Raw genomic sequence first — 63,772 nt, forward strand, 5'->3', positions numbered from 1 at the left:
GATCTCACAGGTTGGTTGAGTTGTAACTCTATTTTCGGGTTTCCTAAACAAAAAAGTATCAACCCGTGAATCAACCCAAATTTTTAAATTTTAAAAAATTCAACCCAACTCAAACCGAAAAAGAATCTAACCCAACTAACTTTTATGATTTGGGTAGTTCAAGTTGATGAGTTATTGAATCATATGAACACCCATTTTTTAAAGAGATCCAAACACTTTACGTGTATATTTCTTTTATTAACCACTAGTGTAACATATATTCTTTAGCATGTCTCGTCCAAACTATAATAACTCATCTGAAATGTCGTGTAGTCGAAAGCATGAATACTACCTTGCTTCTTGCATTATATTGTTTTTAGAAAATAATTTTACAACGATAGAATTTGTAGCATGAATATTGACCTAATTTTCACAGATGTGCTCCAACATTCCTTTAATTGTCTGAAAGTCCTTATTCTCTTATTTGCATAACGATTTCTCCGTGATTCGAACATGAAAACCATCTGGAAATTGTAAGCCCATATCTCGGCTAATGTTACCTCCTTTAATTGCTTCAAATCTGAGTGAACCGAAAACAAAATAGGTTAACTTTATCGATTATAGTCATAGTCTCTAACTCTATACTTTAAAAAGTTTCAATCAACTTTATCAAATCGGTCTATTCGTATATGACAGGTCATGCCAAATCACGAAAAGAATCGAGACTTAAGAACGTGTAATAAAAATTGTTCGGGAAGTCGTACTTATAGCTTGATAAACTTTGCACCAAAACAAAATCTAAGGCCACCACCAAAGGCCATCAAATGCTTGGATGCTCCACCATCTGATTTCTGTAACAAAAAAGGTAAAATTTTGATATCAAATAACCATTTCACTTTTTACCCTTTTTTTTTTTTTTTTTTACCCAACCTGTGTACACCTCTAATACGTAGGGTCAAGTTCAACGTACCTCCCATCTCCACGGGTTGAACGCTAGAGGGTCAACGTAGATTCAAGTGGACCGCTGAGAGACTCGGGACAACTATCCACCCTGCTGGAATCACAAATCGTGCTCCGTACAAACCTCTTTTAATCTAAACCATTTCTTAAATAACTTAATAATTTTACATATTTTAAATATACTTCTCGACTTAAAGTTGACCGTTAGTCAAAGTTGACTAACGATAAAATGACGAGACATTGAGGTAAGTTTTATAATTTTTTTATTAATGTGATGTGATGTGGATTTATTAATTTTTTTTCTACAACTATTGTCATCGTCCTATACTCTTTGCCCACGTTGTTGTCCACAACTCATTTAGAGACAAAAAGTGAATGGCACGTACTCACAAGTAGGGTTGAATTAGGTTGGAAAAGTCTTTTTGACCGACTCGAATTTTTGGGATGTTGATTCGAGCAACCCGAATAAAGTTCACAGTCCAACCTAACTCAACCCAACCCAACCCAATCCAATCTTGAATTGAATTGGGTTGTCGGTTTTTTTAATTATTTAAAAAGTTTCTACTTATATGTTATATTAATAACTAAAATATCGTAAAAATTTAAATATCAAACATTTACTAGTTAAAATATATTACTAACATCGGTTACAAATGCTAAATATCTTTAATCTTTTTAAAAGTATAATAGTATTGGATTGTAACCCTATTTTCGAGTCGGTTAAATTAACATGACTAGAAAAAATGTCAATTCGCAAACTAAATCAAATTTTCGATTTTTCAAAAACTCAACCCAACCCAAAAAGCGGAAAAAAAAAATTAATCCCGCCCAACTTTTATGATTTGAGTTGAGTAATCCAGATTAGTCGGGCTATTGGATCATATGAACATCCCTAATATAATGAAGTACAATCAATCAAATTTTAGGGACCAAAAGTACATTTTACCGGAACGTTTTTCATTTTCCCAAAAGTCATATCGAATTCAATTCATACCCTTATACTCAGACATCCTTCAATGCTTCTCGAAATATCAACCGAGCTACATTTCCGAGTCGCAGCGTTGAACTACAAATGGAAGACATCAATTTATGTTAAATTAAGAAAAAAAAGAAAAGAAAATTTCAAGTGAATCAAGAGAGAATAATGATCATGAACCTACTTGAAAAGTAAACGTCATGGATTTGTATTCAGCCCAAGTAAGTCCTGAATCTGCCTTGTCCCTCTTCTTCAAGATGCCCTCATGTTCAACCTAACAACGTTTGAAGGTATCAAAAAGTTATTCATTTGTATGTCGATTCGTCAAATTGAGCTCTAAAGTTGATACCGTTAGCTCGTTCGAAGACACGAGGATGGTCGACAAGAAATTTGATGGCTAAAGTTAGAGCAAGTGAAGTGGTTTCAAAGCTTGCAAAAAGGAGAAAGAACATCAAGTCCAAAGCCATTTCTTGAGTGAGAAGAGTTCCATGTTTTTCAAGTTCTTCAAGAACATAATCAAAAAAATCATTATGTTGTTTCCTTGGATTTGCCTTCCTTTCTTGTAGCATGTTTTTTAGCATCCTCATTGTTCTTTTCCTACCCGGTCGAAGAATAACAAAACAATACTCCGTTAGGGTTAGGGTTGTTTTTGTTGAGTGATTCGTGAGCATTTTTCTTGAAAAAAAAAAATAAGAGAAATCATCCTCGACGGTGAAGTCTTGTATTTTCTTGTTGGCAATTTTAGTGGAACATGCATGGATAGTAGAGAACTGGACATAGCTTATATCGAGTGAACCAATTTAAACCGAGTATCAATCTCTCTTACCTTAAAAATTTGTAAGTTAAGCGTGTCCATGGGTTGGATTGAGTTTGGTTGAGGAAAAATTTTGGACTAATCCAAAATTTCTAGTGGATGACTCGAGAATAGGGTTCACAACCCAACTTTCTAATTTTAGGTTGGTTCATGGAGTTGTTCATTTTATAAAAAAATGATTTAAAAAATTAAATTGATTTACTATACATATTAAATTCAAATATCAAATAATCACAAATTACGACCGTTAAATATTCTTAATTTTCATGATAATCTTAAAAATAAGGTTAGGTTAGGTTCGGTTGTGAAACCTTTTTTCGAGTTGGTTGGATTAACCCGATTAAAAAAGTTCTAACCCACAAATCAAACCTTGTTTTTCGAAAATTCAACCCAACCCAGCTTTTATAGTTTGGGTTGGATAGTCTGAATCATTTAGGTCATCTGGCATATGAACCCCCTTAATTTAAATTAATTTTTTCAAGATGTCAAAAATGTGTTCCCAAGCATTTATAGAATCGATTCGAACGGAATTTTTACCATTCCAAAATCACTCTAAAAAATAGCCCCAAGTATAATTGAGTTACCTGTCTGCACTTGTGATGAGCGGTTCCCGAAAAATTAAGAGGTAAAGAAATCAAACCCTTAATGAAGACATCAAAATTCTCTCTCAAGTTCTCAGATGAACTTTCTTGATCATAACTAATCAACTTCTTTGAAGTAAAATCAAATATCATGTGAACTTACCGTTGCAGTCTCATCCTTCAAGTCAATCATGTTACGAGACGACCATCGTCTCAACCTTGTCTATGTTGAAGCCTCGACCCCACGAACCATCTTTTTCATAACAGTTTATCTAATGCCATAAACATTCATATTCTAGCGACGACAAGTTAGGCTCGAATACTAACATATCCTAACAATCCCTACAAATACCCCTCACGAAATATTATAATGGCTACTTAAAGATTCATAATTGGGAAAAATGATCTATAATGACTAAAATGCCCTTCAAAGTTGACTTTGACTTTTTTTTTTTCTTCTTGGATTTCTAGATATATTTTAAGCATTTTTCTCTTCTACTATTGAAATTTGGGTTCAAAGACCCTTAATAAAATCCTTCGATTAGTAAATAAAAAGAAGGAAGGAGTAGTTGAACTCGAGTTGTACAGTATTAACCTGAATAAGCTAGCCATGCTCAAGTCAGCATATTAAATCGGTAAACTTTTATTTTTACGATATATATATATATATCGATTTTACATATTAATACCCTAAAACAACAAGACTTGGCTATCAAAACAACCCACATTTTGCTTAGCTTCAACAACATAATGGAGCATTTGTTTCTTAAATAGTGTACTCATAATTTAATGCTACAAACCATCCTACCTTCTCTAATAAATTTCATACCTAGAGTGATATGAACCAAAAGGCATCAATCATACAATATACTTCAATGAAGATGTGAAGAAAAGGTTGTCAAAATTATCCAAAGGTGTTCAATTCATGCCACATTGAAGAAGAATGAAGTTTGATTGTTATAAATTTTGGGTGGGTTATAATTTAGAGTAATTTAGAGTTATTATATTTTAAGACATTTTATTTACCTTAGGTTACATTTACATAATGGCTAATTATGGGCATAAAGTATGAAGGTTACAACTCTTGTAATGCCTTTAATAGTTTCATTTTTGAGGCTATATAAAGTCATGTATGTTGTATTTGTAAGTAGAATTGAAAAATATAGTAAAAGAAGCATTTGTGCTCTTCTTTAGCCAATGGCTAAGTTTCTTTGCAATTCTATGTAGTTTAGGTTGCATGTAGAATCATTCAAGCTCGACATGATCAATCTTGCTTGTGGAGTGATTCGAATCTCAAGCAAGTGTTCTTGCCTTGAGATATTTGATCAACAAGAATCATTCAAGCTAGACATGATCGATCTTGCTTGTGGAGTGATTCGAATCTCAAACAATGTTCTAGTCTTGAGATATTCGATCAACAGCTAATCCGAATCTTACTCCTCTTGTAGTGGTTCCTTATCTTATCACAGAGGTTTTGACGTCTGGATGTAGGAGAAGTACATACATGAGCTGAAATCGTACCCAAATCAAAATAGGTAAGTATGGTTGGAAAAACTTGAAAACTTATGGTAATATTAAATTTTGATTTTTTTTAAAATTATATGAATTTTTTTTTTTAGATATTTTATATTTTTAATAGGAATTATATTGAAAAATAAAAATTATTTAAAAGGAATGTTACCTATATAGAAAAAAATTTATTGGGATCTCCGTTCCAATTTCCACCTAAATAAATAAATAAGAGGCGAAGTTGAAAACGTGGAAAGCTTCTTCATTCTAGTTCTACTCCAATAAACATTTCTACTCTAGAGTTAGATATATTTCATTTAGAACAATTTCATGTTAAGCGAGGTTCACATAGATTCTTTAAGAAATATTTTTGGAATTTATTAATCATTTATTATTTAAACTTAATAATACTATTAAAATTTTCCCTAGGGTTTTAAAATGTATTAAAATCTTCCCTAGGGTCTTAAAATTTATTAAAATCTTATACGTGTCAACCTCCTTTTATGGAGATATAAATTACTTTTTTAATTTCAACGCGCAATACTTGTTCAATTTTCATATTTATAATTCAATAGAACTTTGTAAGTAATCTTATAATCAATACCATTTTATAATGATTTTATCATTTCGTGAGAACTAATTCTAATAACATTCCTTATTTATAATCAAATAAATTTCAAGAAAATCATATAAATTATACGGGAATAAGTTACTAATTTAAATAAGCAAATAACATATTTTTTAAATTGTTTCTTCAAAAAAAAAAAAAAAAAAAAAAAAAAAATTGAGTTCTAAATATTCTCCTCTTATAAAAATAATAATAATTACTTTCGGAAAAATTATAGTGTACTAAGCCATTTATAATTTTATCTAATATTTTTTAATGGTTAAACCATAATTAAAATATTAAAGTTATTTTGACACAAAAACAAATCAAAATTATTGAACTAAGATTACATTAAGTTAAATGTTTAGGGAAGACAACAAATGACTTAATACATTAATAATAGTGTTCTATAATAGTAATTATCTTATTTTATAAGAAAAGAAAATATTTAAATCTCAATTTGTTAAAGAACATAAGTGAGAGAAAAAAAAAATGTGCACACATGCTTCAACCATGGTTTGCGCCATATGCTTTACAGATTTCGGGCAAATGCTGCCTCTTCAGGACATAAATTAAATTCTCTTTCACATCTCGTGTCCAATCAGCTCGATTATCTCGATATAATCTCTATTCCACTTCGAATGCTCGATTTCTACAAAATAAACAAACAAGTACGTAAAATTTTCCCAAGCAAGCATCAAAACTGTTCCAAACAAAATAAACAAACAAGTACGTAAAATTTTCTACGTCGGTTGGAAAGGAGAACAAAACATTCTTTATAAGAGTGTGAAAACCTCAGCCTAGCCAACGCGTTTTAAAATTTTGGAGAGAAAGCCCAAAGATGACAATATATACTAACAGTGAACTTGAACCATTACAAGATCAGACAAGCACTAACTAATCCCAACTAACTAATCCCAACAGCAGACAAGCACTAACTAATCCAAACATATCTACAAAGGGATAAGGTCTAATTTCTGGTCTAATTTCTAGAGATAGTATAAGATAGATATATGAAAACTTGGCTACATAGTTCCCAACAGCAGGTAAGTAAAAGTTAGGATATCTCTCATTCAGCTTTCTGAAATAGAAAGTAAATGTAAACCAATAAAGATTAAAAAGAAGAGTACATTGAAGTGGAGCAAGAACAAAATAAAGAACAAACTTCACAAGGGGGTAAAAGCAAATGCCCATTTTAGGATCTTGAACCAGTTTACCCAAATAGAGTTTTTAGACCCTTTTATCCACTAGAACTAAATTGTTATTAGAACCCAAAATCTTTATAATCCACCAACTACCCAAATAATAAGAATGGGAGAGTAAAAGAGTGTCATATATATATAATGGAACAAACAGTCCAAGTAATAGGCAAGCGAAGCAAGCAAGGTAAATAAAGTGACTGATAGTAAAAATGAGACATGATGCTTACCTAAGATATCTCAGAAATCTGGGTTCTGCACTTATTCATGAGAAAAACCAATAAGAACAATTGGATAAGTCAATTTTCATTCTTTCGATCCGAGAACGTCAAAACAGAGATAAATCCGAGGGAATCCCATACCCAAGCTTGCACATATAACACGCCACTTGGTCAACCTTGTACCTGCAATCACTTAATGAGTAGGCTTTATACAATATCCAAAATGTTTTTTTCGTCCAATCTAAGTTCATATTTTTCATTTCGTCGAGTACAGACTCCATTTCTTCGAAACGCTTTTCTGATGCAAACATAACCATTTTACAATGATACAAAGACCGACAGATTCTCCAACCTGAACATTCAGCACGACTTACAAAGTTCGTTAGCTTGTCCACTGCATTACACCGATAATAACTGGCTATAATGGAGCGCATCACATGGAGAGTATTTACCGAAGTACCATGCTCAAATGCCTCATTTATTGAACTCTCCATTCTCTCTAACCAATCTTCTTGAGCATAGACTTTTATCAATAACACATTCAACCATGGTCGATATTCTTCTTTCGGAATAAGCTTCAACAAAGCCTCAATCTTTGTCACTTTATCTGCTATAGTACTCCTACAGTATGCACATATCATAGTTCTAATAAGAGGGAAATTCTTTTCATCGACATGATCCTTTAACAACTCATGCATCTCTTCCATCTTTTCAAGATTGTCAGAATGAGCATATCCACGAAGCATTAACAAAAAAGTGTCCGTGTTTGGCTTTACCGAACTTGCCTTCATCTTCAAAAATGTTTGCTCCATTTTATCCCACATCCATGCAGTAACATACCCAGCTATTAGATGGTTGTACGTGCTCACGTTAGGGGAGAGATCCAAATCATGTATTTCTCGCAAGGTAGCCTCCATGTGATCAACTAACATCAACCGACCAAATACCGATAGTAGGATGTTATATGTTACAATGGTAGGAACACAATTTGCATCCGTTTTAAGATCTCGAAACAACGAGTGGCATTTGTCAGCCAAGCCATTATACATGTAAGCACCCATCAATGCATTATAAATAGAGGTTGTCTTGACCCTCTTATTAGAAGCCTTGGTGAACAACTCAACAGCAAGGTCAACATTTTTTGATCGACCCGCAACAGTAATACTCTTAGCATATTCCTCAGCAGTCAAAGGAAAGGAACCTTCCTGCCTTCTTCTCCAATTAAACACCTAAGTGCAAAAGAATAAGCTGATCAGAAATTTAGTATCGTCAAATTATTTATCAAGATCTTGTACATGATTACCAAGTTACTTGAAAATATAAGGCCTATCAGAACTTTTGATTTCAAATGGGGATTAGATGATACAACTTTATGTCAACATTGTTAGATGAAAGTGTCCCACATCAGTAAATTTAGGGAATGATTGTGGGTTTATAATCAAAGAATACACTCTCCATTGGTATGAGGTCTTTGGGAGAAACCCAATACAAAGCCATGAGAGCTTATGCTCAAAGTGGACAATATCATACTATTGTGGAGAGTCGTGTTCATCTAACAAACATTATATAATATTAAGCCTCAAAAATAACAATTCTACTTTAATGAAATTTCAACATTTCTAACGATTTAATACAAACTACAATTATGTAAGCAATTCCCACATAAACATACAATTAAGAAACTCATATGAAGCAATTTTCTTAAGAGTATGCAGAATTAAACTCACCTCCAATGCCAAGTGAGGCTGTGAACCCAATTGCTTTAGCAACTCGACAAAAGTAGAACTGTCAGCATGTCTCCGTAAGAGGAAGCCTTCATTGTCTTCCAATACTTTCACAATCTTATCAGAATCCTCGGCGTTCTGAATCAGTTCATGCATCACCTCCGTGACCTTCCTTTGCATAATACTTCTCACCAAGAGGTCTTGGTCAGAAGGCTTGTTGGAAAATAATTCAATAATATTAGGAAGCAGCGAAAACGAAGAGATTGAGGGCACAGGCGACGAGGAAGAGCAGGATTGAGTATGGAGGCCATGATGAAACATGTCATAATTTGAATTGTTAGCGAGTGAGAAGGAAAATGGAGCAAAAATGTTGCGATTTACTAAGATCCTACGACGAACAGAGAACTTCCATAGTTGCTTCATCGTTAGATCGATTCGTCAGAGAACGAATTTGCAGTAATCCAGGCTGAGGCCCCTCTAAGTAACACACTTTTTAGTGAGAATCAACCAGGAAACTGTTCCATAAACCTAACCATACAGAAAATATAAGCTTAAGATTTAAGGTTAAATCATACTTTCATCCAGCATCCAAACGCGCGCCGATGGTCTATTCGGTGGCTGCCGAAGGGGACCGCCGCTCGCGGGCTGCGAAGACGTCGGAACACGCTGCTGGAACCGCCGGAACGAGTCTGTCAAAGATCAGATTCGAGTAGCGCCACCCCGTCTCTGTGCTTCGCCGTCTGAACAAGCAAGGAGCCGTTCGTGGTCTGCGCGAGTGTGCGTTGCAATTCGCGAGCCGCTGAGACGCCAATCAGTTAAGCTACAGCGAAGATCAACAGTGACTCGCCGCCTTCTCAATGTTCTCTGGTCGGAGTCCGCCGCCGGTAAGTGGAGATGTCGGAAAACGCCTCTCAGGCGGCTGAGGCATGAGGAATAGGGGGGAAGGTGAGGAAGAGTTAGGTTTTCTTCCCATTTTTCTTTTATTTTATCTTTTTTTTAACCTCTTGATGACCTCATAAATCAAAGTCCTCTGTTTTTTTTTTTTTTTAATCCTTAGTTATGATTTTTCATATTTATATATAAATATTTGATTTCTCACACAATTTAAAAAATAAAAATAATTTTTTAAATTATCAAAATATAATTTAAATGTTAACAACACTCCTAACAGCAAAATAGGAAAATGATATTCATAAATTTAATTTTCAAATATAAAAAACTAAATAAATCCAATTAATTATATTTATAATATCTATACTTGGCTCTTCGATTATCTCTCTCATGAACTTGAGGAAGGTTTAGTCCTCCAAGACTTCAGGATCTACGTGGGCTTGGGCTTGGGCCCAACCTTTATTTGGACCTTAGGCCCAATTAACTCAATTTATTTGAGCCCAACCCAGTTTACAAATTTAGTCTAAATTGGACTATAGGCCCAATTACAGTAGATTTAATATACTGTGGGTTTTACGTAAACATTGTGCCACTTGAACGGTAATTTCAATTCCATGTATCAAAATATGAATTTGATTTTCTATTTTTATATATTTGCATCAATGGAGGCTCAAAAACATCTAATAAGAAAAACGAGCCATCGCAAGTCAGCTTTCAGTTTTTGAAATAGAACTGTAGGGGCTAAGGTTCTTCGGACCTTACAACTTGCTTTAAATAAGGAATGACATGGATCAATTGTTGTCCCCTCCCCTTCACTTTCTTTACTAGATAGGACCAAACCATATTGAAAAGTTTCCCAAAACCCAGTATGAAAAAGTCACAATATTCAGAAACGAGGTCCAAAAATGAAAAATAGAGTCGAAAAGTGTTGCAAAAGGGTCATTTGCTTAATTATCTTATTCTAATTCATAATATATGTATTAAACAATAGAAAGCAAAGACTTCTCTTCCGTCTGATCTCTTCGAAGGCTTATAGTTTAATTGGTTGAAATGTACCGTTTATAACAATGATATTGTAGGGTACCTTGAAAATACCTGTGACAAAAATTAAATACTATAGGATTGACTTTAACCATAAAAAAATAGACATCTATCAAATTGATTCGTTATATTAAAATACAACGATAAACAAAAAAAAAAAAAAAAAAAATTCCCAAAAATAATAAATAAGATTATGAAATTAGAAATTTCTGTTTAAAAAAATGCAAATGGCAAGAATAAACACACAAGAAATATAGCTCGGTCAAATAATGGTACAGTTATTCAACGGTACAAGCCATAGTCAAACGGTCAACGGCATACCATTTCAAACTCCCATAGGATTTTACAATAAATATATATATATATTAATAAATAATTATTTTGAACATAATTAATTAATTTTTAAATAAATAATAAATCGTAACAACCCGGATATGATAGCTTCCAATAATAATAAAATGTGTTAAGCATTTTAGTCGAATCAAAATTTTAAATGTTGATATTAACGTAAATGTAACATTACAAATTTAAAAAGATATTGATAAAAATATGAACACAAAATTTCGATTGAAATTCATACCTATTTTTTTAAAAAATTATAAATATAAGAAATTCTTTCAAATGAGTATAATATTTATTTTTACTATTAATATTAGATCTATAAGTAATCAATATTTTAGTTATATTACTTCCCATTAAATTTTTAAATTTTACAAATTTAATTTTTTTTTTAATTATACACTAATTTGTAGATACAAAATTAAAGAATTAATAATAAATAAAAATGGTAAATGAACAAAAATAAATAAATGTTTAATGGAAAAACTGATGGTATAGGAAAGGGATAAATCTAAAGAGTTCCATCACTTTTCACGTGTCTTTACCACGTTTTTCACGTTTAATTTTCTCACAAAAAATAATTAAAAAAAGAAAAAAAATATATTAAAATTTGATTAATCAATCTTATTCTTAATTATAATTTTCAGTATTAATTATAACTATAATAAATATATAATAAATTATAAATATATAATCTTATTCTTATTGTACTAAAAAAAATAGAACAATTTCACAATTTAAATTTTAAGGAGATTTGATAAATTGATTAGTCAGGTTTATGTTAGGTCTAAATTATAAAACTAAATCATTAAATAATAAAAATTTAAATTTAATATGAATGAAATTTCCAAAGGATAAATTATTATAAATTAAAAAATATAGAGTCATGAAATTGAATAATTATATATTATTAAAAAGAAAGAGATAAAAATATTTAACGTATTTATTACCTATTCCTACATTATTTATGAATGGAATTATTTGTATGGGCTCAACAAAGCCCTAATTCCCACGTGCTAAATACCTATTACTCTATTTTATGACAAAATCTGTCTTGTTTTTCCATAAATAATTTTTTTCATAATTAGGGTATTGAAAATAAAATAAATACTATACAATAAATAAATAAATAAATATTATGTTATATATTATATTGGCTATTTGTTTGAACACAAACTCATAAATCATGACGTAGGAATTAAATCGCCTACCAACAACCCTTAAATTCTTCACCTTCTTTAAAATTATTATGCAAATTCAAAATAAATAAATAAATTTCAATATTTAATAAAATAATTTGTTCGGAAATTTCAAGTTGGTTTGCGTTTAAGACGAGCCAAAAGTCAAGGTTTCAATTTGTTAGAAATATTAGATGGATATCGATAAAATTATATTAAATATAAGAAATTCATAAAAATCCTACCACCTTATCACCTCTACGAGACATCGGAACTACCTCATTATCAAATAAATCCTACTAAATATTGAACCTTGTACGACCAAATTCAAAATACAAGTTCTTGTGTGATCCTCGTCTTATTAAGTTCTAAGAAAGATGGAACATGACACTTATGTGTTTATAAAATAATAGAAATGTCGAGTTATCTCTTACGTGAATGTCGAAATTATGAATATATAAAAATATGGATGAGATATGTCGACACGTTCGTCTAATAGCTAGGTTGGTGGGTGTGTGGACTTTAGCCCATAAAATAGTAGTGTAATAATTATCCATTCATGAGAAGTTAGGTGAAACTCTAAAAACGATTTTATTGTATTTTAATTTTGGAATTAAAATTTAAAATGAAATTATATATAAAAAATACAATATTTGAAAAATATGGTATTTTGGGTTATAAACTCAATTTTTTTTATATTATATTTTAAATAATAATTATACAAAAATTTTAAGTTCATAATTTAATTAATAATAATTTCTATTTAATATATGATTTATAAATATATTATATCACACGTTTTAAACCATTATTTAAATTAAAATCCAATTTTTGAATTTGTTACTTTCAAAATATGAATTATAATTTGTTTCAATATTAAATTATAAATTTAATTATTAAACTTTATTTGATTCCGACTTTTCAATTAACTTTAAAATAAATTTCTAAATTTTTCCTTTTTATATCTAATAAATTACTTACAAATTTAAAATTTTTAAAAATAAATGGATGGATTAGACATACATTTTTAATTTTATGTATATAAAGGAACGATGATCTTTTAATGTATGTTTACTAAATTTGTGAATTTTAAAACGTGTGGTCAAATATCTTTCCGTCACCAAATTGAAAAGGTTTCAAAAATTTATTATTATTTTTTTTTATGAAAAGATAAATAAACTTTTAAGTCAAAATTATTAATGACTAAAATTTAATATAATGTATTAAAAGTAAATAATAATGAAAAACGACACCGAAGAAAACGATATTCTTAAAAGCAACTCAACAGAATTGAACGGTGAACGCCAAAATTCTGTTTGAAATTTCCGACGTTGAATATTTACTATTTTACCCTCCATCCACCAACTCTCTAATGCTTCCAAACCGAACAATTTCGTTGATCGGTCCACTCCAACCGGTTACGCCACTTTATTTATTTATTTATTTTTAAATTTTATTTTATTTGTTTTCTTCATTTTTCTCAATAATTAATAAATTAAGATACTATTTAATAATAATCTTTCAAGATTTATAAATAAAATATAGATGATTGATTGTGACTTATGAGGGGTAAATATTAAAAATTAATAATTGATTTGAATATTTTATTCGAATTTTCACATTATTAATTAATGTACATCATTTTGAAATTTTGTACGTGGGAATAGTTTTTGAATTTAAAAATGGAATATAATATAAAATAAAATTGTTTGAAATTATTTTAAGATAATTAAAATATTAAAAAAAACTTGTCACATCGAATTTCTTTAAAACAAGGGCTATAATGCAATTTTCAAAATTATAGGGTCTTAATAATAATAATAATAATAATAATAATAATAATAACATTTTTTTTATAGCTAGTATGAATGTCTCCCTTGAATAATAACGTATCCTAACTTAAAATATAATTTTTTTAATTATTGCATTCTAGTATACTATAAATTAAGATATTGAATTAGTCAATAACCCACCAACTAATAATATAAATAAAAATAAATGTAATCGTTAAAATCACATAATCATGGATTATTTTATTATTTATTATTAAATTCTTGAATGGCTGAATTATGGTATAAAGCATTAAATTATGTTTTGTTCTCTTACACGAACTAATTTAATTAATAAATTTATTTTCGATGAGAAAGACTCAATTATGTCTCTAAATTTGGTCAACGTACATAGTAATAAGGATGATGCATCATCTATCGTTTCCGCTCTGGAGCTGAAGTGAAAATGCCTCTTATTTAATGTACTGGACCTTCGACTAGGTATTCGACCCTTGTCAAATCAAAACCAACTACCCCACTCTAGTAATAGGAGAAAGGAAAATGCTCGAATAGTCAAGCAGCCACCGACCAACAACTTTCCTACACAAATATTATTCTTTGTATCTGGTCAAGCTTCAGAACTATTCACGTGTTGGTTAGTATTCTTTGTATTTTTCTAAATAACACTTAAATCGTTCCGGCCAAGAAAATGGAGATCACATCCTTTACCCTTCTTCTACGTCTCAATTTCTTAAAATTTTGAAATGGGTTTTCTTAAAGAAAATGTAAATGAAATTAAAAAAAAAAAAAAAATATATATATATATATAGCCATCGGTGCAGTGCAAGTTGAGGATGACGTCATACATCTTAGAAGGCAACGGTTGAAAAAGTAGGTGAGATTCGTTTCTGTGCCGTCGGATCTCCCACCGCTTTGCCAAAAGGATTCCACGTTACATTTTGGATTTAATAATTGGCGAAATTAAAATATTTATTTGGTTGCTGTATACGTGAAAAAAAATTGTACGACTTTGTTTTTAAATAGTTATTTTTCGATGATTTCAAAGAAATTGATTTGAGTTTTTTTTTTTCTTTTTATTTAAAGTTCTAATGTTTAAAAAGATTAAATAATAATAATAAATAAATTAAGGAAACTTAAAAAAGAAAAAAAAAAGATTAAAATTATATTTAAAAAAGAAAATATAACCACCCGTACTCAGAATTTGACAGTTGATGACCCTAACATTTCCTTACAATATGGTCAGGTTACCTAATTATCTCGTCTATTTCTACAGACTAATACAAATTTTTCCTACTCGAGTGTTACAATAAATACGAGGTCTATAAAGGGTAAATAAATTGTTTTAATTATATTTTTAAAATGTGGTTAATCTACCTATTATTTATTTATTTTTTAACTTCTCTACATTTAAATAATAGATTATAATCGGATTTATGATGAAATTATTTTTGTAAATGTTAATTAGTTAGTTATGTTAGATATATTGAGGTGGATTGTGACATTTTATTGACCGAGTTTAGACACTTTTAATAATCAGCTTGGTTTGATATTGGCATTAAGTTCAAGCGTTTTTATTATTGAATTAGGACATTTCTTTGTAGATAATGTACTTTTTACTAAAAACGTTAGAGGCTATTTTTGCAATTTTTGAAAAAGTAGGAGTATTTTTTTAAATAAAAAAGATTTCATGGATATTTTTTATTACGGATAAATACAATTTTAGTCACTAAATTTTCAATTTTGTATTTAATAAATCATCGATAAATTTATAAATTTAAGTTTTATATCTAATTAAATTTTAAATTTTAATTTATGTTTAATTAAATCCTCGCCTTTCTCATGGTATTATTTTATTTGATTATTTTATAAATTAAATGTCGAGCTGTTTTAAATAATGCAAGAATGAATCGTACCTTATTTAAATATTTCAAATTGTTTGTATTATTAATCATATAACTATATGGTCTTTTAAAAAAATAATACTATTGAAATATTAACAAATTTTCTACAAGTATATAAAATAAAATAAAATAAATATCAATATTAAATTTGTTTTAGATATTTTTTTTAATAGAATCTCGCCTTCATGTTTTTTTGCCCACGTGGCATTAAATAAATCATTATTTTAAATATTCTATTTCTTTCCTTATTTTTTTTAAAAATAAATTATATAACTATATGGTCTTTTATCATTTTTTTTCCTCTAAATGCATCATAAATATCCAAAAATAAATATAACATAAGTTTTTTTTTAAAAAAATATTTTATTTAAAAAATTGATTTTCTTGTAATTTTACTTTATGTTTATGTTTTTTTTATTAGAAAAGTGAATAAAAAATAATATATTAATTTGATGTATACTTTATATATATAAAAAAATAGTATATTTTTAGTTTAAAAATAAAATGTGATAAAAAAATTCATATATATTTTTTTCGATTATTAATAACTAAAGGATAATTTTTCTATATTCTAAATATTTTTCAAAAAAATTACTTATATTAAATATTATTGGAATAATTTAACGAATAATTTTCTATATATCACTAAATATCTCTTTAATTTGATATGAAATAAAAACATAATTAAAAGTTATTATAATTTATTATTTATTAATATTAAATAATTATGTTTAATATTATTTATTAATATTAAACATAATTAAATGAAGATTTAGTCTAATATTTATTAAAATGCATAAAATAAGAAATATATTTTAATTTTTTTTTTTTTTTTTGGGATTTATTGTTTTTAGTTGACTTGGAAAGTCAAAAATAAATTTACAAAAGGAAAAAATGAAATGGCAAAGAAAGTAAATAAAAGAAAAACTAAGGGGTAAATGGGGAAGTTAATCTCTAGTTTTACAAATATTTGGCAGGAAGCTCATGTAGACTGCATTCTATTTAAGATCCGCCCCCATGTGAGCCTCACCATCTTTCTCTGCTACTTTCAAGGATTTCCTCTCTCCTCTCTCAAATTTTCTCTCTCCACTTCTTCGTTTTCACAGCAGAATCAGGTGGAGAAGAGAGTTTCATAGCATACTTTGGTTCTGTATTGCATTGGATCGGTTTTATTTTGAATTGAAGGAAAAAACCGGCTCCGGAAATGGCTAAGAATGTGGGAATTCTCGCTATTGATATCTACTTTCCTCCTACCTACATTCAGCAGGTGAGGATCTCTCAGTCTGAACTCGTTTTTAGCTTTTCTGTACTGTCAGGTTGTTTTGCGGCTTGGTTTTGGATTGTATTTTCGTAGTGTTTAGAGAAATCGGTGAAGTGGGGGTAGCATTTTGTTCTTGTTCTTGTTTCGTTGAATTTGCGTTTGAATTGTGTGTTTCTTGCAAGTAATTTTGAAATTGTAGTGTTCTTCGCGATCTTAGAGGATTGTTCTGTTTTTTTTTTTTTCCTTTCGTTTTTTGGAATGTTTCAAATTGTTTCCCCTTTTCTTGTTTAGTTGTTTGCGATCGACGATTGATTTTGAGTTATAAATTTTCACATTTATGATTATAATGTCTGTTTGTGCGTGTGGATGAGTTGGGTCCACTCCAGCTTTTGAGCACATATCTGGGCTGAGGGCCTACTCAACTGTTTGGTGGTAGCTTTTGAGCTCAAATTTAGCACACATCATGTGCATGTTGTTTTTCTTTAATCGTTCTCTTAGTTGTTCTTGTTGGATCTGCATCAAGTTTTGAAAGGGAAAAGCGATTTGACATAGCTGTAGTATGAATAAAGAATTGCATCTCTTTGCATCTCAAAGTCTCACTATTTGTTCTTGCACTTACATGAATGCTTGCTACTGAAATTAATATGCCGCCTGCTTTGGCAACATAGGAAGCATTGGAAGCTCATGATGGTGCAAGCAAGGGGAAATACACTATTGGGCTTGGACAGGATTGCATGGCGTTCTGTACTGAGGTTGAAGATGTCATCTCAATGAGGTAGTGACCATATTTCATCCTGTTTTGCTAATTCTTTTGTTGGGCTAAAATCTTTGTGGCTCAGTATATGGACACAGCCGTTAGCTTCAATATATTTATTCTGTATTTCAAAGAATCTTCTTAACATCAAAGTTCTTGGATTTTCAGCTTGACAGTTGTCACTTCCCTCCTTGAAAAGTATGGAATTGATCCAAAACAAATTGGCCGGCTAGAAGTTGGCAGTGAGACTGTTATAGATAAAAGCAAATCAATTAAGACTTTCCTGATGCAAATATTTGAGGTAAAACTTTTGAGTACTTCTGTGATAAAATAGTTTAATGAAGTATATTGTTGATCTGAACCAATTGTTCTACTTTTTTTTGTACAATAAGGGCCGATCCAGTTTGCAGATTGAAAGTTATCTTAAATAATTGTGATGATTTTCATTAGTGGATTATATGGAATATATGGTTCATTAACTTTAAAGTTCATTTAGAGAAAGCTAAATCTAGGAGTCTTGTAAACAAATATTTTTCTATTCCAAAAGTTTCCTTTTTCTATTTTAGTAGTTAATTTATTGATTATAAAAGAGGAGTATGGATCACTAACATTACTTATTTTATATTTAAGCTCAATAATACTTAAATAGATAACATACGTACATATATATATTTTGAAGCTGCGTAGGTCTTTTGGTACTTTTGAGGATGCAAATCTCAACTTTTGCCTGCTGATCTGTTTGAATGCAATCCTTTTCTTGATATAATAAATATTGGTTCATACTGAATGTTCTTATCTTTTCATATGTGCAGAAACATGGAAACACCGATATTGAAGGTGTTGATTCAACAAATGCGTGCTATGGGGGTACAGCTGCCCTATTCAACTGTGTCAATTGGGTAGAGAGCAGCTCCTGGGATGGGCGTTATGGTCTTGTGGTGTGCACAGATAGTGCGGTATGGTATAATCTGGCCTATCTTATCATTATATTTGAATTAGCTTTGGTGTATATCTATAATATTGCAAAATAGAAGATAAGAAATCTTTGACTTTGTTAAATCGGCATTACTGACTTGTCTATTATGTTAGGTGTATGCTGAAGGACCTGCTCGTCCTACTGGTGGGGCTGCAGCAATTGCCATGCTGGTAGGACCTGATGCTCCTATTGGTTTTGAAAGCAAGTTGAGGGGAAGCCATATGTCTCACGTTTATGACTTTTACAAGCCTAATTTAGCGAGCGAATACCCGGTAATCTTTAACAGAATAAATTGTAATTCATTGGTTATTTCCAGCTTTTTGAAGAATTTATGGCATTTATTTAGTTTCTTGCTACATCTAGCGAGTGATCTGTAATGAAATGCTTGCAGGTTGTTGATGGTAAACTCTCTCAAACCTGTTACCTCATGGCCTTGGATTCTTGCTACAAACAATTATGTCACAAGTAAGTTCATATTTCAAATAAATTAATCTTCCTTTATGTATTTTATCTTTACCTAACATTGCACTTTTATTAGGTATGAGAAACTGGAGGGCAAGCAATTTTCTATTTCTGATGCTGACTATTTTGTATTTCATTCTCCCTATAACAAGGTAACATATGTCATAAATTGATTAAGGCTAATCTTATTACTAAAATCTCTGTATAACTTATTTGGGTATTTATGTGAGCAGCTTGTGCAGAAGAGCTTTGCTCGATTGCTCTTTAACGATTTCATGAGAAATGCCAGGTAAACGTGCTACCTCTGCTCAAATTCGAAACATCTGGTTGTTTGTGGTGGTTTTGTAGATGTTAAAGTTTTTTCTGCTTTTCACAGCTCAATAGATGAAGTTGCTAAAGAAAAGCTGGCCCCTTTTTCAACCTTGTCGAACGATGAAACTTACCAGAGTCGGGATCTCGAAAAGGTCTTATACCTTTTAGCTGGTCATTTAGTCATCACTTTTTATATACTAATATAATGGATTTGCCAGATAACTCAACAACTTGCGAAGCCTCTTTATGATGCAAAGGTTCAACCCTCTACTTTAATACCAAAGCAAGTCGGAAATATGTATACTGCCTCTCTTTATGCAGCATTTATATCACTTCTTCACAACAGGAATAACTCACTGGTATACATTTTTCTCATTTACCTATATTATACACATCTGGCTGCTCTGCGTTCACCTGTCTAAATGGTCTGTTTCCATACCAGACAGGAAATCGGGTTGTATTGTTCTCTTATGGAAGTGGCTCAACTGCAACGATGTTCTCATTGAAGCTCAATGAAGGTCAAGCTCCCTTTAGTTTGTCCAACATTTCAGCTATCTTGAACGTGGATAAAAAGTTGAAATCGAGGCATGAGGTAATTATTTCTCTCTGAAGTTTACCATGAACTTAACTATAGATCATATGAAGAAGTCTCGAATGTTATTGAACTAGAACTTAATTTAAGCCAACGTTACAATGTCATTTTTAGCCTGAACTGTAACGCCCCAAAGCCCACCGCTAGCAGATATTGTCCTCTTTGGTCTTTCCCTTTTTGACTTCCCCTCAAGAATTGTAAAACATGACTGTTAGGGAGAGGTTTCCTCACTGTTATAAAAATGTTTCGTTTTCCTCCCCAACTGATGTGGGACCTCACAATCCACCCTTCTTCAGGGCCCAACGTCCTTGATAGCACTCATACCTTTCTCCAATCGATGTGGGACCCCTCAATCCACCCTCTTTTGGGACCCAGCGTCCTTGCTGGCACACCGCCTCGTGTCCACCCTCCTTTGGAGTTCAGCCTCCTTGCTGACACATTGCCGGGTGTCTGGCTCTAATATTATTTGTAACGCCTTAAGCCCACACTAGCAGCAAATATTGTCCTCTTTGGGCTTTCTCTTTCAGGCTTCCCCTCAAGATTTTTAAAACACCTCTCCTAGGGAGAGGTTTCAACACCCTTATAAAGAATGTTCTGTTCTCCTCCCTAACCAATGTAGGATCTCACATGAACGGTACCTATCCAATCATCTTGAGAGTTCAAACTTTTGACGAACATTTGGTATCCTAGAATGTATGATGTTGATATCAAGTAGGAATGGTTAAATCACCACTAAAATCAATAAACCTTCATAGATCTGTGGTTCTAAAGAGCATTTTATGGTTGTGCACGGTTATACTTGAGAAAGTCGAACATTAAGATGCTTTAATATTAATCCATGGATTCGGACATTTAATTTTCGTGCAGCTGGTACCGGAGAAATTTGTCGAAATAATGCAGCTGATGGAGCATCGTTACGGGGCTAAGGACTTCGTGACGAGCAAGGACTGCAGCTTGCTACCAGCAGGCTCCTACTATCTCACTGAAGTTGATTCGTTATACAGGAGATTCTACGCGAAGAAGGATGGGGAAAGTGAAAACATCGAGAACAGTGTGGTTGCTAATGGGCACTGAAATAAACTTGAGAATAAAGAATTTTTCTTAGCACAAGTTGTTCAGAAGCTAAGCAAAGCTATAGAAGAAGGCAGTACGATGAGAGCGGGTAGTTGTATGTTCTTTTGTTTTTCCTTGATGTTAGGAAAATTGTCTGAATAATGAGTTGGTTTTATTTATTCACAAGATACCATGTAATGTTGTTGGTTGTGATGATGTTATTAATGTAGACTCCTTCCCCTGTTTCTCTCTTCCATTGCTAACTATCGTTACATTTGTTTGTTTATCTGTCTTCAAATTTTCAAATTAGTAGAGAAATTCATCTTAAAAGGTCTCTGTTCTTGTGTGGCTAGTAGGTTCAAGCTTACAGGGGAGCATTGCCTTTATCTGAAAAATGTAATACATTGTCTGTTCTCTAGTAGTGACGTTCACCCGCACAAACAACATATCTTATATGTTTGTGTTTGACGAGTGGGATGGAGAAAGACAAAATTTACCACTAAAGAATTCACAATCGAAAATATCCTCCTTAATCCACGTGTAAATACATGCTAAAGTTCCTAAGAGCGACTTATGGATTCATCCGGTAGAGAAACACTGGATGAATCCATAAGTCGCTCTTCGAAAGAAACTTCAACGTGTATGCTAGGCTAGTAGGATACTTGCCATTGTGATTTTTTGATGAAAAATTATGTATTTATCTGTCCCATGTAACGACCATAAGTTTTCCTATTTAATTTAAGGTCCATAAGTTTTCGTATTTAATCTAAGGTTATTACTAACCGTACATTTAATATGGAATTACTTTAAATGGACTCTTATTTATAAATGCAATATTAATTCCTTATTTATTAACTTGTGAATAAACCATAAAAAAAAAAAAAAAAACAATGTTACAAAGAGAGCATCAACAAATATATTAATCAATTTGTAAAAATATATATATGGTAACACAAGATAAGCAACATCCTTAAATATTTGCTTACAAATTAATTTTAATCATCCAAGCATATGGTTGGGATGATCCATATGGGACTAGGCAAATTTGTTTGTGCACCATCTAAGCTCTTCACCTCTACCGCGGTTCGCATCTCATCTTCATTCTAAGCTCTTCACCTCTACCGCGGTTCGCATCTCATCTTCATTCTCATGGATAAGTTTGTAAACTTCAAAGTCCACCATCTCGAATTGTTCTTCTCCAAAGTCTAATATCCTCAAAACAACCGTAATATACGACATAACTATGTCCCTCATTTCTATTGTGTGGACCATCTTTACATAAATAAAAATAGATGAACTTTCATCGTCACTATTCTCAATTTCAAATTTCCAAACATTCCAGTACTAATATTAATATCATTAAAATGAATGTTTGGTGTTGGATAGTAATACGTCCAAGTTTAATCATTTACTCTTATCAGACACAATCTTTTATATGTACCAAAGATAGCTACAACCATATAATTGTTTGGATATAACGATGGATCTTTGGTTAGTATTGCTTTAATTATGTGGCCTAGAATTCCCTCAATTTCATCATAGGTAGTAAAAGGGTTGAATAAAACAATACCGAGTGTCTCATCACGCATGACCAACCAACCGAAAGAGGAACCACAACACCTTTTGTTGAAGCAAAATTTGAAGTCAACTGGGCGAACTATGTTATGGATCGTTCGTGTTTGTGGTGTAAATAAATTTCTCTAAACAATATGTCAATTAATTCAAAACAAATAAATGTTATAAGATTTTAATTATTTTCCTACGTTTTTAGAATTAATTTTTTACATAATATATTTACAGATTTAATTAACTTGCTTTACATAATATATTTATAGATTTAATTAAATGAAGGATAAAATGTTCATAAAAAATAAAATAATTATTTATCTAACATGTAGGTTCTGAAGTCTTATACAATAAAATAATATAAAAGAAATTAAACGTATAAAGTGTGATTTTTTTTAAAGAAAATAAAAATAATGATGTAATAAAATAATATAAAAAAAAACTAAAAAATAATAAAAAGAAAAATAATTTCAGCTGGGTCGAACCTTTAACTAAAAAAATATAAAAGAAATTAAAAAAAATAATAAAAAAGAAAAATAATTTTAGCCGGAAAAAATATATCTCTAACCTCTAGGTTTTGAGGTGTTATACAATAAAATAATATAAAAAAAATTAAAGTGATTAAATAAAAGAAATTAAAAATAATAAATAAAAGAAATTGAAAAAAAAAAGAATTTTGATTAAAAAGGATACCTATGATAATTTATAATCAAATGAATTATAAGGATATGAAAATAGTAATAAATAAAAATAACAAGATACCTATAATAATAAGGCAAATATTAAATATTTGCCTTAAAATAAAATATCAAATATAATATATATGGTAAACTATAATTTATTACTAGATATCATTAATAACGAGCTAATAAATTTTTTTTTTTTTGTTATTGAACTTCCCAATCAAATGAGTCGTTGTGGGGGGGGGGGNGGGGGGGGGGGGGGGGGGGGAGGAGGCGCGTGTCCAAGGCGCAGACTCCGAGTCGTGTCCTCGGGTGCGGGTCGTGAGGCTGGGCCGCGAGGGAACGCGTGTTGGGCCGTCGATTTACTGGGCCGAAGAGCTGTTGGTTGCATGCGCAACACGTGTTGCCTTCGGGAGGTGACGCGTCGCGGACTTCGAAACGGACACTCGTGTTGGGTCGCCGGATTTAATGGGCAAAAGGGGTGTGTCTGCATGCGTAGGGTGTCTGCATGAATGACACATGGGACGTCGAATTTAATGGGTCGTCGGATTTAATGGTTCGCGGGTATCCGGTTTGGGTCCGACCCAAATTCGGCCAGTTCCCTGCGTGAATTTTTGACAATTTTCTTTGTCCTTCCCGCGACGTTTCCAATGTTGTTTTTCTTCCTTTTTCTCTCTATCCCTTTGTCGACTTCTCCTCCTCTCTCCCATGAAGTTTCGTGGTTGTTGGACGTCCGTGGAGGGAGATCGGGGATTCACCAAAAACTCCATTTTCGAACTCCTTCGACAGTGACGACGACTACGCAACGTGTGTTCGCTTGGGGTGGACGTATTTAGGCTGGTGGTCACTTTCGCGACGTTGCTTGATCGATTTAGGCATTGGGACTAACAGTTTCGGGGTGCAGAAGTTTGGTTTTTTGCTCCCTTGTAAAACTTTGCAGGTGATTCTGAGGCTTGGCGAGCGTGGCTGGAGGTTTTGGCGAGTTGTGGTGGTCGGGAAACGTGATTTCATGACCCGCGGGTTTTCCGACGACTGAGTTTTTATTTTCTCCTCCCTGATTCCTTACATTCTATGGCCCTAAAAGAACTTTCGTAATTAAAAGTCTCCTCACGCTCCCACGTGGCCTCCTCGGTGTTGTGGCGGAACCCCACACCTTAATGAATGCAATGTCCTTGTTGCATAGCGCTTTCACTCTGTGAGCGAAGATTCTTAGGTTTTTTCCTTATATCTCAAATCTTTGCTGGGTTGGAGGGGCTCGTAATCTATTAAGCGGATAGAGTCCATCATGTATTTTCTGAGCATCGACACGTGAAATACATCGTGACTCTTGAGAGGGAGGGAGGTAGGGTTAACTTGTACGCTATCGGACCGATTCGCTCGATAATTTCGAAAGATCCAATAATTCTAGGGCTTAACTTGCTCTTACGTTTGAACCTCAGGACACCTTTCATAGGTGTCACCTCCTTTAGGGATACTAAGTCCCCTATCTCAAACTCTAAGTTTCACGTTTCTACGCCTTATATTGGCTTAGCTTTTCTATCTACTTTGAGCAGTATGCATCCTCGCTCAGTTGTGAGGAATACAGGTCAAGCCCAGTTGTGAGGCCCAGAGAGATGGTCAAGCCCACAATTCTCTTCGGCCCAGGTCCGAAGAGTTTTATGAAGTCAAGCCCAGTTGTCTCGGCCCACATCTCGCTCGCAGGCACGCCAGCTCCAGCCTGCTCACACGCACGTGAAGCCCGTCAGAAGTTCCGCATCAGCCCAGGCCCAATTCGCGAAAGCCCACATTTCTACTTCAGCCCAGGCCCACGTACAAAAAGTAGATCAGAATTTATAGACTTAATTTTTGCAAAATCAATTTCAAATTATACTTAATTATTTCTAAACATGTTCACATATATGTTTTAAAATAAAATTAAAATATTATGTAAAACACGTTTGAAGTTTGAAGTTTCTATGATTTAGACCTACAAAAGAAATGTGCAAATTGTTAATATAGGTAGTTACGTGGACTTACTCGACCCAACAGATAGTCCAGATATGTGGGCTTACCCGACCCACTACGACTGCCCTTGGATCCGACTTGCTTAACAATGCTCAATACATGTCACTTTGTTTATTCTACTGTAACTCTTGTAACTCTTTGCAGGCCAAAATTATGGGGAGGGTTCGGACTCGTGCCGCTACCAATTCTCAAGCTCAGAAGCGCACTTCGAGTGCCAGCCGATCCGATCCGACTCGCTTATCACTCCAAATTATAGGTCAATTTGTATGTTTATTTTGGGTGTTCTTCTATTGTCTAACATGTCTATCTCTCGGCCAGTCATTTATGTTGTTATTAAATAGTAAATTATCAACTTTTGTGTTCTGTTATGTTTGTTTAATGAATATTATAATTATTTTTCGTTGCTAAAATATTATGTTGTGAAAAACGTTATGTAGCTTTATTGGATGAATATTATAGTTATTTTCAGTTGCTATAGTATTATGTTATTGTGAAAAACATTATTTTATATTTGTTTGGTGAATATTATTGTTATTTTTAGTTGCTATAGTATTATTTTATTGTGAAAATATTATTTTATATTTTTTTTGGGAATATTATTGTTATTTTCGTTGCTATAATATTATTTTATTGTGAAAAACATTATGTTATATTTGTTTGTTGTAGTATTATATTATTGTGAAAAACATTATTTTATGTTTTTTTTTTGTGAATATTATTGTTATTTTTCGTTGCTATAGTATTATTTTATTGTGAAAAATATTATTTTATGTTTTTTTTTTTGGGAATATGATTGTTATTTCCGTTGCTATAATATTATTTTATTGTGAAAAACATTAGGTTGAGTTTGTTTGATGAATATTATAGTTATTTTCCGTTGTTATAGTATTATGTTATTGTGAGAAAGATTATTTTATGTTTATTTAAAGAATATTATGGTTATTTTCGGTTGTTATAGTATTATGTCATTGTGAAAATATTATGTTATATTTATTGAGTAAATATTATAATTATTTTTGAGTTTCTATAGTATTATGTTATGATGAAAAACATTATATTGTGTTTCTTTGATGAATATTATAGTTATTTTCGGTTGATATATTATTATATTAGTGTGAAAAATATTATGCTGTGTTTCTTTGGTGAATATTATTATTATTTTCAGTTGCTATTGTGAAAACATTATTTTTTATTTTTTTTTGTGAATATTATTGTTATTTTCCATTGATAAAGTATTATGTTATTGTGAAAAACATTATTTTATGTTTCTTTAGTGAATATTATGTTTATTTTCCGTTGATATAGTATTATGTTATTGTGAAAAACATTTTGTTCAGTTTGTTTGGTGTATATTATAATTATTTTCTGTTGTTATATATTATATTATTGGAAAAACATTAGTTTATAATTTTTTTTTTATGAATATTATAGTTTTTTTTTTATATAATATTGTTTTATTGTGAAAAACATTATGTTAGGTTTGTTTGGTGAATATTATAGTTATCTTCCGTTGTTATAGTATTATATTATTGTGAAAACATTAAGTTAAGATGGTTGAGTGAATATTATAGTTATTTTCAATTGATATAATATTATATTAGTATGAAAAACACAATATATTGTGTTTGTTTGGTGAATATTATAGTTATTTTTAATTGTTATAATATTTTGTTATTGTTATAATATTATGTTATTATGAAAAATATTTTTTATTTCAATTGAAATTAAAATAAAAAATATGTTATTCATAATAAAATATTATTTTATAAAATTTTGTGGGAATGATTTCTAATGTTTGGATGCACCGTATTTTATAAGAGTTAAAAAATAGGTAAAAAATTGTAGTAAATATGATTTATTATTATTAGGTAAATGAAATGTCAACAACTTTGTTGCTCGGGAAACTAATGACACTGCTACGAACGTAGCTCAATGAGACAGTGTCATTGGAATGTAGTGTGCGGGTTTTTTTTCATTTTAGTTTATAAGATTTCTTTCTTTTATATAGTTTATTTAAAAAAAAAATGGCTAAAAAGATAATGCGAATTAAAAGGTGGGGACCAAAATAATACTATGAACAAAATGAAATTTTAAAGTTATAATTAAAAAAGAAAATTAGAAAAAGTCGGACAGAATTAAATACAAATTTTTTTTTTTGAAACTAAATACAAATATTTTTATTTCTTATGAGAAATAGTTCTAAACATTAAACTAAATTAAGAAGAAATAAAATATTTATATTAATATTAGATAAATAAGAAAAATTTATACTTCATCAACAGAGGAAGGAAGGAAGACATAATAGAGAAATATAGATAGATAGCAACGAAGAGGGAAGAGGGGTGGTGAGACCATTGTTTTATTATTTGTGGCTCTTTTCTCCTTAATGAGACCACAAGTCACTCTTCAACTTGTACTTGATCGAACAGGTTCGACAAATAAAATATTTTTCATTGTGGTGGGTTTGGAGGTTAAGTAAGGGTGCTTGAGGTTAAGTAAGGGTGCTTTCTCAAGAATAACATTTAAGTATATTTTATATATTGGACAGATTATCTTCTTCTCTCTTCCCTATTCTCCTTCTTCTCCTTCTTCTCCTTCTTCTCCTTCTTCTTCTCCTCCTTCCCTTTTTAAACTAAAGTAAGAAGGAAGAAAACAATTATAATATTAATATTTTGATAAATAAGACAAATTTATATTTCATAGAAGGGAAGGAAAGATATAATAGAGAAATATAGATAGATAACAATGAAAAGACATAATGAAGAAATATAGATAGATAGCAACAAAGAGGGTTGATGTGACTATTGTTTTATTATTTGTGGCTCTTTTCTTCTTAATGAGACCAAAGTCACTCTTCTACTTGTATTTGATCGAACAGGTTCGACAAATAAAATACTTTCCATTGTGGTGGATTTGGAGGTTAAGTGAAGCTTTCTCACAGATAGGATTTAAGTATTTTGGACATATTATCTTCTCTTTGTTATTCTTTTCCTTCTCCTCCTTCCCTTTTAAAGAAAAGATGTTTTCTTCCATTCGATGGGCAAGCCACTCTTGCGTAAGAAAGATAATGGATTAAAGAAAAACAACAAAGAGAGAAACACACAAATGGAAAATAAATTAGGTTAAGTAAGGCTTTCTCACGGATAGGATTTAAGTATATTGAACTTCTCTTAGTTCTTCTCGTTCTTCTCCTTATTTTTTTTCCTTCTCCTTCTTCCCTTCTTTCGATGTTTTCTTCCATCGGATCAGCAAGCCACTCTTCCATAAGAAAGATAATGTAGATAAGAAAGATAATGGAGTTAAGAAAAATAGAAAAGAGAAACACATAATTGGAAAATAAAATAGGTTAAGTAAGACTTTCTCCCTAATAGCCTGCATTTTGTATAGTTGTAGAAAATATGGAGAACCAATTGCGAGAAGCCTGTTTTAATCCATAAAGAGATTTATGGAGCCGACATACTGTATTCTCTCCCTGTCGACGAAGACCTGGTGGTAAAGACATATAAATTTCCTCGTCTAGATTACCATGGAGAAAGGCATTTTGAACATCCAAATGATGGGTGAACCATTTTCGAGCAGCAGCAACAGTGAGTAAGCAACAAAGTGGAGTAAGTTTCGTTGTAGGGGAAAATGTTTCTGTGTAATCAATACCTTCAACCTGAGTGTATCCCTTTGCTACAAGTCGAGATTTATGACGTTCAACAGAACCATCAGAGTTGTATTTAATTTTGTACACCCAGCGACAACCAATAGCTTTATGACCAGGTGGTAGAGGAACGAGAGACCATGTATGATTACGTTCCAAAGCTGCAATTTCATCATTCATAGCTTGCTGCCATAAAGGGTCGCCAACTGCCTCGTCATAGGTTTTGGGTTCTATCTGGGATGTAATAAGAGCTAGAAAAGCACGTTGAGTAGGAGAAAAACGAGAGAATGAAAGGTAATGATGAAGGGGATACCTGGTGCCAGTGCCACGACTTGAGCTAGAGGTTAAATGATTGGCTCCAGAAGACATCTCATAATCTTTATGCCAAGCTGGAGGCTGTTTAGTGCGAGTAGAACGTCGGAGAGGAGCTGATGTATCAGGCGGGATAGGATTGGAATCAGTGGGCAAATCTGGAGAAGGTGGAGGAGACGACGAAGTAGTAGGTGCAGGGATAGGAGGTGAAGGAGGAATGGAAGGTGGAGGATGGATGCTTAAGTAGGATGGATCATGAAGTGGAACAATAGGAGTCGAAGGAGTTAATGTCGAAGTTTGTGAAGCTAATGAAAAAGAAAAATCATCTTCACAAAATTTAACATCACGACTGATAAAGAATTTGTGAGATTGCATGTCATATAATTTGTAACCTTTATGACCACAAGGATATCCTACGAAAACACAAGGAATTGCCCGAGGTTCAAATTTTTGCTTAGGATGTACTATAGTTGCATAACATTTACAACCAAAAAATTTAAGATGATGAAATGTAGGTGATCGTTTGTAGAGTGCTTCAAAGGGTGTCTTGTTAGATAACACTGGTGATGGCGTTCTATTTATAAGATAAACAGCCGTTAAAACGCACTCTCCCCAAAAATTAAGTGGAACCTGTGACTGAAAAAGAAGAGACCTAGCTACATTTAGGATATGACGATGCTTATGTTCTACGACTTCATTTTGTTGTGGAGTATAGACACAAGTGCGCTGAAATTCAATACCACAAGAAGTAAAGAATGGTTGCAAAGATAGAAACTCAGTCCCATTGTCTGATCGAACTATCTTTATGGTAGTATGAAATTGAGTTTGAACAAATTTAACAAAGTTCATTAACAAATGATGTACTTCTGACTTATGTTGCATTAGAAAAACCCAAGTACATCGAGTAAAATCATCAACAATAGTGAGAAAAAAAACGCAAACCAGAATGGGTAGGAATTTTATGTGGTCCCCAAACATCACAATGTATCAGATCAAAGGCAGAATGAGTTGTTATTGAACTTCTTGGGAAAGACAACCTAGTTTGTTTTGCTAACGGGCAGATACTACAATTATGAGAATAACTCGCATTATTAAGATGCAATTGATCAGCTAGAAATTTAAAACGAGAAAAAGAAGGATGACCTAGACGTAAATGCCACAAATCAGATGACTGAGATACTTGATGAGCTGAAGATTTGATTGGAGATGAAAAAATATGATAGAGACCTCCAAATTGTTTACCCGAGCCAATCATCTTCCCCGTAGCCAAGTCCTGCATAACACAAGAATCAGGATAGAAGGTGACATAACATTTCAAGTTATTGGTAAGTTTGCTGATCGACATTAGGTTTAAATTCAATGAAGGCACACATAAAACGTTGTTTAACTTAAGGTTAGGGCTAAGGAAAATATTGCCAGTATGTGACACACGTGCTGTCTCTCCATTAGGCAAATTTATTGTAGACATGATGGCAGCTTTTGAATCAGTCATAACAGAAGATTTTGATACTATATGATCCGTAGCTCCACTATCGAGAATCTATGAATTAGAACTCGCAGAGTTAATAGATAATGTAGATATGGGAAACAAACCAGCAACATTGATGTGATTGTCAGAATTACCAGAAGGGTTTTGATTGATTGCAGATAAGGCTTGTGCTATCTGTCGTAATTGCTCAGAAGAAAAATTTGGAATGGAATTAGGTGACTGTTCTTCTGTATTCAACTGTGAAACATCGGCCATATTTGCAGATGATCGGTATCCACGATGATTGTGTTGATTGACTTGTCTTGTCCTTGTAGAATTATTTTTCTGTCGACACCGATCTTCTGTATGTCCCCTTCTATCACAAAACTTACAATGAAACTTAAGAATTCGACACTCATTGATTGTATGACCACTTTTATTGCAGTGTTCACACGATTTGTCCTTGGCGAATTTTGAATATGTTGTTTTCTTCTGCACTGCTGATGCAATCGAGAAATTCTCAGTAGGTTCAGAAGTTACCTGTCGCTGCATCTCTTCTTGTACAAGTAATGAATAAGCTTGCCTCACATTAGGTAATGGAGACATCATCAATATGTTAGATCTCACCGTTTTATAAGACTCATTGAGCCACATGAGAAATTGCATCAACTTGTCTTCTTCATGTTGATCAATATGTATTTGACGTTGATTACACGTAAATGGTGTGCGGTACGCTTCCAGTTCATCCCAGAGTGCTTTGAGCTTGGTGAAATATGTTGATAGTGCCATGGTTCCTTGTGACATCGTTGCTATCGAGTTTTGTATTTGAAAAATTGCTGGAGCATTCTTTTGTGAGAATTGATCGCGAAGATCAACCCACACTTGATGAGCTGTCTTGGCGTGAATAATGCTTTTAGCGATATCTGCTTCAACAGAATAAGTTAACCAAGATTTTATCATACTCTTGCACTGATTCCAGAGTTCGAATTTGTTGGTAATTTGCTCCATTTAATTTGATTGGAACAAGTGAATATCCTGGTTGATCAGAGTGATGCATATAGTAAGGATGTGTTAAATCAACATCCGAAATTTTAAAGCTGGATTTGGCTGATTCCGCCATAAAGGAAATTTTGATATTTAAGAACACCACGATCGATGCTCTGATACCATGTTAAGAAATAGAAATAGAAAATAGAATTGGAAAATGTATGATCTTCATTCAGGTTTACCAGATACAAACTATCAACTAATACCTAACAATAGAAAAAAATATATAACTAACTAAATCTTGTAAATAAATAAAATACACGATTAATCAAATTTATACTAACAACTCCCTAAATATCTCAAATATATTCTAACTAATATATTTATACTAACAACTCCCTAAATATCTCAAATATATTCTAACTAATATATCTCCAAAATATCCTCTTAATAGAATTAAGTATATTGGACATATTACCTTCTCCTCGTTTTTCTCTTCTTCTCCTTCTTTTTTCCTTCTCCTTCTTCCCCTTTTTGCTTTTTGCACGGTCTTCTTTCATTAGATTGGCAAGCCACTCTTTTATAAGAAAGATAATGAATGTAACAAAAACGGAAAAGAGAAACACAAAAATGGAAAATAAAATATTGACCGAAAAGAAAAATAGAAAAGGCCACTAGAAGCTTTATAGGAGAAAGAGGAAGGATGGAGGGAGAGTGACAAGAGAACCGTTAAAGATTTCTACCCAAGTTTCTATAGTATTATGTTATTGTGTAAAACATTATGTTGTGTTTGTTTGAGGAATATTATTGTTATTTTCCGTTGCTATAATATTATGTTATTGTGACAAACATTATTTTATGTTTCTTTGGTAAATATTATTATTATTTTCCGTTACTATAATATTATGTTATTGTGAAAAACATTATTTTATGTTTGTTTGGTGAATATTATTATTATTTTCTCATAGTCTAGGAGTCTCTCAGCGCTGGCAATTGTGGTAGCTAGGTCTTGGACCTTTTTCTCATGTACTTTTGTCTTGGCCCACGGTTGTAACCCATTTATAAAGAACACCTTGCCCTTCTCTGATGAGCCCCTGATATCTAGCATCAGGGTCGAAAATTGTCTGACATAGTCCGTTATGCTTCCAGTTTTCTTTAGGGTTATTAGTTTTTCCATTGCTAGATGATCTATGTTTTCGGGGAGGAATAGGTCCCTCAACTTTCTCTTGAGGTCTTCCCACGAGTCTATGGTGCACAATCCCCTCTCGATGTCTTGTACCTTCGTACGCTATTAAAGTTTGGCGTTGTCTATGAGATACATTGAGGCTACTGTCACCTTCATGTCGTTGGTACAAGACAGAGTGGCTTTGAAGTACTGTTCGACATCAAAGATGAAGTTCTCCAACTCTTTGGCATCCTGGTTCCCTTTGAAAGGTTTAGGATCTCGGAACTTCAGTTTGTTGGACCATGTATTAGTTTGCCTAGCCGAGACATTCTGCACGGCTTTTATGGTCACCTCGATTCAGGTGTTCATGGCGGACATCTTTTCTTGCATGTCATCGATCGTTGTTCTGAATTCGTCAGCTAATCCATTGAACAAACTCATCATTGTATTTTGTAGCACATCGAACTCTTCGCCACGTCCCTCCTTGTGCGCGACAGAGCTATCGGGGCTACCAGATGGTCTTGGGCTGCTCGTAGGAGCAACTTTTTCTTCGAGTGAGGTCACCTAAAACATCAGTTCTGCGATTGGCAACCCATCTAGACGGTTACCCATTGTGTCGATCTCTACAACTTTCCCACTCAATTCTTTCACCCGTGCTTCCAGGAAGCGGATGGTGTCAGGGACTTCTTAGAGGAATAGTATTTCCTCCTCTATTAAAGTAAGCCGGTCGGCTTGTGATTTGGGTGTCGACTTTGTCGTCGACATGTTTTCGGTCTTTGCTATTTTCACGGAGCGTACAAAGCTCTGATACCACTTGTCACAATCGCACTTTTAATGGCAGCGGACTTGCGATTGTCCGGCACTCACTTTCCAACTACAAGTGAGCTAAGTCAATTCGTTCTTGCGTCGCCTACGGCCAAGTGACGTATGCTCGAGCCTCTGGCCTCCGTTTTAAGAGAAGATTTTAGAAAACGAGGGCAGAGAGAGATTTTTGAAAGAAACGTTATATAAGCAAGCAAGAGAGAAATAACAACGGCTTACAGTATATAACCTTGGGTAAAGAGAAGTTGACAACTAGTCATATCCCCTATAGTTGAGGCATTTCATGTCTGACAGACTTAGACATGATATTTCTGAAATGTCATACTTTCTAGAAATATAAAAGTAAAACACTAGAATATGAAAAGACATGAAGGGTTGTGTTTGTCATGGGCATGCAACCATGGGCAACATGCCTTGGACGAGCATGACCGTGACACATAGCGGAGTATTCATCTCTTTATGCATTTGTTTGATGATAGCTGATTTACAAAATATATATATATTAATAGAAAGGAAGAGATGGATTTTTGTTAAAACCAAATAGTTGTTAGTCTCTAATTGTGTTTCCTCTACCGATATTGACATCAAAATTAACAGAAAAAGAAATATTAGATCCAGTTAGATCTTCGATACTTTTAGTGTGGACCATCCTTACAGAAAAAGAAATCGATGAACTTTCATCATTTCTAATCTTAACTTCAACTTTACAAACCATTCTATCAACTCCTGAAGCATCACCATAAACATTAACATCACTAAAAGGAATATTTGGTTCTGGGAAGTAATACGTCCAACTCTTATCATTGATCTCATAAGGCACAACATAGCACACGAACCATAGATAGCTACAACCATATAACCATTTGGATATAATGATAGATCTTTGGTTAATATAGCTTCCACTATGCGGTCTGGAGTATAATCAAGTTCATCATCTATGAAAATAGAAGGAAGACGAATCACAGTCCCAGAAAAAGGGTTGAATAAAGTAAGATCGAGTGACTCTTCCCACATGATCAACCAACCAAAAGAGGAGCCACAACACCTTTTTGTTGAAGCAAAATTTGAAGTCAACACGACAATTCTATTTTTTTTTTTTTTTTTTTTTTTTTTTGAAAATTTAGGAACCANTTTTTTTTTTTTTTTTTTTTTTTTTTTTTGTTGAAAATTTAGGAACCATAGTTGTGTGTTGTAGTCTGGGATAAAAATAAATATCATTCTCTAACAATTTTTGTACTATTTTTACATCAAAATATGAGACATCTTTGTTCAACATTTTAACAAATTTCTACCTCAAATGATGGTAACTTTTATAAAACATCAATAATAATAATGGGATATTTTTAAAATGAAAGGAAAAAGTTCGAAATCTTTTTTTTAAATCTTAACTCGAACGACCTACTAGAATCGTAAAATTATGGTCAAGAACCTTTCCTAGGAATCAATGAGCGTCATCTCACGAGATATCCCTCGCAAGCCTTCACCAAAGTATTGGTCACAATTTGATTTAACATATCAATCCTCCACCTAAAAGCAAACCCTACTTTTACCAAACTCTCGTGAGCAATAAGAAGAACCTCATGAACATTCAAACCAACATAAAGAACAATATAATATGATCTTCAATAGCCTCAAGAAACCAACCAACTGAGAAAATGGACACAAAACAAACCCCTCCTTCCATGTTTAATGCAAACCCTAATTCGGTCGGTGTCCACGAAGTAGTTTGTGAGGAGGAGAACGAAGAAAAAGAAGAACATGTTCGGCCAAAAACGACATCTACATTGGCCGATACCGAGAAGCGATATAAGAAACACAACAATCGATTACGACCATCACTACCACCACCACCCGCACGGAGTTTCGATCGACAAATGTCGTTGGAAACAGGTTTGAATCAAAATTCTAAAGGGAAGGGTATCGATCGAATGGCTCTTCCGAGGAGCGGAAGAAGTTTCGGAGGGTTTGATTACAATAATATTGAAGGGAAGAAAGCGGATTTTAGTATTTTTAGAACGAAGTCAACTTTAAGTAAACAAAATTCTCTATTGCCATTGAGGAAAGATCATAGAGATAATCAAATGGAGTCTCAAAGAACTTATGGAAGCTCTGAAGGAGTGGATGAATCTTTGAATAAAAGTGTTCCTGTTGGAAGATACTATGCTGCTCTTAGAGGACCTGAACTTGATCAAGTCAAGGTATCATATAAAAATTACGTAATCGTAATCATAATCATTTGTTTACGTAGAAAATTTAATGTTTGAACGTTTGTAATGTCATTTTTCGTGTAGGACTACGAAGACATTCTTCTCCCGAAAGACGAGAAATGGCCATTTCTTCTCCGATTTCCGATTGGATGCTTCGGAATCTGTCTCGGCCTCAGCAGCCAGGCCGTGCTATGGCGGGCGCTGGCAACGAGCCCTGCCACTAAGTTCCTTCATGTTTCCCCATTTATCAACATCGCCATTTGGCTCTTAGCCACAGCTGCTGTTTGTTCTGTATTTGTGGCTTACATTCTCAAGTGCATCTTCTACTTTGAAGCTGTTAAGAGAGAGTACTTCCACCCTATTCGTGTTAACTTCTTCTTTGCTCCTTGGGTCGTCTTTATGTTCCTTGCCATCGGTGCCCCGCCACGGTTCGTGTCGGAGCCACTCCACCCGGCTGTTTGGTGTGCCTTCATGGGTCCCTACTTCTTGCTTGAGCTCAAGATTTACGGGCAATGGTTGTCCGGGGGAAAGCGGCGTCTATGTAAGGTGTGTTAAACTATCACTAAATTCAAAATTAGTAAGTTTATAGATTATGTATATCTAAGTCCCGATTTAGATCAGGAAAAGAACCTTTCTAGTCGAAGATATATTTAATCTTTTATTCATATTCCAGGTAGTGAATCCATCGACACATTTGTCGGTGGTCGGGAACTTCGTCGGAGCGATACTGGCGGCAAAATGTGGGTGGTTGGAGGCAGCAAAGTTCTTATGGTCAGTGGGGTTTGCACACTATCTAGTGGTGTTTGTGACACTGTATCAGAGGCTGCCGACGAGTGAGGCGCTGCCGAAGGAGCTGCACCCTGTGTACTCCATGTTCATAGCTGCCCCTTCTGCGGCCAGCATCGCTTGGCAAACCATTTATGGCGAATTCGATGGCTTGTCAAGAACTTGCTTCTTCATTGCTTTGTTTCTCTACATTTCCCTTGTTGTAAGGATCACCTTCTTCACTGGATTCAGGTCAGTCATGTTCTTCCTTCCCCCTTCAAAATGATTGTTATTTTCACTTTAATTGAATCCGCGATCGTTCTTCATAGTCGAACGTGTAATGGTCCAAGCCCACCGCTAGTCGATATTGTTCTCTCTGGACTTTTCCTTTCGAGCTTCCTCTCAAAATTTATAAATCGTGTCTGTTAGGAAAAGGTTTTCACACCTTTAGGTGTTTCGTTCTACTCCTTAACTGATGTGAGATCTCACAATCCACCCCTTTTAGGGCCCAACGTCCTCGTTGGCACTCATTCTTTTTTCCGATCGATGCGAGACCCCTACCAAATCCACCCCCTTCGGGGCCCAACATCCTTACTGACACACCGCCTAGTGTCTACCCCCTTCGAGGAACAACCTCCTTCCTGACACATCGTCTGGTGTCTAACTCTAATATGATTTATAATGGCCCAAACCCACTATTAGCAGATATTGTCCTCTTTGAGTTTTTCCTTTCGGGCTTCCCCTCAAAGTTTTTAAAACGCGTTTGCTAGGAAAAAGTTTCTACGCCCTTATAAAGGGTGTTTCGTTCTCCTTCCCGGATCTCACAATACAATACACTGATTAATTTCACTTCAAATATTTATCTCTATGATAAAAAGAAACATTTATAGAATCCACACCAATTAAAAATTTTAATCTCTGTATCAACTAGTTTTTAATAAATTCTTAAATTCTTAAATTTTGTGTTTAATAAGTTTGTATACTTTGGAATATTTAACAAATTCATTTCTTAATTTTATGCCTAATAAATCATTTGACAATTATTACCATTCAAAATTTATTAGATACAAAACTAAAAGCCGAAGAATCTATGGAGCACAAATTCAATTGTTCTTAACACCTATTAAATACAAAATAAAAACGGTCTAGACATAAAATTAAAAGTTTAAAAATTAGACTAACACCAGAAATGAAAAAGGCATATTCATAGAATCAACTTTTTGTATTTTTCCCCTATTAAGAAACCAGCATGCATCAAACCCAAGAAACTGCCTAGGATCACAACAACATCAGTGATTGAAAATTTGAACAGAGAGATGAATAACAACAATAATTATTATGATACCTGAAACATGTGAATTTTTGCAGGTTTTCATTAGCTTGGTGGTCTTACACATTTCCAATGACAACAGCTTCAGTGGCAACCATAAAGTATGCAGAGCATGTCCCTACAATTGTAAGTAAAGGTCTGGCACTCACCCTTTCTTTCATGTCCTCTACTATGGTGTCTCTTCTCTTTGTCTCCACTCTCCTTCATGCTTTTGTTTGGAAGACTTTGTTCCCCAATGACCTGGCCATTGCTATCACAAAGAAAAGACTTATCAAGGACAGGAAACCATTCAAAAAAGCCTATGACCTCAAACGCTGGACAAAGCAAGCTCTTACCAAGCATACCAAGGATGATTTTGATGCACAAAATGAAGCGTTTTGAGACTACTTTTAGTTGTAGTCTATACCAAATTATAAACTGAACAGTCTCATTGAGACTTGATTCATAGCAGTGTTCACAATATAGAAGAAATGAGTACAATAATGAAATTCTTCTCACCCCAGATTCTTCCATTTGAAAATTTTACTGGCTAATATTGACGGTTTAACGATTCAAACACGAGGATGTAACTGTGTAGATGAAGCTTTGTATGTATATTTTTTCGAGTAGCGACCAATACATATACGTCGGGGATACAAAGAAGCTGAAAGGGGGGGGCAATGATTGCTGTACATATCCGGCAAACTTGCAGGCTTATTTGGATTTGGATACAAGTTGGGGGAACATAAAGAGTTGGATAGATAAATCTTGAAAATGACATCCTTTCCTGTATTCTATGGACTTCAATCGATTTCTATGAAGAAAAAATAGCTTGAGAACCTCTCCTGTACTGTTGCTATCAACATCATGTTAATGGTTTCTATTTAAAGGCTGAAACCAAAATCAGATGCCCCGGCAGAAAGAAACCATTCTTACAGAGTTCTGAATGCTTAGCGAATTCCCATGTTCCTGTATGGTTAAAATATTTATCTTTAGATATAATTCAAGGGGTAAGATGATTTGCAAAATTATCACAGCTATCCATATGTACCTCACGGTCAACTGGCTGTTGCAGGAATCAGATATGCATCCATTATTTTCCAAATAAATATGTTTTCCCGCAAATGGAGGTGTTTCTTTCACCAATTGAGTTATCTACAACAGAATACTAATATGTAAGACAAAAGTTAAAATTAAAATATTGCATCTACCATTGACTGCAGAATCTTGAAGAAACCTTTTGTAAGACATTAAAATGAAATGTAGAACAAGAAAGATCTGGTTGAAACAGCATTTACCTTACGTTCTGGTTGAAACAACACCAAATTATTTTCCTTTGAGCTCTTATCCCAAAAAGATCGACAATAAAAAAATTTAGATGTTAGAAAATTTTAAGTTTCTAAAGAAAGATGAATATCAGTAATTGCAAGTGAATACAGGCAATTTCGAAGTTATGAAAATGAATTAATACCTTCAAAAGTATGGATGGACGGGAAGGAACTTTTGTCAAGGGTCCATTATTTGAATGGAATTGAGATGTTAGCGAAAGCTAATAAGAACATTAAAACAATCACATTAATATTAGAACTAATGATATACAGAAATATTTTTAAAAAAAGTCAAAACAAAACAAATTTAACATAGATCTACCTTGGTGAAAAGTTCTGTTGGTGGTTGCAAAATTCTCTTCTCGCTATGGAATTTAAATTCCTGAATGCAGTAATTTGATGTCATCTTAGAGACTTTTAGAAATAGGAAAGGTAAGAATATGCGTTAAGGAAATATGGGGAGAAATAAAAGCTTACCATTGGTATTGTGGTTTCTTGCTTGCTATTTCTAAAAACGCCCATTTCGCCTTTACTTGAAAATATCTGCACCAATCACGCCATAAATAAGTCTAATTGCTCAACATTAATCAATCAAAGCACCAATAAAGTAATTATTTACCTTTCTATTAAGAGGGCAAGCCTTGAAATTCTGCATTATATGATACTCATCATGCTTTTGATCATCAATGGCATTTGATCTTGGCAGATAAATGCAACTTATTAGCATTGCGACAAAAGAACATAAGAATTTGTATTTTATTGGGAGCAGTACAAGATTCTTTTTCATTTTAATACCTTCTTGACTCCAAGTTTCTAGTGACTGTAATGTCAGAATAATCATGATCAAAGGCTGAAGATGAAACAGCAGAAGTATTTTGCATGGCCCTCTCCAACGTCCTCAAGTGAAATTCCTAAAGGCAAAGAAACAGACACAAAAGACAACATGAGGAATAGGATAAAAGCCATTTTATTCCTTCTTTTTTATTCTTCTCCAAGGAAACTTGCTATCATCCTATTGGATAAGAATAGAAATGTTTCTCACTTGAAACTCGGGCAATTTGGGAGTGCTTTTCTTTATGAGCGGAAGTGATGGCCCCTCTAAAATCTGCAATATGAAAAGGAAATGCATCGTCAATCAGCAAAAAGGAAACAGCAATTCATGAATCACCAAATATTATCAGATACAAGTACCAACTTTTCTGTTTAATGGACGGGCTCTAAATCTTCGAGTAGTTGTCTCGTAATCTTCTTCCATCCTACTTTTCAGTCTGACATCAAAGCAATTAAGCAACTGTAACCCCTATGAATAATCTGGGACCTAGATTTTGTAACTAAAGAAAATTGAAGTCGTAACAATTTCAAACCTTATTCTATGTGCCCTTTGTGCTGTTTCAAGATCAGGCTGCCTAGGAATTGTAATCTTCAGCTTGACATTTTTAGTAGTTTTATCAGCAACTCCATCCTGCCAATACACATCAAGATACTTATATGCTTGCATTTAATAACACTAAGATTTAATAATCAGCATAATTAGAATCCGGATTCAGTTGAATTAACCCAAATCACACTTAAAAATAGTGCAGGCAAAGAAAAAATATAAGGCTGAAGAACACAGTTAATAAGATGGTAAAGCTACGGAATTTAAAGTCTAAGATATCAAAATTTGAAGATACACTAGCATAAGAACATTTTAACTTGTTCATTTGAATGCTATCATGAAGAACATTTTTTCTTAAATGGACTTTATGCAAGGGGTTAGTGCAGATATATACATAAAAAAAAAAAAAAAAGGAAAAAAAAAGAAAATAGCACACCTTTTTGGGAAGCTTGTGGACTAAATTACTCTGCTGCTTTATCTCATTCACCTGTATGCAAGATTAAAGTTAGAGCTCATACCAAGACTCCATAATCAGCAAAAGTACTCAACTGCACACTAAGGCACAATACGAGCCATTTCAAAGTGAGATAAACAATACAAGTAAAGATGATATGAATAATAATGAAAGATTTTTCAAAAACACCATCAAAAGACCTTTTATAATTTATGGAGATTAGAATATATCGATAATTAGAGAAAGATATCAGGACAAATCAACAAAATCATAGATCAGAGAGAGAATAATATATAGTACAACATATGTACCTTATGCGAGTGACCACCATCCAGCTTCTGCTTCTTGATAGCCTGACTTTCAATAACAGAACCACAGACACTTGTCTCATTGTTTTTAACTACTCTCTGCAACCTAAACATCCAAACCTAAAATTACTAGAAGAATGAATACAGAACATTCATTTGCTATTCAAAGAACAGAATCATTACTAGCCTCAGTAAGCAAATAGGCTTTCTACGAAAATTAGATCACTTTGTCCAAACTAAGAGGACATTGTGACAATTATGCACATAAGAGAAACCCACAAGGTCCTCTTAGTTTGGCCAATGTCCAACCAAAAAGCTGGTGAAATTTTGCAAAAAAACACACAACGATACCAAATAGAAGCAGGTTCGGCCTATATACAATCAAGAAAATTAAATGAAACAGCCTCACTAGCACTCACTTGATATCAGTATGCTGAGCAGGGAAGTTTTGTCTCGCTAAGTGGCTTGCTGTTGATTTCATCAGAGTAGTGCTCCGGGGTTTAGATGGCTTGAGACAAGAAAGGGCTTTAACTTTGGGTTTGTTCAGGGATTGATGATTGCATGATGTAGATCCTGGTAAAACAGAAACGAAGTAACAAAAACATATTAAAAGGGAAAAAAGAAAAGTTGTCAATTCATATACCCATATAGTCTCCCCTCCCAAAAATGTAAAATTCATTCATATTTGAAAAGATTTAGATTTCATTTACTAGTTACTTCTTCAAAACAGACTACCCACCTGATGTAAATTGGAGCTGTTGATTATGAAGTTTTTGTACATCTCCATCTCGTAAATTGGTGAAGATTCCTCTGTTTGCTCCTTGGCAATCTACAAGATCATCTCGTAATTTGTTATCATCAATCACCAAGCAGAGCAGTATATCAAAGCAGAGATGGACAGAAGACATGAGGAACTTAAACCAGAAATGTACCTCGGTCATTCTCGCGTACTGAACCAGCTTCCTGATTGGCACCATTAAGCGAACCAATTATGTTATTCTGACCCTCAGATTTTTTAGATGCATTTTCAATAGCAAGAAGACACTCTTCCCTCAAAAACAGTTTCGCTACGAACGCTGACACAAAGAAACGAACAACAAAAAGAAAATTAAAAGAAAAAAAAATGAGCGCAATGAAAATGCCACATAATTTCAAGAAAATCATGAATTCCAACTCCCTTGACACCCTCCTCGTGCCCAACATTTTAAGAAAATCACAAATTCCAGTCCCCTTCACACTCTCCTCACTCCACGAAAATCAAAGAAATAAATCCACAGCTTAAACAACGAAAGTGGAACATCTTTAAGATTAGTATAAGCAAGTAAAAACGAAAATCTCAACGTCAGATTCGTCAGTAAAATCCCTCAAAAAACGATCATCAAAGCTGCCAAAACCAGAAACAAGCCACAAACTCCAAAAATAACACAAAGATATAGATACAAACCAATGGACAAACAAACAGAACACCAAGAACAAAACCTCGAGATTACTCACGAGAAGGAGGGTAGCTTCCAGCAGACTCGAACCAAAGCTCAGCTTGAAAAGCCTCATCAAAACTCTCCTCGCGAGTGAAATCAAAATACCTAGCCGCATCAAACTCATACTCAATGTCAACTTCATAAGCCTCAAACACAACCGGCTCAACCTCCATTTCCTCATCCATTTCTTCCTTCTTTCACTGTTCACTCCACCTCCGCTGAAAACGAAATGCCGATCGCCCTCTTTTTCCAAAACAAGGAGCGGCAATGAGTATCGGAAAACTCGCCGATAAAGCCCTAAGCTCAGAAATCGAAGAAACGATTTGCAGCAGAATGAAGAAGAAGACGGGGAGCGTGGTTTCTCTTTTCTCGCCTTGTTCACTGTAGCGAAAATCTATACAACTCCAATCAATTAAATATTTATTGCCCACAAAATATATATATTTATATTTATATATATATTTATGGAAAAAAAAAAACTTTTTTTTCTCTTTTTGAAAAATAGCCGATGGGGACAAACTCCAAATGCGTACAACTTCTCAAAAGGCATTACCAAAATTAAATAATATTATCTTTTTTTAGTCTTTTTTTTCCTTTTTTTTTCAGTTAATAATATTGTTTTAGCTATAAATCTTATTTAAATTCTTCAAACTCTCTATTTGGTTTATTTAAGTTTTAAAATTAAAAAATAAACATCCTTAAACATTTAATTTCTTGGACAGTTTTTTAAATCCTTATCTTTAAAAGTTTAATTGACTTTTTAAATTAAAATATATATAATTTTAAAGCTTTATTTTTATTTTATTTTATTATTATTATTTTTTTTTTTTGTTATAACGTTCATGGGAGTTGGATCCAAAAAAAGTTTTGAATTTATAAATTTAATATATATGATATCAAATAAAATAAGCACACAGAAAATAATTTAAATTACTCTTCCGATTACACCCCTGAACATTGGGGAAAATGGCGTGGAGACATGTTGGAAATTCAAATGTTGGGAAGGGCAAAACCGTCATTTGAGATAGGTTAGGGTTGAAAGTGAGGGAACAGAAATGTGGGGGTTCGAGCTTTCTTCTGTTTTCGGGCGGCGATATTCTTTTGTGTCGAAGACTGAAAATTTGGGCTCCTCTGATTAATTTACCCCTGTGAGTTTGAATATTTTACAAGATTGCCATCAACGGTTTTTAGCCGTTTTATATGAGGCGAGGGAAGGAGGGTGGGGCCCGCAAGGAAATTCAAATGGATATGGAAATGGAACGTTGGACAAAAGGGTAGTTTCGGTGATGCGATGGGTATTTTTTGTCAGTCTTTTTTTTTTTATTAATTTGCTTTGCACGTGACATGTCAATTTTCAAAGAAATTTTTTAAGGCTAAATTACCAAACTTTTTAACTTTTGTACCTTTCTAACTTTAAAATGATATAAATTAAATCCATAAAATTTTGAATTTAATAAATACCTTACAAATTTAAAATTTTAAGAAATTAATCGATCTATCATAATTAAATATAAATTTTTTATTTTATTTTTTTTTATTTTTTAATATATCTGTTAATTTAAAAAATATTAAAAATGGGAGACTAAATTTATAAATTTTAAAAATGTGTGATATTTCAAAAAAAGAAAAAAATTATAATTTTTAATTTTCCTTCCATAATTGTAATATTGAATTTTAAATGAATATGCTTACCTAGAAAAATTATATTTTTGTTTATAAAAAATATTTTCAATAAAAAAAAGTTGAGTAAATTACACATGTTTTAGTTAAATTTCCTGTAAATTTTAAATGAGTTAAATTAATAATAATATTCCTATAACTTTTAATACCCTCCATTTAAAAAAAAAAATACTTTAAAAATTTTATAAGTATTTTTTAAAAATAATAATTAGTGGAGGTTATACGTGTCAGTTTTCTAATAAATTATTTTAAAAATTAGCTAAAACTTTTTATTAAAAAAAATGTCAGGTTTTTTTTTTTATATAAGGTAATTTAAGTATATGAATAAATAATTTGCTAAATTAATATAAATACATTCAAAACTTTTAATAATATTTCAAAAATATTTTTAAATTTATAAAATTTTATTAAAATCTTTCAAAATTTATAAAAAAAATTTAAAAATACTTTTTACTTTAATTCATGAAATTTAAAAAATAGCATTAACTTATATTACGATTAAGCTAACTTGTATCTTATGTGTACGAGTAACCGAACGATTCGCGTACAATGGTCCATTAACAGTGAATTATTTGTGGTCCATGAAAATTCAAATATTTAATTATTAATTTTACTTAAGTGGTTGATTATTTTAATATTAAATATAAATCCTACCCAAACAAATTCATCGCAACATACTTTAATATGTAAAAATTACGGAGACTAAATTTAAAATGTAAGAACTAAATCGTTATTTAAATTAAAATTAAATAAAAATCTAAAGTACACGAATTTCATTGTTATAAATTAAATTTCTAGTTACAATTTGACATGTCATGTAATGGCCCATGTCTAGAATTTAGATCGAGATTCGGAATTTAGGTTTGGTACGGTACCTGATTGCCCTGACATTATCTTGCATCTCTTGCAACATAGTTATGTTACTTACTCTTCGCTTTTAAAAGTGAAAACTATCTCCACGTACCAACACGAATCCTTCCAGTGTGAGGACATATTTCTATCGTTCCAGCTACAATTTCAAACATCATGTAATGATCCATGTCCAAGATTCGAAATTCGAATTTGGCACTTGATAGCCGCATGCCCTACGACATGGTCACATTACTTACTCTTCACTTATAAGAGTGAAGACTATCCACACGAACCAACACGAGTCATTTTAACATGTTTTGTCCTTAGTTACATACATCGTAGAAAGCTTTCCACTCCGAGCAAAACATGCACAATTATGTAGTTCCTATGATTGAGTCACCAAAAGAGGAAGGTATACATTGTTGATAAAGGTAGTGAGCTTTTAAGCCTCTCTTATCTTTACTATTCTCAAGATCTCTCGTTCAGATGTGGTCATTAGAAAAGACAGTAGATGAAGGTTGAACCGTAAACATGCTCGTGATCAATAATTTTGAAACGAGCCCGAGTCCAAACACACAATCATTGACTCTTACAAGCAATTCAACCACGAAATTTGAAAACGAGTCGAAAAGTACGTCCTTTCCAAGCTTTCACATCAAATTAAATGTGGATTTTGAGAATGAGGCCATAAGGGAGTTAAATAAGGTCATGGCTTTCACTTGAACTTTCCACCTACTTCCTTTCTTGGTATTCATTTTTGTGTTCATAATTACAAATTATTAAATTTTTTGGTCCATTTTCAGCCTCACACTGTCTCTAATTACATAAATTCTGCCAAACACATTAATGAGAACCAACCATGTCCTCCCACAACTCACTAATTTATTTTAAATAATAATAATAATAATAATTTTATAATTTTAAAAAATAGTTATAAAATTCATCGATGCATGAACTTGTTAGACTTAATAATGAAAGTTTAAAAACCCGTTAAATATATATAAGGGTCAAAATGGTAATTTAACTTTAAATTTTGAATTTTATCTTTCTCTCTGATTTTTCAATATATTTCATTAAAATTATATATATTTAAAAATTAATACCGAATTTTGATTTAAAACTAAATGGAGACCAATCAACTGAGCTCAAATTTGACCTTTTGAAATAGAGCACAACAAATTTTATATAGGATAAATGACCAAACAATAATATTAATTAAGATTTACCAAATGACTAAAACACCCTTTGACAAAATAGTTGACCAAAATCCTAGAATTATGGAGTAATTAAAACAAATCACATGTTTTATAATTAAAAGTGTATGAGAATATTGTTTTTTTTAACGAATTTTTAAAATATACATTTCTCCAACTTAAATTCAAAAATTCTTAAAATTGTACGAAGAACGAGGAAGGTAATGGTACAATCAACGAAAGATTTAAGAATTTCCTGATTCAATATGGCACAGTAATGATATAATTGATTGGACTTTTTCTTTTAACTAAACTCATTATACAAACTCATTTTAAAAATTTTAATATCGTTCAAGTTAATAGTTTAAAGTACATACACATAGATACTCCATATGCTATGTTTACCGTGTACGTTTTCGAGCACACGTTTTTACCATTTTTTAATCTAACACTTGTGAATATTTTAGTCGATTTACAAAGTAATTTGAATTAATTTTTTCTAGAATAGAGTTTAATTTGAAATAGTTTTCATATTTCGATTTAATTGTTGTTTATTATTCGGTTAAAAATGGAAAATCTAGTAGAATTTTAAAATTGGATATTCCAATTTTGGGCCCATATTAAAATTCACACTCATGGGCCATCTAAGGGATTAAAGGCCCAAAACCAAATCTAACGAAGACTATCCATTTAGAAGCGGAAGGTCCAAAATGAAAATTAATTAATTTTCATTTAAAAAAATTTAATTCATCTAAAATATTAAATAAAGATAAACGATAAATAGGATATATTTCTTATTTTATTTTTTCTAATTATCATAATCCTATTTTTTAATATTTAAAAATATTTTCTAATGTAAAATATATATATATATATATATATATATATATATATATTTATTTATTTAAGGGTCGATATAGAGATACATTTATTTCTTAAACTTATACTAAACTATGCTCGGATTGGCAAGTTGTGTCGAGTCAAGTTGAAAGAAATGCAAAAGTCAAAGTTCATCTAACATTACTCTAAGTCGGATGAATATCCATTTAGTGCAATACATAAAGAATTTTATTGTTCGACAATTACAGTATTTCACGGACGAACGAACAAGTCGAGAGATCGATGGATGATGTTAATGGGTAAAATAAAAGAAGAAAGAATACAAAAGAATCCTCGTCTTAAACGAGGAAAAATGAAGGACCAGATTTTCTAATTGCTATGATCCTTGTTGGATGATGAAAGTCCCACATCGGCTAATTTAGGGAATGATCATGGGTTTATAAGTGAGGAATACTAACTCCATTGGTATGAGGCCTTTTGGGAAGTCCAAAACAAAGTCATGAGAGCTTATGCTCAAAGTGGACAATATCATACCATTGTGGAGAGTCGTGTACCTCTAACATGGTATCAGAGCCATGCCCTAAACTTAGCTGTGCCAATAGAAGAAGAAAGGAGTCGAAAGGAGTCAAGTCTCCTCGAAGGTACGAAGTCAGTAAAAAATGACAATATCATGCCCTTTTCCATTTGATTTGATTTGATTGGTTGTTTGGAAGATATTAATCCATATAAATTGTGAGGGGGTGGAGGATGTGATGTCCCACTCTCACAGCCTGTCCTTCTTGGGCGCGTGTATTTCAGACGCGTTTTGGTGTCCATAATTTTTTGTTGGCATGTTTGAGAAAGATTCTCACATTCTCCATAACAAATCAGACAACTTTTTAATTAATTAATTTAATTAATTTTTATTTATTTATTTAATTATTGTGAAATAAAATTTTGAATAAAATAAAAGGGACAGACAAACGCTTTGTTTTTTATTTTTTGTTTTTCCAAGGATTAATTAATATATTTTGACTGGTTCAACACATTGGGCTAAGCCCATGGGCCTAGGCCCATTATTATTGTTTAAATATTTCCTATTTTTCTATTGATTTAAATTTAGTTGTATATTTATTGTGTGTTCCAAAAATAAGCTCCATATTATTTAGTTGATGCAAGCATTAAAAGATTGAAAAAAGAAAAAAAAAATAATAAATCAAGAGAATGCGTACACGTTAATAAATGCAAAAATAATGAAATGGAGAATAAAAATTCAAAATAAAGGATTACAGCAAAAAGACAAAAAAAAAAAAAAAAAAAAAAAAAAAAAAAAAAAAAAAAAAAAAAAAAAAAAAAAAAAAAAAAAAAAAAAAAAAAAAAAAAAAAAAAAAAAAAAAACACAGAAGCATTAATTATAAAAATAGAAAAATTCAAAATATATTAAGAAAAAATGTATTCATATTTAAAAAATAAAAATTATGTAAATATATCAAAGGCAATAAAGAAAATATAATAATGTAGGAGAGAAAATTTGTAAATTTTTTATTAAGAAAAATATATTTGTATATATTTAAGTAAATTACTATATATGATAATTTTCTAGTTGTCGAAGATATTATTGAATTATGCTCGTTAGTAACAAAACGATCTTAGAGTAACTGAGATTTTCAAGCTAGTAATAGAACGATCTTAGAACGACCAATATTCTCAAGTTAGTAATAGAACGATCTTAGAATGACGGATATTCTCAAGCTAGTAATAGAACAATCTTTGTAGAATGGCTGATATTCTCAAGCTAGTAATAGAACAATCTTAGAATGACTTTTATTCTCAAGTTAGTAATAGAATGATCATATTCTCAAGCTAGTAATAGAATAATTTTAGAACGACCGATATTCTCAAATTAGTAATATAACGATCTTACTAAAATGATCTGAGAACGACAAATATTCTCAAGTTAGTAATAGAACGATCTTAAACGACAAAACAATCTTAGAACGTAAGATATTCTCAAGTTAGTAATAGAACAATCTTAGAACGTAAGATATTCTCAAGTTAGTAATAGAACGATCTTAGAACATCCAATATTTTCTTCTTCCCGAGAAAGAGTCCAAAAGAAAGTCATCCATTTTATCTTAATCTATCCATGTAAGTAGGACCTAGCAGCAGCAGCAGCAGCAGAAGATAAGATTCTTTTAAAGATATTTCGATCTCACAGTGGAATTATCCTTCAGTCTCATCACAAGCATAGAGATAAAGGCAAACACAAAGAACTTCCATGTGAGGCCAACAATTATGGGAATTGTATACACTGATTCACTGTTAAACTATTCAGCAGCAGAAGAAAGAATATTATTATGTACTATAATCAGCAAACAACACTACAACATTTCATATACAGACCACCACCCTGCATTTGCCTAAATCCAATCTAATTCACTTCATTATACCTCATTCCAACCACTACAAATCGAGATTTCAAAGCAGACAAAGTGATAAAACACAACATACTTGTTTCGTTTCATTTCATTTCATGCTTTCGGTGTGAGTTTCGTAATCGATTTATGATATCTAGTGCAAGATATTTGCGTAGTTCTTTGTTTACCTTCACTCAAAGCTTCTTTGAAACCGAACATGGATATGAAATTGTTTGATCGATGCAACCATTGTCCAGTGGCTCTATGTGCTCAAATAATAAGTAACTTTAGCCTCACTACTGCAATAATTGTTCGTCTTCTGTCTGCAATTCGTTGAGTTTCCTTTTTGCATATACAGTGAAGAAAACCGTCGTGGCTGCAGTAACGCAAAATCCGACGATCGTGAATGCGATCTGGGGGGCCGAGAGGAACTGCTGATTTTGTGAAGCATCTGCCAATGTCCTGATTAAAATGCCACTACAGTGACAAAAGGAAGATTAATCATATTCATAATCCAACTTATCCACAATATTTTACAGAAATTTTCAAAGACTAGACAGGCAATATCAAAGAGGAAAAACAGTGTAGAAACCGATCATGCCCTGTCAAAACAAAAAGGGAACTTTCAATATTCTTTCATATCACATGTCACTTAGTTTCTTAGTTTAAAGAGTACTCTTTAATCCTACACCATGTTTTCTTACCTATATCCGAGAGTATTTGAGTTACCTAACATGCATCGGATAATCTCAAGTGATAATAAACGAGTTTAGTTTACTGCAACACAGTCACACTAGACATTAACTCCCTAAATTGTCTCCCTCGATTATTTTTCCGAGTATTTTCCATAAATTCCACAATAATGTACTTTATGATCACTGATTCAATGAAAAGTTTGACGAATTTCCTTACAACGTATGTGGTCATATCAAAATCGACTTAAATGAGACTAAGGCCTTTAACATTTTACAGCATAAAAGTTCCCAAGCTAGCTAATGAAACAATTGTATCGACGTGGAAATGGTTCTCGTTTCTTGCAGCAGGAATATGAGGCTGATTCCTAAGTTTTCAAATGCCAGAGAATGTAAATTTACAAGCAAGCATCCAAGAAAGATGGAATTCATCATGTGCATGTATGAGTGTGGTTCGAGGGGCATACGTACGTGTATATAGTAACAAATATCTCTGGCACCATTCCAATCAGCGACCCCAAGATGTACGGACCATATCTGACATTTGTTGCTACAGCACAGTAATTATATACTATGTAAGGAAACGGTGAAATTCGAATTAGTGCTACCGCACGAAACTGATGAATCCCGTCTCCTTCGCCTGCTAATCTTAAAACTGAAGCTCTCTTAGGATATTTGTCTAACCAACCCTGCAAAATAAGGGGCACAGAGTTTAGCTACAAAGGGATACGAACTATGTCGAGCAGTTAACGAATAGAAGATAAACTTAAAACAAACACTAACTTGAATTTTACGATAGAATAGGGAGCCAATGAAAAATGGAAGTGATACACCAATAGTTACTGCTGATATAATTAACAGGAACCCAAAACCATAACCAAATGTCATTCCTGCCAGCCACATAGAAGGTGAAGATGGTAAAAACAATGAAGGGAACAGTGCAACCGAGGCGAAAACGAGAACTGCCAGCACTGGAGTACTAAACGTTTCAGCTTCCCAGTTTATAATCGGTATTATTTCCTGTAGCGAATGACATATCCGTCAGGCTAAAATGAAACACTACACAGTTCATTGAACTCTTCAAGATTATTATCTTTTCACTAGAAGATAACATAATCCAGAAAATTGCAAGAAGAAGAACTGAGAAACATATTGAATTCCAATATGACATTACCATACAAAGAATTTTCTTAAAGAGGAATTTGATCTTACCACAATAAAAAACCTTATGAACCAAGTTTTATAGGTTCAAAACCAAGCAAGTAAATCAAACCCAGAAACACAACAGCAGAGACAAGGCAATTCCATGAAGAATTCAACAAAAACCTAAAATACAAAAGCAAAATCCAAGCGACAACACTCTATAATTTAATTCCAATATAAAAACATCAGAATTGCAGTCAAAATTTAACATAAACACTGACCTTATTCATGAAGAATGGTCCAACCCATTTGAAGAAAACAACAGCTAATGACACCAAGAAAATGAACAACACCACCAAACGAAACCAAAGCCACAAGGACCTTCCTGGAGAACAAGGCTGCGAAGCACCCCCATCAGACGAGACCTCAGCTTCACAGTTACAAGGGTTCTGTCCCAACCTAACATAGTCCCCATTACCATCATCACATCCAATTCCCACCGTGATATCCTCCGCCACCACTTCCCCTCTCCGGCCGTTATCCGTCTCACAATATGTCATCGGTGGCAAAACCCCCCACCAGAAGCTCGAAAATCACAAAAATGGACTTCCTCCGGTGATTACCCACGTCAGAACTGTCGAGCGAGAAAAAATTGATGCGAAAATTCAGAAAAACCCTAGAAAACGAAGGGGGAGAGAGGGAAATGAATGATTCGAAGAAGGGTGTGAGAAGGAATGAGACCAATTTGAAGCGAACAAGAAAGGGGGAAGAGAATCAGAGAAAGGAGGATTGATTAATGAAGAGAAAACTTGAAACTGAAAAGCAATAAATTCCTTGAAACAATAAAATAATTAAAAAAAAAAAAATAAAAAATAAAAATAAAAAAAAATATTGCCGTTGTTTGATATTTCGCTAATCGCCAGTGGGCTCACACGTGGGGTGGTTGTGAAGGGCCGGGTGACAGACGGCAGAGTATAATTGGCTAATCCTATGGTGGATTCTTCTGTCATTGGTCTGTCGTGGCTTCACCGTCACGGTCAGTGAGATAAGGACTCATGACGCGTTCTATTTACACCGAGTTTCAGCGTCGCCAAATTCGAACTATTTTATTATTATTATTATTTTAAATTAAAATTTAATTTATATAATAATTTTTAATTGAACTTTTTATGTTTAATTTAAAATAATTTACTTTTTTTTTTTTTTTGGATGGGCGGTTGGGCGCCGCTAGTTAACGTCTAGTTTCCTGGGCGGTGCTGTTTGACGGCGACGGGAAAGACATTTTGGATTTAATTATTATTAATTTTTAAATTTTAAATTTTATTCGGTTTTCCCTTATGCGGCATCCACTTGCAAATTAAAATAAAAAATCATAATTAAATTACTTTATAAAATATTGGATAATTCTTTTTTTATTCTACCAAATAATAATGAATCAATAATGTTCTTCCTTTAAAAAAATAACCAATAATTTTGATTATTCTATAGTAAATAATTATTAAATATTTAATTTCGAATATTAATTATGTAATTTTTTTCTTCTAAATATATATTTTTAGTTCATAGTATTTGGGTGTAAAAAAAGATTCAGTGTATCTATCCATTTACTTTTTTTTTTTAACAATTTTCAATTTATTCCATTACTTAAATTTTAAAATAATATTTACTAATTGAAAAATATTTAAAGAGGGAAAAAATTTATTTAATAAAGGAAATTTCTAATTCTTCCAAATTTATAAGAATTGGTAGATGTTTGAGTTTTCCATTAATTTACAAAATATAATGTTATTGTTTTTTTTTTTTAAATACATTACAACTGAATTTTAATTTTTAAAGTTTTAAAATATTTTAATTTCTGTTTGGTTTTTAAATTTTAGAAATTAAACATTTTTTTTTTGTTATTGATATTTGAATTTAATTTACGTAAAATTAATTTTTAATCCGCGATTGAAATTTGAAAATGATTTTTAGAAGGTTATTGAGTATAATTTTTATTAATTAAAACATTAAAATTATTTAAAAAAACTCTATAAACTCAATTCCATTTAGGTTGAGTTAGGAATTTATTTAGATTCAGTTAAAGATTCAAATAAATAAAAGTTGTATAGATTGGGCGGATTAGTAAGTTACCTAAAACTATATTAGATTTAATCAATCAATAAATTCGTTTATTAAAAAAATAATTTTTTACTCGCAATGTATATATATATATATATATTATTTAATTTTATAATTATTTTTGGTTATTTGTTCTCCAACTAAGCTCTCTCTAAAATATTTTTAAAATATTTTGAAAAAATATATGTTAAAATCAAATTTTAAATCTCATTTAAATGTTTAAAAATAAACTAAATACATGTTTTACAAATTAACATTTCTTATATTAAAATTAAAAAATTGAATAAACGATCTCATCAAAATCCAAAAATTTATTTAGTAAGGATTTTTTTTAGTTTAAAAAATTTCAAACTAAAACAATTGAGTTTTTATTTTTTTTATTTATAAAATAAATATGAAAAAGTGACGCAATATTCATATTTAAAATTGAAAATATAAAAAATATAAAAATATTTAATAAATATACATTTATAAACTCATTTCATTTTTATAAAAATAAAATGAAATAAAATGCATATAATAAAACACATAAATTAATTAATTAAAACTCATATTTAACATAATTTAGTGGGAAAATGAGGAAGAAGAAGAAGAAACCAAAATCATAGAGATGATGGCGATTCGCTGTTTTCAGAGCAAATCTTTCAGTGTTTACTGAATTTTCCACCCAATTTTCAAATCATGTCGTTCTCTTCCACCTTCTTACATTCCTTCTCAATCCCCAAATGCTCCATTTCTTCTTCTTCTTCTTCTTCTTCTTCTTCTTCTTCTTCCTCACTGCCCACGTCCAGAGATCCTGCCGCTACTTCTCAACTTCCTACCGGAATTCGACTCCGGAGAGGCTCCGCCGGTCGGGTTTTGGACTCGAAGTCCATCCTGGTTTTGCTCGGCACTGGTTTCACTCTCTCCCTTCTTGAACCTGCATTGCCTTCTGCTGCGACGGAATTCCAGTCTTCGCTTCTGTTTAACGAGCCCCAGAATGCTCTGTCCTTGCCCACCTGGGCCATACATGTTTCCATCGTCGTTGAATGGTGAGGATTTTTCAATCTGTTTTGTAATGATTTCTAGAAATGGAATTTGTTCGATGTTTTTTTTTCCAGAAATTTCCCTAGTTATCATCTTCAACGTGCTTGTAAGGAGTGATAATTTCTCCAAATTCATGAGAAGTTCGACTAATTTTAGAGAGAAATGTAGGAATGTTGCTGAAAATTTTGTCCAAAACGGCTGGGAGGGAGTCTCACCTTAGTTAATTTAGGGAATGATCATAGGTTTATAAGTATGGAATACATCTCTATTGGTATGAGGTCTTTTAGGGAAGTCCAAAGCAAAGTCAGGAGAGCTTATCTCAAAGTGGACAGTATCACACCATTATGGAGAGTCGTGATTCTTAACATGGTATCAGAGTCATGCCCTTAAATTAACCATGTCAATTGAATCCTCAAGTGTCGAACAAAGAAGTTGCTAGCCTCGAATGTGTAGTCAAAAGTGACACAAGTGTTGAACAAACGGTGTACTTTGTTCGAGTGCTCCAGAGAAAGGAGTTGAGTCTCGATTAAGGGGAGGTTGTTCGAGGGCTCCATAGGCATCATGGGAAACTCTATAGTGTACTTTGTTCAAGGGGAGGATTGTTGGAATGGAGTCCCACATTGGTTAATTTAGGGAATGATCATGGTTTTATTATAAGTAAGGAATATATCTCTATTGATATGAGGCCTTTCGGGGAAGCCTAAAGCAAAGCCATGAGAACTTATGCAAAAGTGATATCATACCATTGTAGAGAGTCGTGATTCCTAACAAACTGCACTAAACCTAAAAATTTATAGTGATAGGTTAGAGTATATTCAATCTTTTATAATTCACTAGTGTTCTTTAATTATTTCCATGGAAATAGACTCTGCATTTTAGTTACCCATTTGATGAATAAGAAATTAAAGGAAAAGGAAGAATGATAAACCAAGCAATTCATATGCTGCTGCTGGCTAGCTTGGTATAATTTGTTGATCACAAGTCTTGTGTCGTAAGGATTGCAGCAATGGCTTTGGTGTGGCAGTATGGAGAGAAATCTGGCAATGAGTCTTGGAAAGGACTTTCTTGGGGAATGGTAAGTTCTTTTTCTTTGTCTATAATTGCCTTTTCATCTATCTTCTCCCATCCACTTATTTATGTAACTTGAGCAGGTACCCTTGCTAGGTGGAGCATTTTGTGCTTGCACATTGCATTTTTTCTACAATTCTGAGTCTCTTGAGGTATAGTAAGTTTCTGCTTTTGCAAGATCTTGCTGGACGTAATGAAATGACTGATAGTGTTCGTATATTCTAAATAATGCGTACGAATTTTTAATCTAGTTCTTGATCATGATGATTTGTTAAAGTTCTTAGCTGATATAGTTTAGCTTCTTTCAATTATGCTCAGGATGGAATTTAGACCATTTCAGTGTAGTTTGATTAAACTCTTCAAATTAGTCCTAAAGGAAACCATTGATTAGGAAGCTTTGGCTCCCGACTTAATGGTACGAACACTGCCTGTTATTGATATTTTAAGGGTAATTATCAATACCAAACCTTAAACAAAACAGCCAAAATGCCCCCCTCGCTTACGCTGCACAAGTACCCTCTCTACCCCTCAGATACCATCATTGCTTCTTCTCCTGGAAAAGAAGTTCACAACCCCTAGGCCTTCTACCTCCACGCGGCATTGCTCCATCAGGCTTTCGCTTGAGTCCTTGGTACTCATGACAAATTTCTCTTCCTAGCAAACTCTCCCCTGCAGCCACGTATACTCCCTGTCTCTATATCGCTTCGGAAATTCTTAATTGGGGGTCTATGACTGTCCATCGTCATTTTGGGTTTTCAATTCTATCTTTGAACTGTGATCATAAGGAGAATCAACTTCTTGCTGCTTGTTTTGTTATCAATCAGGACTCTGAGTTCCTACTCCTATCTTGAAATTTTGTTACCGAGCAACTGTTTCTTCTATTTCGGTTTCGTGTTCTGTCAAGTATTTGAACTGGCTGTAGAAGTCCTCAAATTATGAATTTCTCACGGTGCAGTTTGTTTTAAAAAAAAAAAACTAAACTAAGAACACCTAGGAGAGGAAGCTTGATGAAATTTATAACTATTTAGAAGTGCTCCCATTTTTATCTTCATTGCTTGAATTGCAGCATCAGATACATGTTTGCAAAGTATCCAAATTTGTTAATATCTGCTGGATGGCATTAGTTTTGTGCATCAAATTTGACTTGTTCTTCATATTGTGCTCAATGATGGTGGGGAAGAATGCAAAAGAATTAGGGACGTTTGATTTCTATCTGAGATGAATTGAAATTTTCTTGGTTTCGATTGAGTTGTTTTATATTTTCTTAAATACCAATTATTTAGTATGATTCATGGTTATTGTTTCTGAAAATTAATAGAAGTGAAGAAAACTTCCGATCATTTCCCTTCCTCTACTTTGCTTCACTCTGCCATAAGTTTCTTTCAAATTACTTCCAACATAACCATTTGTTGTGTAATCACGCAAGTATTTTCCGGATGTCACATATGATTGTGAACAGCTTGAGGAAGTAAAACTGATCCAAATTGATCTCTCTCTGGGTTTAGGCTGATAGTATTCCAATTATATTGGCGAAAGTTTCAAAAGAACCAGAACAACCTTACTGTGAAAACCAGATCCTTTTCTTACTCTCTCTATAAGGATATAGACTACCTCAGTACCTCTTGTTAGGAACCACGAACCTCCACAATGGTATAATATTGTCCACTTTGAACATAAGCTCTCGTGGCTTTGCTTTTGGTTTCCCCAAAAGGCCTCATACCAATGGAGATGTATTCCTTACTTATAAACCCATGATCAACCCCTTAATTAGCTGATATGAGACTCCTCTCCCAACAATTCCCAACAATTCTCAACAATCCTCCCCTCGAATAAAGTACACCATAGAGCCTCCTTTGAGGCCTATGAAACCCTCGAACAAAATACACCCTTTGTTCGACACTTGAGTCACTTTTGACTACACCTTTGAGACTCACAACTTCTTTGTTCGACATTTGAGTCACTTTTGACTACACCTTTGAGACTCACAACTTCTTTGTTCAACATTTGAGGATTCTATTGACATGGCTAAGTTAAGGGCCCAACTCTAATACCATGTTAGGAACCACAAACCTCCGCAATGGTATGATATTGTCCACTTTGAGCATAAGTTCTCATGGCTTGCTTTTGGTTTTCCCAAAAGACCTCGTACCAATGGAGATGTATTCCTTATAAACTCATGATCAACCCCTTAATTAGTCGATGTGAGACTCCTCTCCCAACAATTCTCAACACCTCTCTCTCTCTCTTCGGAAGAAACTGAACCAAGCTGATCTCTGTTCTGGGTTTAGGTTGACTGGATTCAGATTCCATTGCTGTTGTTTCAAAAGAACAAGGCAGACTTACCATGAAAAGAATGAACAACCTCTCTTTCTCTTTCACTCTTCAATTTGATTCTTGTTTGTCAGGAAATTTTGTTGTGGTAGTGCAGTTCTCACCCTGAAAAGGATATAAAATGACTTGGATTTGGTGTTGAGTGCAGGTATTGGTGCCCCTTCAGGCAATGCTAACGGTTATAGGAAATGCTACAATGTGCATTGCTGCATTTCGCATATACAAATCATCACAAGAGCGTTCAAAGAACTTGTAAAGGAAACTCAAGTCTCTGTTACACTAACGTATGTATCACCACACCCTGTTTATTAGCATTATTTTTCATCCTCCATTCCACTTTCTTTATTCTTATTGCTCGTATTTTTCGTCCTTTTCTTTAACATCCTAAAATAATTTTGTTGGTGATAGATATGGATCAATAAGCAATTGTTTGACAATGCTTTCCTTTTCAAAATAAAGTCATAGATACCAAGAGACGTGTTTAATATCAATTTTGTTTCTCGTTATAGTTTAGGAAACGTTTCAAAACTTGTATTTGGTAACTATTTCTTGTGAGTTTATTTTTTTTAATTGTTGGGCATTTCATACCAGTTTAACCAAAATTTATTTAATGAATTCCTGTCATGTCAGCATGAATAGAATTCTGGAATGTAACTAAAACTCTTGAAAGTTTAGAAGTTAAATACTCTTGAGTGAGGTTTTTTTGGTCTTTTGGTAAGGGCTTGATAAAGCATTTCACTAACTGAAGAAAGCGTCAAATGGTCATGAATTTATTTCCTTTTTAAAAATCAAAATAATTGTATTGAGGACCAATACTAAGGCCTTGGGATGTGTGGCTGACTCGCTCTTCGAGTGGTTGAATTGGAGTTCTCGAAAGGCGTTCCTTCAAAGGGAAGCTAGGAGAGGGGAGTAGGCTCAAGGAAAAGCCTCAAATGGCAATCCAAAATAGGCCTTGAAAGGCATAGGTAGGTGGTTTGGAGTGGACTTGTTTAGACGTTAGTTGGGGGCGTAGGCACATGCAGGGAGGCCCTAGATGGTTACTTGGTCCATGGGGAACACCCTAGGTATGGGCATACATATAAGCAAGAGCCAGTTGGGGGCGCACTCTAAGCAAATAAAATAATATATCGGTTCATAACGTGTCAAATGCTGAATGAAAAGACTGTATTACTGCATTAAGTATTAGAGTTTTTTTCTGTCGAGGCTATGCACAACGACTAAGTGGATGCGTGGGTTGTTCGTGTTGAGGATTATTGGGAGGGGTGTCCCACATCGACTAATTAAGAGGTTGATCATGGGTTTATAAGTAAGAAATACATCTTCATTGGTACGAGGCCTTTTGAGGAAACCAAAAGTAAAGTCACGAGAGCTTATGCTCAAAGTGGACAATATTATACCATTGTAGAGAGTCGTGATTCCTAACTGTTCGTGTGCACTTGGTTGGACGTTCATGGCCTAGATACCTAAGCGTCGCCCTCTATTTGTGTTTGTTTGAAGTTTATACGAAATTCTAACCTCTGTCTGCATATTCAAGTGATCACTGTTAAAATTTTCACCCATAATCATAACTCTTAGACTATAAATCCATGATAGAGTTAGTTGAGGGTTTTGTGTTTGATCTGTTTTGAAGTAAATTGAAGCAAATGGTCGTAATGGTCATTGGCTAACTACCTCACCTACCACCATTATTGTCCATTCCCATCATTCACACCATGTGAGCTCTGTAAAAGGGGCCTTCTTCCAATATTGCTTCATATTCTTTTCTCCTCTTTACAAAATCATCCCACCAAAGCTTCCATTCTATGATCTTTTCCCACAAAAGTATCAGGTGCAACAAACCTTCTTTTTCAAGCAATTAGATTGCACCATTTTATTTTGTCTACTTCTTTACTTTCCTCCACCATTTATTACATAGATCCATGTGTTTGTTCTATAAGTATTTCACGTACGTCATGATCGAGATACTAATATCAAAGTATACTAACAAAATGTACTTTTCTTTTCAGTGACAAAATCAAAAGAGATTCATGGTTAAGCGTGTTTTACTTGGAGCAATTCTATGTTAGATGACTTCATAAGAATTTTTTTGGATGCATGTGGGTGAGAACAAAATATGCTGAAAAGACTCGTGTTGGTCTGTGGGGATAGTCTTCACTCTTAAGAAGCGAGGATTAGGTAACATGACTATGTCGCAAGAGAATGTCGGGACTATCAGGTGTTGAATCCTTATCTGAATCATGGGCATGAAACGTTACAAATAGAGACTAAATAAAGAAAAGGTCAACCATGACAGATTTTCCCTAAAAAAAATGTAATTTATAGTTAAAGAGGTAAGGGTTGTCGGTTAAATGTCGTCCCAAGCAATTATGTTTGAAAAACAGCTCCCTTTCCGACCAACAACAATGTCCACATCCAATTTTTCTTCAATTCTCTTCTTTTAATTTTGTGCCCACTTTTCATGGCGTAAAAAAGAACGTTAAATTACAAGTTTAGTCCATGAACTTTTATATTTGTGTTTAACAAGCCCCTAAACTTTTTAAAATAACATCTTTTTAATTTTAATTTTTCAAACAAGTTCGATTATTTTTACGAGTTTGGGTACATCCCAAACTTCCCTTTTTTGCGATGTTGTCGATGTTTTTGTTGAACTTTGTTGGGGATGGGACCCACAATGATGGGGCCATGGTGTCCTTAAAAATCAAAGCCATTGGACAACGCAACACATAGGCATGGTAAAGCCTCATATGACACATAATTAAGAGGGACATATATGTATATATATATTATATTATATGGTTTTCCATCTTAATATAAGATCTTGGTACAAAGATTTTGGGCACATTATGTCCCATATTTCTTGTTAGGTGGGAATCCACTAAATTTTGGGGAAGGGATGGCATATAGATTTCCCAAATCTTCTCGATTCTAGAAACTATATAATATAAGAATATATGCAAATTAGAGTTTAAAATTAGTACATTATCAATTGATTCGACTTCTGATTCTCGTATCTCGTTTTACTTGTTTAATTTTGGTTCGAGAATATATATGTCAATTTAGTCCCTCCGTACATTTACATTTTTCAATTCAGTCCATCCCATTTAATAAATATCGAAGAAAATGATAAAATATCAATAATCATTAATTAAATAATTATTTAATTAATAGTATTAAATTAAATAGACAGAAAAAACAAAAAAAAAAAAAAAAAAAAAAAAATTCTCGTTAATAATTATTTAATATTTGTTAAACCTCAAATCATTTTAAAAGGACTTGTGATTTTGAAGTCAAACCCAGTGGTGAGGTAGGGAATGTGACAGACAAATCAAAAGTTTGGTGACAGATGTCAGTGTGACAGCAAATGTTGGGATGATAAAGTCAAATAATTTGGGATGATAATTTATTTATGGATATTTATTATTTCACATGCAATTTTATGAAGCTAATTTAATTATATTACATGTTTTTATTTTTAAATATTTTTATGTTCCATCCATTTTCAATTATGTTTTATTTATTAACATATTCAATTTTTGCTTTTATATTTACGAATGAAATTTAATAAAAGATTTGATTTGGTTTATCGAATTATTTATTAACAATAATTTCGTAAAAACAAAATCTACTCTAGATATTTTTATAAATTACATTTTATTTGATAATTTTTTAAAAAAAAATGTATTTTAATTACCACAATGTCTATGTCATAAATTACATACATATATATACGAGCACAAGGGAGCGTGACGAGAAAAGTTACTAGTTCAGTCATGAATATGAATGTCAAGGGCATATGGGGGCATGACAGAATGGTTCGTTGATTGAGCCATGAATCTACCGTTCCAATAAAGTTATATTTTCTTTTATAACGACTATGATTCACCTGAGTTGATATAAAAATAATTAAAAAATATAATTAAAAAATAATATATTTTCTCAAAACATCGCTTTCAATAATTAAAAATAATTATCTTTTTTAAGAATTAATAGGACTCAAATCACTCACTTCTTTATAATATTTTAACCTGTTACCATTAATTATTATCTATTAAAGAAATAGAAAAAATATATATAATTTTTTTTTTAGCTTTTTCAAACAAAAATAAAAATAAAACATTATTTGTAAAGTTTTAATTAAAAAGTCATAAGGAACAAACAAATAATAGGCCAAAACATACCTTTTAGTGAGGCTTCTAATTTTGTTGTCATTTTCATATTTTTTATTTTTATTTATATTACAAGAAATATAAAATTATTCCAAAGCTTTCGTGTTTCAATTATATCCCTAAAATTTAAAATTGATCTAAAAAATATCTTCACGGTGTACAAAAGGTGGAAAAATTAGATAGCGTACGTGATATTATTTATAATTTTATAGACGATAGTTAGTGTTCGAAGTATCGTGTTGTAAGATACCTACACACTTAAGGAGTGCTCTACACTCGTTGTGACGATCTACCCACTTAAAGAGTTCTCTCCCTCTAGCTCGATTCCACCTCTTTAAAGGATAATCTCGTACCACGAACTCTAACTCACTAGTAGAAGTTGGTCTAAAGCGTTAACTTCATGGGAACTTTCGTTCTTGATGTGTTCGAGTAGTTCTCTATATTGTAGCTATGATTTCCGTCGTGAATCGTAACCTTTCATAACTGATTTATATAGGATCCAAATAGGTGGGATCTTACCGAAATTTATACTTTTTCTTTGATCTCGAATGCTCGATGTGCAATAGAAAGACGCTTCGGAATCAATAATATTGTTACACACCCACGAAATATACACAATATTTTTAGTTCAACAATTGTGATGTCGGGATTTAATTTTGAACTGTAATTAAAAATATACTCCAAAATAAATAAAACGGTTAAGGTCACGAATTAATGACAAATAATAAGTTAAAACATACTTTTAAGTGATGATCATATTTTTGTTGTCCGTTTGAATCTTATATTTTTCTTAAAATTGTAATCTAAAATTAAATAAATATATATATATATATATATATATATATATATATATTTTTTGTCACTAATCATAATGTTTAAATAAATAAAAAGGATTATTACATGTATATGATTTTTTTTAATATAAAGACGGAATTTGATTGTAACACGAACATAACTCATCAATTAAACGGTCGTAATCTTAGTCAAATTTTTGACTTTTTTGTTGAAAATATAATAACTTATCTAATTGAGATATGTTTAATTTAACTATGATTACTTTCGTTTGAACAATAAAATCAGTCTAATTAAAATAAATTTTGTTCTAATTCTTTTCGAGCATATATTATATCGGATCCCTTGTTATTATTTCTTTGATAGTCTTTTCGAGCATATATTATAGTTATGAGTATGAAAAATAAATAAATTATTTTTTTAATAATTTAAATAGATAAAATTAAAAAAAAAAAAAAAAAAAAAAAAAAAAAAC

At 32.6% G+C, this 63,772-nt stretch overlaps 7 protein-coding genes across 12 annotated transcripts; 3 read left to right on the forward strand and 4 right to left on the reverse strand.

Annotated features, from left to right (window-relative positions):
• Window positions 1-1,860: 1,860 nt before the first annotated feature.
• On the reverse strand, window positions 1,861-3,567 carry LOC111465147 (cytochrome P450 87A3-like). Of its 2 annotated transcripts, none has more exons than XR_002714151.1 (3): window positions 2,265-2,510; window positions 2,100-2,189; window positions 1,861-2,005 (listed from the first exon to the last, which is right to left on the reverse strand). XR_002714151.1 is itself a non-coding variant. In XM_023109465.1 (3 exons), the coding sequence occupies exons 1-3, from the start codon at window positions 3,461-3,463 to the stop codon at window positions 1,928-1,930; spliced, it is 318 nt and encodes a 105-aa protein (XP_022965233.1). In that variant the 5' UTR covers window positions 3,464-3,567; the 3' UTR covers window positions 1,861-1,927. The 2 variants fall into 2 exon arrangements, 1 of the variants encoding a protein (XP_022965233.1); XM_023109465.1 differs by lacking the exon at window positions 2,265-2,510 and adding an exon at window positions 3,314-3,567.
• A 2,244-nt stretch (window positions 3,568-5,811) lies between these two features.
• Window positions 5,812-9,555, reverse strand: LOC111500290 (pentatricopeptide repeat-containing protein At2g30780). 2 transcript variants are annotated; one of them, XM_023152015.1, is made up of 4 exons: window positions 9,146-9,555; window positions 8,574-9,047; window positions 6,856-8,075; window positions 5,812-6,078 (listed from the first exon to the last, which is right to left on the reverse strand). In XM_023152015.1, exons 2-3 carry the CDS (start codon window positions 8,991-8,993, stop codon window positions 6,954-6,956), a joined length of 1,542 nt encoding a protein of 513 aa, XP_023007783.1. In that variant the 5' UTR covers window positions 8,994-9,047; window positions 9,146-9,555; the 3' UTR covers window positions 5,812-6,078; window positions 6,856-6,953. The 2 variants fall into 2 exon arrangements, with proteins under 2 accessions (XP_023007783.1, XP_023007782.1); XM_023152014.1 differs by having other exon boundaries at window positions 8,574-9,555.
• A 7,164-nt stretch (window positions 9,556-16,719) lies between these two features.
• On the forward strand, window positions 16,720-21,376 carry LOC111465024 (hydroxymethylglutaryl-CoA synthase-like). Its single transcript, XM_023109276.1, has 12 exons — window positions 16,720-16,977; window positions 17,640-17,746; window positions 17,894-18,026; window positions 18,538-18,681; window positions 18,815-18,973; window positions 19,093-19,166; window positions 19,240-19,315; window positions 19,397-19,452; window positions 19,540-19,627; window positions 19,694-19,834; window positions 19,918-20,067; window positions 20,935-21,376. The coding sequence occupies exons 1-12, from the start codon at window positions 16,915-16,917 to the stop codon at window positions 21,139-21,141; spliced, it is 1,398 nt and encodes a 465-aa protein (XP_022965044.1). The 5' UTR covers window positions 16,720-16,914; the 3' UTR covers window positions 21,142-21,376.
• A 14,047-nt stretch (window positions 21,377-35,423) lies between these two features.
• On the forward strand, window positions 35,424-38,574 carry LOC111500280 (guard cell S-type anion channel SLAC1-like). The gene is made up of 4 exons (XM_023151994.1): window positions 35,424-35,971; window positions 36,065-36,526; window positions 36,654-36,997; window positions 38,114-38,574. Exons 1-4 carry the CDS (start codon window positions 35,429-35,431, stop codon window positions 38,454-38,456), a joined length of 1,692 nt encoding a protein of 563 aa, XP_023007762.1. The 5' UTR covers window positions 35,424-35,428; the 3' UTR covers window positions 38,457-38,574.
• A 153-nt stretch (window positions 38,575-38,727) lies between these two features.
• On the reverse strand, window positions 38,728-43,398 carry LOC111500294 (protein TPX2-like). 2 transcript variants are annotated; one of them, XM_023152022.1, is made up of 17 exons: window positions 43,017-43,398; window positions 42,455-42,598; window positions 42,262-42,351; window positions 41,942-42,095; window positions 41,526-41,628; window positions 41,197-41,247; window positions 40,747-40,844; window positions 40,578-40,650; window positions 40,425-40,487; window positions 40,178-40,293; window positions 40,002-40,080; window positions 39,860-39,925; window positions 39,705-39,764; window positions 39,526-39,603; window positions 39,353-39,397; window positions 39,106-39,209; window positions 38,728-39,023 (listed from the first exon to the last, which is right to left on the reverse strand). In XM_023152022.1, the coding sequence occupies exons 1-17, from the start codon at window positions 43,183-43,185 to the stop codon at window positions 39,005-39,007; spliced, it is 1,512 nt and encodes a 503-aa protein (XP_023007790.1). In that variant the 5' UTR covers window positions 43,186-43,398; the 3' UTR covers window positions 38,728-39,004. The 2 variants fall into 2 exon arrangements, with proteins under 2 accessions (XP_023007790.1, XP_023007791.1); XM_023152023.1 differs by lacking the exon at window positions 38,728-39,023 and having other exon boundaries at window positions 39,143-39,209; window positions 39,353-39,360.
• A 6,396-nt stretch (window positions 43,399-49,794) lies between these two features.
• LOC111465079 (TVP38/TMEM64 family membrane protein slr0305-like) lies at window positions 49,795-52,622 on the reverse strand. Its single transcript, XM_023109363.1, has 4 exons — window positions 52,078-52,622; window positions 51,437-51,673; window positions 51,125-51,342; window positions 49,795-50,438 (listed from the first exon to the last, which is right to left on the reverse strand). Exons 1-4 carry the CDS (start codon window positions 52,354-52,356, stop codon window positions 50,258-50,260), a joined length of 915 nt encoding a protein of 304 aa, XP_022965131.1. The 5' UTR covers window positions 52,357-52,622; the 3' UTR covers window positions 49,795-50,257.
• A 1,867-nt stretch (window positions 52,623-54,489) lies between these two features.
• On the forward strand, window positions 54,490-60,743 carry LOC111465121. 3 transcript variants are annotated; one of them, XM_023109423.1, is made up of 5 exons: window positions 54,490-54,945; window positions 55,937-56,015; window positions 56,092-56,160; window positions 58,488-58,623; window positions 60,346-60,743. In XM_023109423.1, the coding sequence occupies exons 1-4, from the start codon at window positions 54,596-54,598 to the stop codon at window positions 58,593-58,595; spliced, it is 606 nt and encodes a 201-aa protein (XP_022965191.1). In that variant the 5' UTR covers window positions 54,490-54,595; the 3' UTR covers window positions 58,596-58,623; window positions 60,346-60,743. The 3 variants fall into 3 exon arrangements, with proteins under 3 accessions (XP_022965191.1, XP_022965190.1, XP_022965189.1); XM_023109422.1 differs by lacking the exon at window positions 60,346-60,743 and adding an exon at window positions 58,669-58,741 and having other exon boundaries at window positions 58,488-58,630; XM_023109421.1 differs by lacking the exon at window positions 60,346-60,743 and having other exon boundaries at window positions 58,488-58,670.
• Window positions 60,744-63,772: the final 3,029 nt, after the last annotated feature.

Source organism: Cucurbita maxima, unplaced genomic scaffold (genome assembly GCF_002738345.1).
Source record: "Cucurbita maxima cultivar Rimu unplaced genomic scaffold, Cmax_1.0 Cma_Scf00028, whole genome shotgun sequence".
In the NCBI taxonomy this organism is placed as follows: Eukaryota; Viridiplantae; Streptophyta; class Magnoliopsida; order Cucurbitales; family Cucurbitaceae; genus Cucurbita; species Cucurbita maxima.

Coding starts and splice junctions, on each gene's coding strand:
- LOC111465147 (XM_023109465.1), bottom strand. CDS start 3,463: ATGATATTTGATTTTACTTCAAAGAAGTTGATTAGTTATGATCAAGAA. Junction 2,190..3,313: donor CTCATCACAAGTGCAGACAG/GTAACTCAATTA, acceptor AAACGTTGTTAG/GTTGAACATGAGGGCATCTT. Junction 2,006..2,099: donor CCATGACGTTTACTTTTCAA/GTAGGTTCATGA, acceptor TTCCATTTGTAG/TTCAACGCTGCGACTCGGAA.
- LOC111500290 (XM_023152015.1), bottom strand. CDS start 8,993: ATGAAGCAACTATGGAAGTTCTCTGTTCGTCGTAGGATCTTAGTAAAT. Junction 8,076..8,573: donor AGCCTCACTTGGCATTGGAG/GTGAGTTTAATT, acceptor TTTTGCACTTAG/GTGTTTAATTGGAGAAGAAG.
- LOC111465024 (XM_023109276.1), top strand. CDS start 16,915: ATGGCTAAGAATGTGGGAATTCTCGCTATTGATATCTACTTTCCTCCT. Junction 18,974..19,092: donor ATTTAGCGAGCGAATACCCG/GTAATCTTTAAC, acceptor AAATGCTTGCAG/GTTGTTGATGGTAAACTCTC. Junction 19,316..19,396: donor TTCATTCTCCCTATAACAAG/GTAACATATGTC, acceptor TTATGTGAGCAG/CTTGTGCAGAAGAGCTTTGC.
- LOC111500280 (XM_023151994.1), top strand. CDS start 35,429: ATGGACACAAAACAAACCCCTCCTTCCATGTTTAATGCAAACCCTAAT. Junction 35,972..36,064: donor CTGAACTTGATCAAGTCAAG/GTATCATATAAA, acceptor TTTTTCGTGTAG/GACTACGAAGACATTCTTCT. Junction 36,998..38,113: donor ACCTTCTTCACTGGATTCAG/GTCAGTCATGTT, acceptor GAATTTTTGCAG/GTTTTCATTAGCTTGGTGGT.
- LOC111500294 (XM_023152022.1), bottom strand. CDS start 43,185: ATGGATGAGGAAATGGAGGTTGAGCCGGTTGTGTTTGAGGCTTATGAA. Junction 41,629..41,941: donor GCTCAGCATACTGATATCAA/GTGAGTGCTAGT, acceptor TTGGATGTTTAG/GTTGCAGAGAGTAGTTAAAA. Junction 39,765..39,859: donor AAGAAACCACAATACCAATG/GTAAGCTTTTAT, acceptor TACTGCATTCAG/GAATTTAAATTCCATAGCGA.
- LOC111465079 (XM_023109363.1), bottom strand. CDS start 52,356: ATGACATATTGTGAGACGGATAACGGCCGGAGAGGGGAAGTGGTGGCG. Junction 51,674..52,077: donor GACCATTCTTCATGAATAAG/GTCAGTGTTTAT, acceptor CATTCGCTACAG/GAAATAATACCGATTATAAA. Junction 51,343..51,436: donor TATTCTATCGTAAAATTCAA/GTTAGTGTTTGT, acceptor CTTATTTTGCAG/GGTTGGTTAGACAAATATCC.
- LOC111465121 (XM_023109423.1), top strand. CDS start 54,596: ATGTCGTTCTCTTCCACCTTCTTACATTCCTTCTCAATCCCCAAATGC. Junction 54,946..55,936: donor GTTTCCATCGTCGTTGAATG/GTGAGGATTTTT, acceptor TTGTGTCGTAAG/GATTGCAGCAATGGCTTTGG. Junction 56,016..56,091: donor AAGGACTTTCTTGGGGAATG/GTAAGTTCTTTT, acceptor TAACTTGAGCAG/GTACCCTTGCTAGGTGGAGC.